This window comes from Glycine max, chromosome 4 (genome assembly GCF_000004515.6).
Source record: "Glycine max cultivar Williams 82 chromosome 4, Glycine_max_v4.0, whole genome shotgun sequence".
Taxonomy (NCBI): Eukaryota; Viridiplantae; Streptophyta; class Magnoliopsida; order Fabales; family Fabaceae; genus Glycine; species Glycine max.
In genome coordinates, this window is record NC_016091.4 from 27,460,506 (window position 1) to 27,532,594 (window position 72,089).

The 72,089-nt window shown below is 39.7% G+C and overlaps 1 protein-coding gene across 5 annotated transcripts; it reads left to right on the plus strand.

Annotated features, from left to right (window-relative positions):
- Nucleotides 1–18,614: 18,614 nt before the first annotated feature.
- Nucleotides 18,615–47,403, plus strand: LOC100789007 (nuclear pore complex protein NUP1). Of its 5 annotated transcripts, none has more exons than XM_006578386.4 (8): nt 18,617–19,142; nt 23,767–23,822; nt 28,604–28,770; nt 30,061–30,274; nt 44,576–44,881; nt 44,971–45,048; nt 45,543–46,190; nt 46,705–47,403. In XM_006578386.4, the coding sequence occupies exons 1-8, from the start codon at nt 18,872–18,874 to the stop codon at nt 47,149–47,151; spliced, it is 2,187 nt and encodes a 728-aa protein (XP_006578449.1). In that variant the 5' UTR covers nt 18,617–18,871; the 3' UTR covers nt 47,152–47,403. The 5 variants fall into 5 exon arrangements, with proteins under 5 accessions (XP_014630169.1, XP_006578449.1, XP_040871048.1 ...); XM_041015114.1 differs by having other exon boundaries at nt 19,024–19,142; nt 23,692–23,822; XM_041015115.1 differs by lacking the exon at nt 18,617–19,142 and adding an exon at nt 27,149–28,292.
- Nucleotides 47,404–72,089: the final 24,686 nt, after the last annotated feature.

Here is a 72,089-nt window from a genome sequence, read left to right on the forward strand (position 1 = left end):
CTTCATGGATGGGTTCTCCGGTTACAATCAGATAAAAATGGCACCGGAAGATATGGAAAAGACTACCTTCGTGACCCTGTGGGGGACGTTCTGTCATAAGGTGATGTCCTTTGGACTCAAGAACGCCGGGGCAACTTACCAATGGGCTATGGTGGCTTTGTTCCATGATATGATGCACTGAGAAATCAAGGTCTATGTGGATGACATAATTGCCAAGTCTAAAACCGAGGAGGAAATATCAATTGAGGTTAAACCCCGCTAAGTGCACCTTCGGGGTCAAATCAGGGAAATTGCTAGGTTTCATCGTGAGCCAGAAAGGGATAGAGGTGGACCCAGAAAAGGTGAAAGCCATCCTTGAGATTCCGGAACCCTGTACCGAGAGGCAGGTCCGAGGTTTCCTAGGACGTTTGAATTATATTGCCAGATTCATATCACAGCTCACCGCTATTTGTGAGCCGTTGTTCAAACTCTTATGCAAAAACCAATCCGTCCAATGGAATGGGGATTGTCAAGAGGCGTTTGGAAGGATCAAACAGTGTCTCATGAACCCTTCTGTGCTTATGCCGCCAGTACCCGGAAGGCCTCTCATATTGTATATGACAATTTTGGACGAGTCGATGGGATGTATGCTGGGGCAACATGACGAGTCCGGGAAGAGAGAGCGCGTTGTCTACTACTTGAGTAAGAAGTTCACGGCCTGTGAAATGAACTATTCCCTGCTCAAAAGAAAGTGTTGTGCTTTAGTTTGGGCGTCCCACCGGCTAAGATAATACATGTTGAGCCATACCACCTGGTTGATATCCAAGATGGACCCGGTGAAGTACATCTTTGAAAAGCCTGCTCTCACAGGGCGGATCGCCCGGTGGCAGGTGTTGCTATCCGAGTTTGACATAGTCTATGTCACCCAAAAGGCGATAAAAGGAAGCGCCTTGGCAGATTATTTGGCTCAGCAGCCTCTCAACGACTATCAACCCATGCATCCCGAATTCCCAGATGAGGACATCATGGCCTTGTTTGAGGAAAAACTAGACGAGGACCGGGACAAGTGGACCATGTGGTTTGACGGAGCGTCAAATGTTCTAGGCCATGGCATTGGAGCAGTATTGGTCTGATGCAATCCTCCCTAGGAAGGGACCAATCACTAGAACCATGAGCAAGAGGCTCCAAGAAGATTGGGCTAGAGCTGCTGAAGAAGGCCCTAGGGTTCTCATGAACCTTAGGGTAGATTTCTGAGCCCATGGGCCAAGGTTGGGTCCAATTATCTTTGTACATATTAGACTAGGATGTCATTATATTTGGTCCTTGTATATAGGGCTCCATATTGTAGGTAGGGTACCCTAGAAATATAGGATTTTTCAGCCCTTGTATTTTTTGGGCACCTAGACTAGTTTTTGTATTAGGGGTAGTTTTGTAATTTCACATGCACTAAGTGGATATTTGATGTGTGTGGTTGGAAATAAATTTAATTGAATTGGTAGAAGCCCAATCCAATTAAATTTTAGAGGGGGAGGTGAGCATTTGCTTACTACACCCCATTGCCACATCATATAGTCACACTTTGTGCATGTCCTTCATGCTTTTCATGCCTCATGACACCTAAGCACACTTAGTGGAGAATCTTGTAATTGATCTTGGATTAGTGGGCTGAACCATAACTAAAATTCACTAATCATAATTAGTGAAATTTTGGCTCCAAAGTTTGGCTCCACAAATTCAATTTCAAATTCAAGTGAAATTTGAATTTCCCTCCAATTTTGTGTGACACTTAGGCTATAAATAGAGGTCATGTGAGTGTATTTTTTTCAACTTTGATCATTTGAATATTAAACTTCAGATTTCAAAGCTCATTTGGAGCACAAAATTTCGTGCTCTTCTCTCCCCCTCCCTTCATTCATCTCCTTCTTCCTCCAAGCTCTTATCCATGGCCTCCTATGGTGGTGAGCTTCTTCTAGACTCATCTTCTCCTTGAAGTGGCGTCTCCTCTCTCTCTTCCTTCTCCATTCCGCTGCCATTCATCTTCCAAGAAGCAAAGGAATCCATTGATGAAGAAGATCCTAGGCCTACAAGCTCCAATGGAGCTTGCATCATGTGGTATCAAGAGCATCTTCATCTAGGTGATGTTCTTTTGCTTCCTCTATCTTTTTGTTCGGTGAATTCTCTTTAATTCCTTGTTCTTCATCTTATTCTCCATGTATATCCTCCATTGTCTTGTGGTTTGGTGCTGTTTAGAGTAGATTAAAAAAAAAATAAACCGATTAAATCTTAGATCTACACTTGTTCTTGCATTTCTATGGTTCAAATTTTGTAGATCTACTCTTGAATCTTGTTTTTGTGTTGATTTTAGGTTCTATCAATTTTCATTCATAATATTCTTGTGCTGAACCTTTAGATCTAAATTTTGTTCCAAAATATTGATTAGAAAAAAAAAACACAAAAATCTAAGTGTAAATCACTTAATCCATGTTGTCTTAGAGTCATGTTTAGTCATAGTAATTGTCACATTATGCTCTAAGTTTGTGTTGAATTTTTATTTTGTTTTTTGAATTCTAGATACATTTTTTTCATGTATTCTTGTCATTCTTAGCCTATCTTTTGAATTTTGAGTCTAATTCATGCATGTTATTTAGTTCATAACATGTTCTAAATCAATTCCTAGAAGTAGTCTTGTTGTTGAACTCTTTTTTGTTTTCTAAGATTCCTACATGATGCCTATGATGAAGTTGAGATGTGGTGTTGAGTTGTGGCTGGATTTGTGAATCAAATAAGTCTTAAGCTCTCTTGAATTGTGTTATTCAAGATAATTGAGCATAAGCAAACACAAATTGTAACTATCCAAGCCTTAAGCAACATAAACACTACTCTTGATTTCTAGGTTGAAATCGCTGGTGCAGGCAGCTTGAACATACAAAAGTGTATAAATTACTGGGAATTGGTCACTACGTTTTTTGAGCTGAAACTTTTACTGAATTTTTTAGACATCTGGACCAAAATTATAAAAAAAGAACCAAGCGATTTGGATTAAAGGAAAAATAAAGAAAAATCTCACAAGTTGGCAGAAAAATCAGTGTCCAGGAAAAAAAAAAGTGAAAGGAAAGTGTGCTTGTTGTTTTGGCTCAAAATTTGTTCTATAATTGGTGCCTATTTTATACCAATCCTAGTTCTGAAATTTCAATTGAAAATTATTGTGAAAACAAGTGCCAAAACTAGAGGTTTCTTGAGTCGTTTTTTTTTTTTTTTAGTTTTTCTACTCTACTCTAGAGCCATTCTAGGTTTCTCTTTGAGTCCTAGCTTGCTTTTTTGTGCTTTCCATTGCTTTAATTGTTGAATAATCCTTGGAAATTTGTCTTGTTAAAACTCTATTGGTTTAGCTTTCATTTCATTTTTTTGTCTTTAGTTATTGCTTGTCTCTTTGTTTCCTTGCTTGTGAGTTGCCATATAGGGAATTGGAAAGGAGGATTGGTGCCATATCTTGAAGAATTTGAGTCAAGAAGCAAGGGGCCAACCACCTTAAGAGCTATTGGACTAAGAAGCACTCCAAATTGAGTGAAACACTAAAGAGAGAATAGCCACCACAATTGAGGACTTTTTTCTTTGTAATTTTGTAATTGGCAATTTGCTTTGCTTTCAAATTTTGTAACAAAAAGGCCTTTCATTGGAAGTAAGTTGGGAGCCTCCGCTAGGTCACCCTACTTCCATTTGTGTGTAATAATTTTAGGCAATTTTCCCTTAGGATAGTGAGTGTTTTGTTGGGAACCTTAAATGAGGTCATCCAAACACTCTTAGGATCCGCCTAGTTTGCATTTCTTGCACTTTAATTTCTTGCTTACTTTCATAGCTTATTTCCTTTACCCTCCATTGTCAAACCGCCTAGATAGCTTTCCTTTTACCAATTAGTTTTTACCTTATCTTTCACACCTTTTTTAGTGTTTATTTTGGCTAGTTTCAACCATAGTTTCTTTTACCTTTTTTTCAAACCCCCAACAAGAAAGAACCATAACTTAGGAACCAACATGAGTCTTCATTCTTCATCTAGTGTTAATGGTGAGGGTTCTACTCCTAAGGACCCCTTGTATAAGATATTAGATGAGTTGAGATCCCTTAAGTTGTGGAAAGAAAAACAAGAGAGAAAAGAAAAAGGTAAAAAAAGAGTGGAAGAAATAAGTCAAGATGAAAGAGAGAAAATAAGAAAGGAAGAAAGAAGAAAAATAATGAAAGAAATGAAAAGAGAAAAACATGCCTCCTATAGTAGTCATGACTCTTGCAAGAGTTTAAGTGAAGAACTTAGCGACTATTATAGAGGGCGTCATAGTTCACATACTAAACATCACTCCCAAAGAAGAGAAAAGGATAGAAGGCCTCAAGAGGTTAACATTAGCCTCCCACATTTCCACGGAAAAGATAATGTTGAGGCCTACTTAGATTGGGAAATGAAGGTTGAACAACTCTTTGCTTGCCATCATATTAGCGAAGAGAGAAAAGTTCCATTGGCTACCCTTAGCTTTCAAGGGTATGCCCTCTATTGGTGGACTTCCCTTGTTAAAGAACGAAGGATTCATGAGGATCCTCCAGTAGAGTATTGGAATGATCTTAAGAGTGCCCTTAGGAAGAGGCACATTCCCTCCTACTATGAAAGGGAGCTTATGGACAAGCTCCAAAGGCTTAGACAAGGGAGTATGAGTGTTGAAGAATATAGACAACAAATGGAACTACTCCTTTTAAGAGCTGGACTTAGGGAGGAGGAAAGAACAAGCATAGCTAGGTTCCTTAGTGGGCTCAATATGGAAGTGAGGGACAAGGTTGAACTCCTTCCATATAGGGACCTAGATGAGCTAGTCCAACTTTGTATAAGAGTGGAGCAACAACTTAAAAGAAAGCCTTCTTCAAAATCTTATGGCTCTCACTCTTATCCAAGGAAGGACCAAGCCCATGGAATTTTAGGGGCTGCACCTTCAAAACCCAAGGAAGATAAGGGTAAGACCATAGAGAAATACACCCCTAAGACTAGTTCCCAAGAAAGGACTAGCAACATTAAATGCTTCAAATGTCTTGGGAGAGGTCACATTGCCTCTCAATGCCCCACAAAGAAAACCATGATCATGAGGGGTCAAGACATTTATAGTAGTCAAGAGGAGACTACTTCTTGCCCTTCCTCTAGTGGAAGTGAAGATGAAGTAAGGGGTGAAGAGTCTAGTGAGGAAGTCTACCCTCATGAAGAAGGTGACCTCTTAATGGTTAGAAGGCTCCTTGGAGGTCAATCTTGTGATCTATCTCAATCCCAAAGAGAGAACATCTTTCATACAAGATGCAAAATTTTAGATAAAACTTGTTCTCTCATTGTGGATAGTGGATCTTGTCGCAATTGTTGTAGCACAAGATTAGTTTCCAAGTTGAACCTCACTATCATTCCCCACCCAAAACCTTATAAACTTCAATGGCTCAATGAGCAAGGGGAAATGATAGTTTACCAACAAGTGAAGGTACCTTTCTCCATTGGGACATATAAGGATGAAGTTAATTGTGATATAGTTCCCATGGAGGCAGGACATATTCTGTTAGGAAGGCCGTGGCAATTTGATAGGAAGATCATTTATAATGGCCTAACTAATGAGATTAGCCTCACCCATCTTGGCACTAAATTTGTGTTGCATCCTCAAACACCTTCACAGGTGGCCAAAGATCAACTAACTATGAAAGATAAGAGGGATGAGGAAGAAAAATTAGAAAAACAAAAGAAAAAGAAGGATAGTAAGGTCTTATCTTCAAAGGCCAGGGGGAAGGAAAAAGAGGGAAAGGATTCCTCCAAGAAGATTGTTAAGAAGGAAAATCATTTTGCAACAAAAGGTGATATTAAAAGAGCACTCCTTCTTAAACAATCTTTCTACCTTCTCCTATCAAGGGAAACATCCCTTAGCACTGCCACAATTCCTACATTTGAGACCTTACCCCCAAAGGTCCAAGAACTCTTACATGAATTTGGTGATATATTTCCCAAAGAGATACCCCCTGGGCTACCTCCTTTAAGGGGAATAGAACACCAAATAGATTTAGTCCCAGGAGCAAGCCTTCCTAATAGGCCAGCCTATAGGACTAACCCTCAAGAGACTAAGGAGATAGAGTCTCAGGTTAAAGAATTGTTGGAGAAGGGCTGGGTCCAAGAGAGCCTAAGCCCATGTGCTGTGCCAGTGTTGTTGGTGCCCAAAAAGGATGGTACGTGGAGAATGTGTACAGATTGCAGGGCCATCAACAACATCACTGTAAAGTATAGGCACCCCATTCCTAGACTTGATGATCTGCTTGATGAGTTGCATGGTGCCAATATCTTTTCAAAAATTGATCTTAAAAGTGGTTATCACCAAATCAGGATGAAAAAGGGTGATGAGTGGAAAACTGCTTTCAAGACCAAGTTTGGTTTGTATGAATGGCTAGTGATGCCTTTTGGGCTCACTAATGCACCAAGCACCTTTATGAGGCTTATGCATCATGTCTTAAGGGATTTCATAGGTAGAATTGTAGTTGTTTATTTTGATGATATTTTAGTGTATAGTAGGAGCCTAGATGATCACTTAGGACATCTCAGACAAGTTCTTTCAGTCCTTAGGAAAAACACCCTCTATGCAAATATAGAGAAGTGTACCTTTTGTGTAGATAATATAGTTTTCTTAGGTTTTGTAGTTGGTAGAAATGGGGTCCAAGTGGACCCTGAGAAAATCAAGGCCATCCAAGAATGGCCCACCCCAAAAAGTGTGGGAGATATTAGGAGCTTCCATGGGTTAGCAAGCTTCTATAGAAGGTTCGTTCCTAATTTCTCTACAATTGCATCACCTCTCAATGAGCTGGTGAAGAAGAATGTGGCATTTACCTGGGGTGAAAAACAAGAGCAAGCCTTTGCTTTGCTCAAAGAAAAGCTTACTAAGGCACCTGTTCTAGCTCTTCCTGACTTTTCTAAAACTTTTGAGCTAGAATGTGATGCCTCTGGAGTGGGAGTTGGAGCTGTATTGTTACAAGGTGGGCACCCTATTGCTTATTTTAGTGAAAAACTTCATAGTGCCACCCTCAACTACCCCACCTATGATAAAGAGCTTTATGCCTTAATAAGAGCCCTCTAAACTTGGGAACATTACCTTGTTTCCAAGGAATTTGTCATTCATAGTGATCATCAATCACTTAAGTACATTAGAGGACAAAGCAAGTTAAACAAGAGGCATGCAAAATGGGTAGAGTACCTAGAGCAATTTCCATATGTTATCAAATACAAAAAGGGAAAAACAAATGTGGTAGCTGATGCCCTCTCTAGGAGACACACATTGTTTTGCTCCCTAGGAGCTCAAATTTTAGGATTTGATAATATTAGGGACTTGTATGCTTTAGATGAACATTTCTCTCCCATTTACGAGAGTTGTGGGAAAAAGGCCCAAGATGGATTCTATTTGGCTGAGGGGTATTTGTTCAAAGAGGGAAAGCTTTGCATACCCCAAGGATCCATTAGGAAATTACTTGTGAAAGAGAGCCATGAGGGTGGGCTCATGGGCCACTTTGGGATAGACCAGACCCTTGTCTTACTCAAAGAAAAGTTTTATTGGCCCCATATGAAGAAAGATGTCCATAAGCATTGCACTAGGTGTGTGGCTTGTTTACAAGCCAAGTCTAGGGTGATGCCTCATGGGCTATACACACCCTTACCCATCCCATCTGCACCTTGGGTAGACATTAGTATGGACTTTGTCCTTGGGCTTCCTAGAACCCAAAGAGGTGTAGACTCTATCTTTGTGGTGGTGGATAGGTTTAGCAAGATGGCACACTTTATACCATGCCACAAGGTGGATGATGCTTCCCACATCTCAAAACTCTTTTTCAGGGAAGTTGTGAGACTCCATGGTTTGCCTAGGACCATTGTGTCAGATAGAGATGCTAAGTTCCTTAGCCACTTCTGGAAAACCTTATGGGCTAAGTTAGGAACTAAACTTCTTTTCTCTACCACTTGTCATCCACAAACTGATGGGCAAACAGAGGTAGTGAATAGGTCTTTATCCACCCTTTTAAGGGCTCTTCTGAAAGGCAACCATAAGTCTTGGGATGAGTATCTTCCTCATGTAGAATTTGCCTACAACAGGGGGGTTCATAGAACCACCAAGGAGTCCCCTTTTGAGGTTGTCTATGGGTTCAATCCCCTAACACCGTTAGACCTCATTCCCCTCCCACTGGACACTTCTTTTATACATAAAGAAGGGGAATCTAGGTCAGAATTTGTAAAGAAGATGCATGAGAGGGTTAAGAACCAAATAGAGAACCAAACAAAGGTGTATTCAACTAAAGGCAATAGAGGAAGAAAAGAGTTAGTTCTTAATGAGGGTGACTGGGTTTGGCTCCATCTTAGGAAGGATAGATTCCCTACTAAAAGGAAATCCAAGCTTAGCCCTAGAGGGGATGGACCTTTTCAGGTTTTGGAGAGGATCAATAACAATGCCTATAGGTTGGACCTCCCAGAAGAGTATGGAGTCAGCACCACTTTTAACATTTCTGATTTAACTCCTTTTGCAGGTGGAGCTGATATTGAGGAGGAGGAACTAACAGATTTGAGGTCAAATCCTCTTCAAGGGGAAGGGGATGATGCAATCCTCCCTAGGAAGGGACCAATCACTAGAACCATGAGCAAGAGGCTCCAAGAAGATTGGGCTAGAGCTGCTGAAGAAGGCCCTAGGGTTCTCATGAACCTTAGGGTAGATTTCTGAGCCCATGGGCCAAGGTTGGGTCCAATTATCTTTGTACATATTAGACTAGGATGTCATTATATTTGGTCCTTGTATATAGGGCTCCATATTGTAGGTAGGGTACCCTAGAAATATAGGATTTTTCAGCCCTTGTATTTTTTGGGCACCTAGACTAGTTTTTGTATTAGGGGTAGTTTTGTAATTTCACATGCACTAAGTGGATATTTGATGTGTGTGGTTGGAAATAAATTTAATTGAATTGGTAGAAGCCCAATCCAATTAAATTTTAGAGGGGGAGGTGAGCATTTGCTTACTACACCCCATTGCCACATCATATAGTCACACTTTGTGCATGTCCTTCATGCTTTTCATGCCTCATGACACCTAAGCACACTTAGTGGAGAATCTTGTAATTGATCTTGGATTAGTGGGCTGAACCATAACTAAAATTCACTAATCATAATTAGTGAAATTTTGGCTCCAAAGTTTGGCTCCACAAATTCAATTTCAAATTCAAGTGAAATTTGAATTTCCCTCCAATTTTGTGTGACACTTAGGCTATAAATAGAGGTCATGTGAGTGTATTTTTTTCAACTTTGATCATTTGAATATTAAACTTCAGATTTCAAAGCTCATTTGGAGCACAAAATTTCGTGCTCTTCTCTCCCCCTCCCTTCATTCATCTCCTTCTTCCTCCAAGCTCTTATCCATGGCCTCCTATGGTGGTGAGGTCTCTCCAGACAATCAATGTATACCTTTCATAGCCAGGCTGGGGTTTGACTGCACCAACAATATGGCTGAGTATGAAGCATGTGCCCTGGCCGTCCAGGCAGCGATTGACTCCAATGTCAAGCTACTCAAGGTGTACGAGGACTCAGCACTGGTGATCTATCATCTGAAAGGGGAATGGGAAACTAGAGACCCCAAGTTGATACCCTACCAAGCCTATATCAAGGAGTTGGCTGGTTCCTTTGATGAGATCTCCTTCCATCACGTTCCCCGAGAGGAAAACCAGATGGCGGATGCGCTTGCCACTTTGGCGTCCATGTTCCAGCTAACACCGCACGGGGACCTACCGTACATTGAGTTCTGGTGTCGTGGCAGACCCGCGCATTGTTGTCAGGTGGAAGAGGAGCGGGACGGTAAGCCTTGGTATTTCGATATCAAGCGATAAGTTGAAAGCAAAGGGTACCCACCGGAGGCTTCCAACAATGACAAAAGGACATTGAGGAGATTGGTGGTCGGTTTCTTCATGAGCGGAAGCATCCTATACAAGAGAAACCATGACATGACCCTCCTGCGATGCGTGGATGCCAAAAAGGCGAACCACATGATCGACGAAGTCCACAAGGGTTCATTTGGAACGCACGCCAATGGGCATGCTATGGCCCGGAAGATCCTTAGAGCAGGGTATTACTGGCTCACCATGGAAAGCGATTGCTGCACCCATGTAAGGAAATGCCATAAATGTTAAGTGTTCGTGGACAATGTCAATGCTCCGCCACATCATCTGAATGTCATGTCCGCCCCTTGGCCTTTCTCCATGTGGGGGATAGACGTCATAGGGGCCATCGAACCCAAGGCTTCGAATGGTCATCGCTTCATTCTCGTGGCGATAGATTATTTCACCAAATGGATCGAAGCGGCTTCCTACACCAATGTCACGAGGAGCGTGGTGGTCAGATTCATAAAGAGGCAGCTGATTTGTCGTTACGGACTCCCTAGGAAGATCATTACTGACAATGGCACCAATCTGAATAACAAAATGATGCAGGAAATGTGCGTGGATTTCAAAATCCAGCATCACAATTCCACGCCCTACCGACCAAAGATGAACGGAGTCGTGGAAGCAGCCAATAAGAATATTAAGAAAATTATTCAGAAGATGGCAGTGTCGTACAAAGATTGGCATGAGATGTTGCCTTTTGCCCTGCATGGATGCTGAACTTCAATGCGAACTTCTACTGGGGCAACGTCGTACTCCTTGGTTTATGGGATGGAAGCGGTACTCCCGTTTGAGGTAGAGGTCCCTTCCCAGAGGATACTAGCGAAATCAGGCATAGGAGAATCAGAGTGGGCTCAAACACGCTACGACCAACTCAACCTTATTGAAGGTAAGCGCTTGACAGCCATGAGCCATGGGCGCTTGTATCAACAAAGGATGAAGAACGCGTTCAACAAGAAAGTGCGCTCGCGCAAGTTCCATGAGGGGGACCTTGTGCTGAAAAAGATGTCCCATGCTGTTAAAGATAATCGAGGAAAGTAGGCCCCGAACTACGAAGGGCCTTTCGTTGTAAAAAGGGCTTTTTCCGGAGGGGCCCTGGTGCTTACCAACATGGATGGCGAGGAACTACCTTCACCCGTGAACTCCGATGTTGTCAAGCGATACTATGCTTAGGATCTGGGGCAATTGAGGAAGTCACTGCATGTTCTTTTATTTTTGTGTGTTCTTCTTGGTTTCCCCCAGGGATTCCTGTCCGTTGTAATTTTCTCGTCACAGTCTTTTAAAAGAAGAGAACATGGGATTGAGGCTTCAGTCCTCACTTTGTGCTTTAAACCATGTGCAGTTTGTGATAACCTGAGCCTTTTCGCTCAGTCCATGGGATGCCCCAAGCGCTTAATTAAAACTGAACCTAACCAGTTTTCACTAAAAAGATACGCTGAGTCCATCAAGGAATATGCTCAAAGGTGGAGAGACCTAGCAGCCCAAGTCATCCCACCTATGACTGAGAGGGAAATGATCACGATTATGGTAGATACGCTGCCTACGTTCTACTACGAGAAGCTGATAGGATATATGTCAGCCAACTTTGCAGACCTCGTCTTCGTCGGAGAAAGAATCGAGTCCGGACTGAGGAAAGGCAAGTTTGAATACGCCTCCAACGCTGGCCCTAACAGCAATAGAAGAGCCCCAATGGCGGGCACATGGAAAAAGGAAGGGGATACCCACGCGGTCACCACCGCCCCAACGTGGATGAAAACGCCCCAAAATGCTCAAAACTCATACCAACACAACCACCCGAACTTTTTGATCCGAGCCAGAAGTTCCCTCCCAACTTAAGTAGAAGGGTCTGCCACAACAGAAAAAACGCCTGCACAACACGCGGCTCCAGCCACACCCCGGCCAGCCAATAATACGACTCGTGGCGCAAGCTATAACAATACAGGACGCCCCCCGAGAGACGAGTTCTCTCCTATTCCCATGGCGTATTCCGAGTTATGGCCCTCATTATTGGAAAACCATTTGGTGGTGGCTATACCCGGGAAGGTCTTCCAGTCACCATACCCCAAGTGGTATAACTCAAATGCCACGTGCGCATACCATAGTGGAGCCCCCGGACACAACATTGATTCTTGCCTGCCATTCAAGTATAAGGTGCAACACCTAATAAATGCCAGCTGGCTGTCATTTCAAGAAGAGGGCCCCAACGTTAAGACCAATCCACTAGCCAGTGATGGAGGAGCTAGCATAAGCGCCATCGAAAAGGATAGGCCGTCAGGGTCAAAAAGATTAGAAGATGTGGCTACATCTAGAAGATTCATCTACCAGTCGTTGCAGGCAGCATGCGTGGTCTCTCGTGGCGGAGACAAAAGCGACGAATGTCTGTTTCATCTCGGGGAATTACACGACATGGAAACCTGCCCCGCGGTGGAAGAACTACTTCAACAGCTCATGGACTGGGGGCAGCTCGAAGTGTGCGAGAGAGATAGGGAAGAACCGCAGGTTTGCACGCAGTCGACAGAAAGGAAGGCTCCCCCAACCCCCAAAGCCCTAGTAATATGTTTCTCTAGGAATAGGACCAACCCCAGGTCCGAGTACCCCCCGACAGTGCCCAAGCCGACACCATTTTCCTATCTAAGCAATAAGGTCGTCCCATGGAAATATACCCCTCCCGCTTTTGGAGAAAGGGCTGCAACAGAGGTTGACTCCTTGTCAGCCAAGGTGACCAACATTACCAGCCTTAGTAGCATAACCTGCAGTGGTCAGGTGTTCGCTGCCCCCACTTGGCGGAATCGCCCTCCAAGGGGAAAGCACCCATGACCAAAGAGTCCACAGGCGCGGCCACCCCCTCAAAAGAAATCGATCCCCCGGTAGTAAAGGGAACTGAAAAGAAGGAAGGTCTCCAAGGAAAGGCGGTGACCTTGGAAGAGGCTCATGAGTTCCTTCGTCTCATCCAACAAAGTGAGTTTAAAGTAGTTGAGCAGTTGAATAAAACTCCAGCAAGGATCTCTTTGCTCGAACTGCTCATAAACTCTGAGCCTCATCGTGCACTATTGGTAAAGGTCCTCAACGAAGCCCACGTAGCACACGACATCTTAGTCGAGGGTTTTGAAGGTATTGTTAATCACATAACTACCAATAACTATATCGCGTTCGTGGAAGAAGAGATTCCAGTTGAGGGGAGAGGGCACAACAAAGCTCTACATGTGTCTGTCAGATGCATGGACCATGTCGTCGCTAAGGTACTCATCGATAATGGTTCAAGTTTAAATGTGATGCCAAAGACCACCTTGGAGAAACTTCCTTTTAATGTGTCACGTCTACAACCAAGTTCAATGGTAGTACGAGCTTTCGACGGTAGTCGGCGGGAGGTGATGGGGGAAATTGACATCCCCATTCAGATGGGCCCCCACACTTGCAATGTGGTTTTTCAAGTGATGGACATAAATCCCGCCTACAGCTGCCTTTTGGGGAAGCCATGGATTCACGCGCTAGGAGTGGTCCCTTCGACGCTTCACCAGAAATTGAAATCCGCGGTTGGTGGACTCTTGGTGATAGTGTCAGGCGAAGAGGATATGTTGGTAAGCTTCCCCTCCATGGCACCATATGTAGAGGCAACGGAGGAATCATTGGAAATGGTTTTCCAATCCTTCGAGGTGGTAAGTTGTGCCTCTGTGGAAACAAGTCCATTGCTACCTTGTCTCTCTAATGCGGCCCTAATGGTGGCGCGGGTAATGCTCAAGCACGGCTATGAGCCCAAAATGGGTCTGGGTAAGGACAGTCACGGGAATGCCGATGTGGTTGACATTAGGGGTAACCCGTACAAATATGGGTTGGGGTACGAACCCGGGAAACCTGGAAGAAGGAATGCACCATCAAGACTCCGGGCAGATAGGGCATGGCCCGGTCATGTTAGCCAGTGTTTCACAAGTGTCGGGATAATGTTCGAGGAAGAGGTGGCGACAATAGGAGAAGAGGCTCCACAAGATCCGCCGAGTTTCGTGCGACCGTGCCATCCCAATTTCCAAGTGGGGAACTGGCACATGATGAGCCAGTCGAAAGTCTATACCGTTGATTCAATGTAATTGGAGGCTATAGATTCCTTTCTCTTTTGTTTTGTGAAACCTACCTTATTAAATAACAAAGAGATCTTGTTTCATCTGTTCTTGCGATTCCACCTTTTCTCATATCATTTTGCATGTTTTTGTTTTTTGTCTTGAATGGTATAGATGTGAGGATCGATCCTTTGAGGATCCTAACAACGAGGGTTTGATAATCGATTTTGACCGAGAAGTAAGTCAAACAATAAATGAAGAAGAGGAAGAGAACGTCCTTTCACCAAAGTTGGAGAGATTGATCGCTCAGGAAGAACGCGAAATGAAGCCTCACCAAGAGGAAACCGAGCTGATAGACTTAGAGGCCGGAGAGGGAAAGAAAGAAGTGAAAGTAGGAACCGGTATGACCGCACCTATCCGCCAAGGTTTGGTAACCCTTCTTGAAGAATATCAAGACATCTTCGCATGGTCGTACCCAGACATGCCAGGTGTCATACCCTAATTTCGTCCGGGGACCATTGTTTGATGGCATGCAACCTTTGCTTGACCGCTTCGAGGTACTTAGCACCCATTGTTGCACAATACGTAAAGTTCCATAACGTGCCAGAAGTCAAAAGAAACCATTGTTGCACGATCCGTGAAATTCCGTAACATGCCGAAAACCAAAAGGAAGCATTGTTACGCAATCCGTGAGGTTCCGTAACATTCCAAAAGCCAAAAAAGGGATGATTGCGTAATCCGTAAGGTTCCGTAACATTACGGAAGAAAAACAAGTATCGTTACGTAATTCGTAAAGTTCCGTAACGTTACAGAAAAAGAATCAACAAAAAAAGGCAGGGGGTGTATTTAGTAAGCAAGGGTGTGCAAATAGCAATCAGGACCACTTGGGCCTTCCAGGAAGTTCCACCAGAAGGCGATGCCTTCTGGAGGAAGCAACCTAGCTCGCTTGGGCGAGCTGGGTGGCAAGCTGCTCCCTCATTTTCCTATAAATAGGGGGAGGAGAGAAGAAGAAAAACGGTCAGCCCTCCTGGTATTTGAGGATCACTTGAAATTAGTAAAAAAAATCGTTTCCGTGAAGAAAATCCACGCCGAGGCGCTTCCGTAACGCATCTGAAACGTTTCCGTGGGTGATTCCGTGAAGATTTTTCGCCATCTTTCATTCGTTCTTCGTCGTTCTTCAGTCTTCAATCGGTAAGTTCCCGAAATCGAACTTTTTAATTCATTATATGTACTCTTGGTGGTCCCCATTTGTTTCGCGTACTTTTATTTTCATTTCATTTACTTTTCGTACCCCCTTTTGACGTGTTTTAGTCATTTATTTAAGTTATTTTCTCGCCTAATCAAAAAATAAAATAAATTTCCACCGATCATTTGAGTTGTAATATCCGTTAATTTCTGTTAAAATGAAATTCGACCGTTCGGTCATGCCGTAACCACGTTGGAAACCAAAAAAGAGGTAAAATAATAATATAATAATCAAAAAATATCTTTTAGTAAAATAAAACAAAAAAATCAATCGGACGTTTCTCTTTGGGATTTTTCTTTCTTAAATTGAATTGACTAAATACAAAAGTGAAACTAAGGCTAAAATCAACTCACAAAATCAAGCTTTGTCCGCAAAAATCACTGAAAAAACGTTTAGAGGTCCAACGCCTTAGCTTTCTCACCAAGTAAAATGGATCATTTTAAGGTCCAACACCTTAAACGACCCCTTTTCAAGTAAAAAGAATCACTTGATTCGCCCCTTTTGAAAGAATTACGTAGGTCTGATTTCCTCTTCGATGGAGGGTACGTAGGAGCAAGAGCTCCACTTTTGTTGACCTCAAAAAATAAAAAGAAATAAAAGCTTAGATACATAATTTCACACAATTCTAATCTAAGGCTCCACTTTTCAAATTGAATTTACAATGTTCCAATTAATTTCAAAAAGCTGTAATCGATTACAATGTTTTGGTAATTGATTACCAGTGCTTTTGAACGTTGAAATTCAAATTCAAATGTGAAGAGTCACATCCTTTCACATAAAAGCTTTATGTAATCGATTACACTTATTTGGTAATCGATTACCATTGACTGTTTCTGAATAAATCAAAAGATGTAACTCTTCAAAATGTTTTTGACTTTTTCAAATTGGTTTTAAGTTTTTCTAAAAGTTATAACTCTTCTAAATGGTCCTCTTGGCCAGACATGAAGAGTCTATAAATGCAAGGCTTTAATTTGCTTTTCAATACACTTTTACACTTATTCAATCAATCTTTTACAAGCCTTGAATCTCTTTGAACTTCTTCTTCTTCTTTGTACCATAAGCTTTCTAAAGTTTTCTAGTTTTCTAAACCTTGAAAACTTGTGCTATTCATCTTTTCATTCTCTTCTTCCTTTGCCAAAAAGAATTCGCCAAGGACTAACCGCCTGAATTCTTTTTGTGTCTCTCTTCTCCCTTTTCCAAAAGAACAAAGGATTAACCGCCTGAATTCTTTTATGTCTCCCTTCTCCCTTGTCAAAGAATTCAAAACGACACAGTCTGAGAATTCTTTTGATTCTTCCCTTTCCCTAATACAAAAGTGTTCAAAGGACTAACCGCCTGAGAATTCTTTTGTATCCCTATTCACAAAGTATCAAAGGTTTAACAGCCTGAGATCTTTGTCTTAACATATTGGAGGATAGATCCTTTGTGGTACAAGTAGAGGGTACATCTACTTGGGTTTGACTGAGAACAAGAGAGGGTACATCTCTTGTGGATCAGTTCTAGTGGAGGGTACATCCACTAGGTTCAAAGAGAACAAGGGAGGGTACATCCCTAGTGGATCTTTGCTTGTAAAAGGATTTTTACAAGGTTGAAAGAAATCTCGAGGACCGCAGGTCGCTTGGGGACTGGATGTAGGCACGGGTTGTTGCCGAACCAGTATAAAAACTCTTGTGTGTTTGTCTCCTTCTTCCCTACTCTTTTAATTTCCGCTATGCATTTAATTTCCGCTTTTACTTTCTGTTAAGTTTCTCTTCTACTCCTTATTTTCTTAACAACATAAGTAAAAGCCTTAGAAGAGTAAATTTTTTAATTAGTAAAGGTTTAGGAATAATTAATTCAACCCCTCTTCTTAATTATTCTGAGGCCACTCGATCCAACAAGTGGTATCAGAGCAGGTTTCTTGTAGAAAGTCTAACCACTTCAAGATAAATGGCCTCCTCAAATCCCTTGTTTCCTGAAGGAAATTCCATTCACATACCACCCATTTTCAATGGTGAGGGTTACCATTATTGGAAAACCCGCATGCAGATATTCATTGAAGCCATAGATCTAAATATTTGGGAAGCAATAGAATTAGGACCACATATACCCACTATAGTAGATGTAAGCACAAGCACTACAACCCAAAAACCTAGAGATCAGTGGACAGAAGAAGATAGGAGAAAAATCCAGTACGATCTCAAAGCCAAAAACATCATCCATTTAATCCCAATAGGTCCCCTACCGTTAAAATTGTTTAATACCGTTAAATTATTATTGTCAGTTGTCCTTCCCTGGAGCTCTCTCTCTTCTGGGAGGCCCCCACCTTCCGCAACGGCGAGGATTGCAGCTTCTCTCCCTCCACCACCATTAACGTAGCCATAACCCTCGACACCAACTACCTTTGCAGCACCATGCTTCACCATAGTATATTATTGTTGCCAGGACCGCACCGACGACCAGTGTGTTTTCGCACTGCACCTCGCACCACACCTTGGCTCTTCATATCAACACCATAGAGCTTGGCTATGTTGTCAACCACCACTAGGTCAGAGTCCAAATATATCACGCGTTTCATGTCTTCTGGTATGGTATTGGCCAGGTATATTCTGGCGTAATTGAGGGGCTGGTCCAAGGCCTGTCGAATGAACTTGGATATCTTGCCTCAGACCTTGTTGGAGTCAAACAGATAAATCTTCATCTTGAGGCAAGGGAAGGTGGACTTGATGTTGGAGAAGAGTTCGGGAGCGTCGTCATGGATAGAGAGGAAGTGGAAGGCCAGGTTCTCAGGGCACGTCGAATGTTGAAGCGTGGAGAGCACCGCGGCCATGGTGCCGTGGAGGTAGTTGGTGTCGAGGGTCATGACTACGTTAATGGTGGCGGAGGGAGAGGAGCCACAGTCCTCGCCATTGCGGAATCTTGAGGTAAGGGATGGTGGACTTGATGCTAGAGAAGAGTTCGGAAGCGTCGTCATGGGCAGAGAGGAAGTGGAAGGCCAGGTTCTTGGGGCACATCAAATGTTGAAGCATGGAGAGCACTGCGGCCATGGTGCCGTGGAGGTAGTTGGTGTCGAGGATTATGGCTACGTTAATGGTGACGGAGGGAGAAGAGTCGCAGTTCTTGCCGTTGTGTAAGGGGGGCCTCCTGGAAGAGAAGGAGCTCCGGGGAAAGACGACAGACAACAATAATTTAACATGTTAAACAATTTTAACGGTATGAATCTATTGGAAATTAAAAGGTAAATGATAGGGACTAAAAAAATAATGAGAATGGAGATGAGAGTGAAGACAAAAAAATTAATACCCATGAGAATGGAGATGAGTGTGTATTTTTTACTTCTAACTAGGATTGAGGTGGGAAAGGAGAATATATAAAGAGTCGGGATTGGGATTGAAGATGCAGTACGTAAAACCCACCACCCCCAATTTTATTCTCCTTAATCTTATAACAATTGACGTTCTGAGAGAATGAGAGGTGGACCACAAAAGACACACGTTGACTAGTCTTCAAAACTACAGTATATGTACATCCGCGGCTACTCGTACTGTACCTGAGTGAGAGAGCGCAATGTTTGGACTTACGTCTTACAGTATTTTTGCCTTTACCTCGTTTTTTGGTTTTTATTTTTAACTTTTCAGCCGTTGCCCACTCGGCCACTCTCATGGCCACCGATCAAATCACCGCGTTGGCGCCCCCGGAGAGAGGCGCCGGAGGCAAACTCCGCAATCTGCCGCCGAGAAAGCCGCCTCCTAGCCCTTACGCGCGTCCGCCGGAGGCCACGCGCCGCCGTTGGATTTCGAAGCTTGTCGATCCTGCCTACCGCCTCATCACCGGCGGAGCCACTCGTATTCTCCCCTCATTTTTCTCTGCCACCGCAGCCGCGCCTCCTCCCTCTCTTCTCCCTTGCCCTACCTCTGCCGCCGGAGATCAAGGTCACATTCCTTTTTTCTTGTTTTCGATTTTTCGCGTTTAATGCTTTACCCTGTTTTGTTGTTTATGATTTTTCTGTTGCTTGGTTTAAATTGTTGAATGATTTGTTTCTGTTATCCATATAAGCAAATTCACGTTTGCTTTGTGACAACAGTTTTTTTTTGTTTCTTCACTCTCTCTCTATTTTTTTTTTTTAATTTCTGGCTTATCATGCTTTAGTCTGTTTTGTTGTTTATGATTTTGCTGTTGCTTGGTTAAATTGTTGAATGATTTGTTTCTGTTATCCGTATAAACAATTTCACGTTTGGTTTGTGACAACATACGTAATATGGTTTGTGACAACATATTCCTTTTTGTTTTTTTTCTCTGTTGTTTTCGATTTCTCTTGTTTAATGCTTTACTCTGTTGTGGTGTTTATGATTTTGCTGTTGCTTGGTTAAACTCTTGAATGATTTGTTTCTGTTATCTGCATAAGCAAATTCACGTTTACTTTGTGACAATATGCTAATTGCACATTTATAATAGGCTTGTTTGAACATATGTTTTATGTTTCTTTGCTAATAGTCTATCTTGATTAGATGAATAATCATTTTTGTGAGCATGGCCATTCACGGTATAGTTATTAGAGATACATTAAAATGTGAGTGCTTGTACTTAAAATTAAATGACAGATTTGGTTTGCTCAAGATTTGTTGCTTGTATGTTACCGTTCTTAGAAGCTGTAATTTCTACAAATCTTTTCCCGAACAGAAAGACTTTGCTTCATACTGGACGATTTGAATTTTGAAGTGTTAATTTGTTATTCGCATTGTGCTGAACCCTTAAGTACAATATAAGTTGTTTTGTTTAATCGTGGTGACAAAAGTGTATGAAGCCCACTTAAATCACTTAAAGTCATAATAGTCAATAGTTGCGTGGAGCGACCACCCTAAAAAGCTATTGCTGGATAGTGGATAGTGGTATGATGGATAGCGGGACGGTTGCTGTTTGAACCCTAAATAGAATATATTTAATTACACTATGTATATATGGTGAAAAATAAAAAAATGCCTATGATTAAAAAACATTTATGAAAAACCTAACGGAGAGGAAAGAGAGATGGGTCTTTGAACTCATCGAAGAGTGGCTGGAAAACTTGCTGCAAACTGATGGGTGCCACTATGGTCCACTCCAGCATGATCACAGAGCTATGGTGTGCGGCTGATAACCATGCTTGAAGCAAGGTGTAAGACAGTTGAATTAATGCCATAATGGAGCTGCAAAAGAACCTCAACACCATTCTATTCCACTTTTCTTTTTTGTCAAAAAAAGATAGATTCAGATTTTAATCTTCTATTCTAACTTCTAAGTGTCAATGTTTGAATGGGTGTGACCATATGGAATGTTGGGGGATGCCTTAAAATGGATGAAAATCTTGTAAATAAAAGATATACCAATAATTAGAATGATTGTAAAATTATTTTTACATCCAGTGCAAACATATAAAAGATATACCAATCCACATCACAGAAGCCAAAATGCCTGCAAGTGCAATGGCCACGACTGCGACCACAACTTAGAACAATTACACTAAACCACTTTCCTCTGCTAGCCCTTGTAGCGGGCAGGGTCTGCTCCACCGCCATAGTGTGTTATTTAAAACCCTGCTGGACATATGCATGTCCTTGTGCCACTTAATTAGGCAGAGTGTGCTTTTCATGTGCTACCTGTGCAGACACTATTTCAGCCCAAGAGAAGCACACAATTATATATTCACAGGAGCCATCCCAGACTTCCTAGAAAGCTGTTTTTTTGACCTATTTTGGTGATTTTTCTGGCCCGGTTAAACCTGTTTTAGACAGATGGTTTCTTCTGTTGTTTTTTGAACTATTCCTTTTAAATTTGAAGTTCATTTCCAATTGTCCCAAAGAGGTACCTGAACATGTTATGCTTCACTGTTTGGGACATGGCTGGAACAGAGATACTTCATATACCACTGAAATAGAGACTCACCCAAAGACAGACACTACCTCTTAAAATGGAGGATCCCAAAATTGATCCTCCTATTTTCATGATTTATATTGCCTTATCTGTTTTCACCAGCAAGCAAGGTGGAACAAACTATTCTACTTGGGGCTCGGATATTGAGCTATGCCTCTTGGTTAAATGTTACCCTGATTGGATGGTGAAAGAGCACGTAATGAAAATTGAAAACTTTGTGGTTTGATAAAACAAACCATTAATTGTTCTTCAAAGTTCAAAGCAAATATTCAGATCCTAAAATTCATGTAGCAAGGTGTGACAACAAGCTAATGAATTGTATGCCGATGATGTGTGGCAAATGTATGCTGTTTGTGAGGTCCTCATGTTCGTGATTTCCCCCTTCTAGTGATACTCACTATCTAGGGATGTTTTGGTATTGCAGTTGTGGAGGAGATACAAATTTCTTTTAATGAAGATATGACCTTTCCTTTTGATGTGGAACTGGATCAAAATGCTTAACATTAAATAAGTCTCATTGCCAACCACTTTACCTACCTGCCTTTACCACTGGGAATCAAAGACATAGACACTTTCAATCTTGCACTGCTTGCAAAATGGAAGTGGAATCTATTTCAACATTCAGGACAACTATGGGTCAGGGTATTGGAGTCTAGATATGGCGGATGGAGGAGCTTGAATGATGCACCTAGAGCCAACAATGAATCCATTTGGTGGAGGGATCTGAAAACAGTTTCTCATCATCCACAACATGGTGAAGTAGTACAACAAAGTATAATATGGAGGGTAGGATGTGGGGATAGAATCAAGTTCTGGGAAGACAAGTGGATTGATGGGGAGGGAGCACTGCTACAAAAATATCTAAGACTATACCTTATCTCTTGTCAGCAAAACCAAACTATCCAGTAGATGGGGTGTCACAAGGATACAGGGTGGGAATGGGAGTTCATATGGAGGAGATCACTTTTTGATAATGAGATAAACATAGCAATTTCATTCCTAAAAGACATAGAAGGCAAGCCAATTCAGCCACAAGGTAGTGATGATTGGGTGTGGGGGGCAGATCCGAGCGGCCAATGCTCGGTCAAAAGCGTGTATAATTTGTTGAGGGGGGATACATTGGAAGGGACAATGGATGTAGCTTTTGTTGAACTGTGGAAATTAAAGGTACCAAGCAAATTTACAGTTTTTGCATGGAGACTACTACTCAGGGATAGATTACCAACAAGAAGAAACCTACAATCACGCCAAATTGTGATAAATGATGGGCGATGCCCTTTCTGCAACCTTGAGGAGGAAGACGCAGGGCATTTATTTTTCCACTGTAGAAAAATTATATGTGGTGGGAAGTTTTGTCTTGGGCGAAACTTGTGGGTGCTTTTCCGCAAAACCCAAAACAGCACTTCCTACAACATATGAATGGTTTGGCTGATGGAATACGGGTCAAGAGGTGGAGGTGTTGGTGGCTAGCTTTGACATGGTCCATATGGCACCACAAGAACAAAATAATATTCTCTAATGAAGCTTTCAACGGCAATAAAGTCATGGATGATGCATCTTTCTTACTTTGGACATGGCTTAGAAGCTTTGAGAAGGACTTTGACACAAACTATAATCACTGGTCCAGTAATCTTAGATCAGGTTTTCTGTATTAGCTGAGGAAAGAAATGTTGGTCAGACATACACGATAGGCTTCTTTTGTACCCAGACATTGGTTCCGATCAAGACTACATCAAGTCTGATCTGGAACCTTATGTCTGCTGTCCTAATTTGTATCATTAGTACCTCTGGTACTCAGATTAATATACATATATTATATTTTTACGGATCAAAAAAAAAACCATGTCTTTGTATTCATGATTATGAGAATTTATATGGTGAGATGGATGGTGTTTACTCTGTGGATATAGAACTATTTCTGGTTTAAGGAATGCTTTTAAGACTGAAGACATGGAATTCAGATGGTTTTAAGGTGCTATTGCTTTTAGTCGATTGAAGTAAAGGACCCATCTATAAATCTCCTCAATAACTGAAAATGCAGCAAGATACACTTCGTTGAGCGTACCTATTTTTTCTCATTACTTGTGTTTATTCTGGCATGTAGATGCATTAATACCTGATATATGGTCATAGAAGGCTCACATTTTGCTTATTAGAGGTTAATAGATGGGACAAACATAATGACAATCATATTGACCAATTGAACTAATAATTTTGGTATGCATGACAACAATTTGATGTTGGTGCTAAAATGGAAATAATGATTTTATGGCATGGAATTTGTAACATTCATTACTGACTTCTTTTGTGATGAAGTAACTTTCTAGATTTAATATCTTGAAAGAGATTATTCTCTAGTTCCCCTGAACCTTCTAATTCTTCAATTTCCCAAGCATATTATCTGCATTATGTCTATATTTATATTCTATCTTCTATGTGATCAGTGTAAAACATCTGATGCTTGACAAGTGTTGAATATTTATTTAGTGCTCCTTGTGCTTTCAACTTGTGGATGAGTTCTTTTAATGGTTGAGTTAATTCTGCTGCTCATTATCCTTATCTGTTTTGTAGATAATTTAATTTTCTGATTAGTCTGGAATATGGTGATTCACTCAACTTTCTGATCAACTTTTTTGCTGACAATAGATAAATGGCAGATTGCTGACCGTCATCAAGATTATTTGCGCAGAAGTGATATACATGTAAGGAATGTTTTTGCTTCACACAAAATTAGAAAAAAATACTGCTTCTAATTTTTAGGAGCTTTACCAATCCATCTAGAATTTTTAATGGAGTTGAACCAAAATTTACCAATTAAAACTATATGCTTTGCTTGCAAGGATATTAATTTAAACCCTAAAATTATAGAAAGCTGAAGAAGTTGAGGCTACTACTATAAAGAATTGTAAAATCTTAAATAACTTGTGGTCTCTTTAAATAAGAAAAACGGAACTGAAACCAAATTCTAATTATAAAAACTCATAGTTACCATTTTTTATTTGAGTGCATTTTAGACTTTGAGCAATTGTGCGTGCGTTCACACACACCAAATAAATATTCTGTAAATGCATCTTCAGACTGATGAAACTAGGAAATATGCATATTTTCTTTTTTGACGCTGAGGCTACTACTATTTATTCCTCATCAGTATTCTGCTAAGATTTATTGGCTTTGTTTGCCTGATGCCCTTTCATTTTTATACTGCTTTTGCTTTTACACTATGTTTGGTTTAAGAGAAAGAGAAGGGAAAGAAAAGAAGAGAGAAATTATGGATAACGATGCATTTTCTTTTATTTTGTTGAAGAGAAAAAGGAGAGAAAAGTTGACTTTAAATTTCCAAATTTTCTCCCCTCATTTTTTCTCCATTCAAACAAAGGGTCTCATCCTCCCTATTTTCTACATCCTGATATTCTCCATTTCTCACCCAATGCCCTTTCATTATTATACTGCTTTTGCTTTTACACTATGTTTGGTTAAAGAGAAAGAGAAGGGAAAGAAAAGAAGAGAGAAATTATGGATAACGATGCATTTTCTTTTATTTTGTTGAAAAGAAAAAGGAGAGAAAAGTTGACTTTAAATTTCCAAATTTTCTCCCCTAGTTTTTTCTCCATTCAAACAAAGGGTCTCATCCTCTCATCCTCCCAATTTTCTACATCCTGTTATTCTCCATTTCTCACCCTTGTAATGACATTGCTTAACTAAAAGTTGATTTTCTGGATCTTACCTTGTATGTGGATCAGTGTTGTTAAATTGCGGTTATGGCGGCGCCATGGCGGTATGGCATCGCAGGTTTTTGGAAAAACGCCACCAAATAGCATTGGCGTTGCGGATTTCATATGGAGATGCCATGGCGGCCGCCATAGCCTTAACGGTGGTGGCGGAATGGCGGTTATGGTGGAAGACAACTTTTTTTTTTTGAAATTTTCGCAACACAAATTGGGTTGTGTTGGGATGACCTGACCCAACCCTAACCCGATTTTCGCATGAAAATGGGATGAGCAGCGTGAGCACGAATAGGAACACGCAAACTCCAGCGGCACCATGCGAACTCCAGTGCGACGACGACGACGGCGAACTCCAGCGCGACGACAGCACCCCGAACCAGCGTACCACGCACGCGAGCACACACACCACACACACGAAAAACGGACGATGACGGCGGCAATGGCTATAGTCTGCGACGGCAACATGGTTTTTTTTTTGTTTTGTTTTGTTTTTTGTTTGACACCCTTTTCTTATTTTTGGTTCTGCTTTTTTTTTAATTTTTTTTTCTGTTCAGCCCTCTTCTAAATGGCTGAACCATCATCTAATGCTGCAGCCTGCAACAAGGAAAAATAAGACAGGCCTTGGTTGGAAGTATTGTCATCCACTTGTGGAAGGGGATACAAACACCATTGTTTGTAATTACTGTGGAAAAATCACAAATTGAGGAATAACCAGAGCCAAAGAACACTTGATTGGGAAGTCTGGTAACGTTGCATCTTGCAACAAAACTCTACCAAATGTAGTCGAAGAGCTGAAGGAATATATGGCTAACAAAAAAAGTGGGACCACATACAGTAGTTTTGGCAGTGGTAATGTGGCAAGTACAAGAGATTTTGAATTTGGTCAACCAATTGGATGTGATGGAAGTGAAGATGAGTTTGCAGACTCTTGCAATGCTACTGCTTTAGCCGCAAAGACAAAGTGTGGGACTAAAAAAGGACCAATGGACAGATTTTGTAAGAATCCAGAAAATGCAATCAATCGGAGAAAAATGGAGATGTTGAGGCAAATGAAGATACGAGAGTCAATGGATAAGAATGAAGTATTGAATGTGCATCAATATATTGCTTGCTTTTGGTACCAAGCTGGTTTGTCATTCAACCTCATTAAATTGAAAAGCATTGAGAATATGGTTGCAGCCATTGGTCAATATGGGCCACATTTGCCCATTCCAAGTTATCATGACATCAGAGTTCCACTCCTGAAGAAGGAAGTTGAATACACTGAAAATTTGATGAAAGGCCACAAGGAGCAATGTTGTACTATTATGTCTGATGCATGAACTGATCGGAAACAAAGATGCATCATTAATTTTTTAATTAACTTTCAAGTTGGTACAATGTTTTTGAAATCTGTTGATGGCTCTGATTTTGTAAAGACAGGTGAAAAGCTTTTTGAGTTGCTTGATGCTATTGTGGAGGAAGTTGAAGAAGAGAACATTGTTCAAGTTGTAACTGATAATGGGAGCAATTATGTTTTAGGGGGTAAGTTGTTAGAGGACAAAAGGAAACATATTTATTGGACTCCTTGTGCAGCTCATTGTATTGATTTGATGCTTGAAGATATTGGGAAGCTTCCCTTGATTAGGAAGACAATTAGAAGGGCAATTAATCTAGTTGGGTTTATCTATGCCCATTCTAGTACCTTAAGCTTGTTGAGAAATTGTACAAACAAGAGGGAATTGGTGAGATATGCTATTGCTAGATTTGCCACTTCTTATCTAACCTTGGAAATGCTCCACAAAGAGAAAGCTAATATTAGAAAGATGTTTATTTTTGATGAATAGATCTTAAACAAGTTATCTAAGGAGCCTAAGGGGAAAGAAGCTGCAAAGGTAGTGCTCATGCCTTCTTTTTGGAATAGTGTGGTTTATTCTTTTAAAGTCATTGCTCCACTTGTCAAAGTGTTCGTCTTGTGGATGGTGAAAGGAACCCAGCCATGGGCTATATTTATGAAGCAATGGATAAGGCAAAAGAAACAATTATCAAGTCTTTCAACAACAATGAAAGCAAGTACAAAGATGTGTTTGCAATCATGCAGGTGTCCACTTCTTAAATCCAGAGTTCTTTTATGACAACATTAATTTGGAGTTTGATTTTGAGGTCACCAATGGTTTGTTTGATTGCATTAAGAAGTTGGTTCCACAATTTGATGGGCAACAGAAACTTTTACCAAATGACAAATACAAATAGTATACTATTTTTTTTTACATATTAATGTTATAATTCAGAATTCTAAGCTATGCTCTTGGTTGGTATTGCAGCATATTGGTGGCGAATGTGTGGGTCACAAACTCCAAATTTGCAGAAGCTAGCTATTAAAATTTTGAGTTTGACTTGCAATGCTTCAGGATGTGAAAGAAATTGGAGTGTATTTGAGCAAGTAATTGTGACAAAACTCTAACTATGCTTTTTAATATTTATTTAATTTTGATGGTCAAGTTTTATTTGGAGTGTATTTGAGATTGAGATCAACATTTATTTGTTATGTTGTAGATTCATTCCATAAAAAGAAATAGGCTTGAGCACAAGAGGTTGCATGATTTGGTGTTTGTCAAATACAACCAACAATTGAAGCAAAGATATAATGCAAGAGATGAAATTGATCCAATTTCTCTTAATGATATTGATGTGTGCAATGAATGGGTCGTGGGAGAGATGGATGAAGATGATGATAATGATGCTGGAAATGATGGTATTTGAAGATGATGATGCACTAAATTGGGCAACTGTGTATGAGACTTCGGGGGTTGGAGAGTGTAGGATGTATACTAGGCAGATAAAAAGGGAAAGAAAGCAACCAACAAGTGCTGCTATTAGTCCTACTGCTGCTGCTGCTGCCCACACTTCTATAAAACGGGCAATGGTTGTTGGATCTTCATCAAGGAAGCAAAATGCAGTCGAAGAAAATGACGAGGATCTAGAGTTTGAGGATATTGAACTTGAATCTGAAGAAGAAGAAATCATGGTTAATTTTGAGGCGTCTGATGGAGAAGAGGGAGAGGGAGATGCTCCACTACCTTATTATGATAACAACAAAGATTATTATGTTGGGTTTGGAGAAGATGATTAGAGCCTCAACCTTTACTTTGCACTTTGCATTATGCTTTTATCCTTTTGTTATTTTGAACTCTTGAATGAGTTTATTTGGTGTTGGTACTTGGTTATTGTGTGAACTCATGAAACTTTTTTAGTTTATGTGAATGCAATCCATTGTTTTTTTTTTAATTTTTTATTTATATTTATTTTTTATCTTTTGTTTTGTTAATATTTATATGTATATATGAATATATATTTTTTTTTGTCTGCCATGATGTCTGCCATTTGCCGCTACGCCATCCGTCATATTTTTATGGCGGATTTTTGGCTTTCCGCCATGAACCGCCATCTGCCATTAACAACATTGATGTGGGTAATCCTTTCATTATGTTTTTATTCATCTTAAAACTTAGACTTGTTTATATGAATATTTCCCTTTAAAATGATTAATCAATCATTGCTGTCTTACTATTTGCAGTTCTTAATGTTGAATTTTGTATCTAAAATCTCTATCTTGCAGGGGCATTTGTCTTGCCACAAAGTTATTTTCTGCATATTGCTTTGCTGCATTGTCCAACCTTTTTTTTTCTTCTGTATAATCTAGGGGAGTAGGAGGTTACTGCATTTTATTCCTTTTCCTCACCTCCACATATTTATTGTTACTGGTTATTCTTTTGAAGCTTTTGGCATCCAAGTCATCTGAAATGGCTAGTACTGATGACATCAGTGGTAAACTGAAAAGCAGTTCAGACTTGGTTATGTCCAGACAAGATAAACAAGTAGATAAATCTGATAAAAATGGGCTTTCTGATATTGAGCAGCTGGTGCAAGGGAAGAAATTCTCTAGGTACATTAGTTTAATTTGTTATAATTTTTTCATCCTTTTTTTTTTCTTTGAAAAAGGCATGCAAAGCATTAGGATAAAGTATAAAATCCCAACTATGTTGGCACCTATACCCTATCCTTCATCTACCGCATACCTGAATTTATTAATTTTTTCCCTCCCTTGATTGAATGACTCATTTCTTAATTTTACGGTGAAAGTTATTCTTGTTGTAGATCAAATCATTTACCCCCATATCTTTGAGCTTTATTGTCATCATTCTTGCACAGTAATAACTTTTTTGTTTTGCTGTTGAAGTGAAAAGCTTTTTTGTTATAAATTTTTTTGATTAATAAATTTATTTTTATCCATACAATAGATGTGGGAATGCCTTAGAGCACCAAAACATGTCTCATTTAGATATTGCATCCATACATTGGTATGATATTAGCAAACATGTCTCCTATTTGGTGAAGCTAGGGATCATTAAGATTTTTGGCCCAACGAGTTAGGTTCAAATTTGTTACTAAATAATGTCTTAGAGCATCTAAACATGTCTCATTTAGATATTGCATCCATACATTGTTATGATATTAGCAAACATGTCTCCTATTTGGTGAAGCTGGGGATCATTAAGATTTTTGGCCCAACGAGTTAGGTTCAAATTTGTTACTAAATAAAATCTTTTTTATATATATTTATTTCCAAGGTAATATAGACTAAAAAAATTATATCAAATGCGAATATATATTAAATTAAAACATTATTGTTATGTACACATGCAAACATTAACATACCCTTTGAACTGACTCATGAGTTAATGAGTCAATGATGTGATTGTGAAAGCTTTGGTTTGGCTCATTTAACAATCAAACGATTATTCTCATCTGATTGAGTTAATGAATTGGGCCGTGTAGTAGGATCAAGGGATGACTTGGCTTACCTTCATCCTAGCTTTGTATGCTCGTGCTGTTAGAAAATCTGTTCATGTACTCTCTTATTTAGGGTGTGTTAGGATGGAGGGGTTGGAAAGAGGATGAGGAGGGTTAATTTTTCATTTCTAAATTGAGTAGAGACTGTAGAGTATGAGGAGGGTTAATTTTATAAATAGGAATAAGGGTCATTTGGGAGGTTACATGACAGTCTCATTTTATTCCATTTTTGTTTTTTTTCCTAATAAAAGAATATTTACTTAAGAAATGAAATTTTTTACCTCTCATCCTTTCCTTTCCAAGCATACCCTTAGTGAAGAAAACTATTTTTTTGTTATTTATGGATGTACCATGTCTAAAAATCTTCAATCTCCTCGTGTAGAGATGAATTTGATCGTTTAGTGGCGGTATTAAATTTGAGGGTGATGGACCTTTCTAATGTTGAACAAGGAAAGAAAATTACAAATTTGAGTTCTAGGAAAGATGATGAGGGGATTGCATTGCCACATGAGCTTCCGAAAGTTTCAAATGAACAAAGGCTTGAAGAGTCGACTGGGGCCATATGGGGAACCTCAACACCTCTTGGTCTGTCAAAGGTGAGAATTGCAACTTGTTTGAACCATTTCACATTTACTGGTAGATTATGATCAAGCCCTTTGCCCATACTTGAGATCTGTATAGGGATGAATTGTGTGTTTTGACAATCCACACTAGGTTCTACATATTGAAGTCAACATTAATTGGAAATATAAGAAATGCTATGACAGTTCTGATATGTAAATATAAAAAGAAAAGGATGTCAGTTAGTTAGTTTTGGTCAGCTACTGTTATTTTATGGCTGTTAGGTGCCTATAAATAAGGCAGGTCTGTGGTATTTTAGACAGACTGAATGATAATCACAGAGTGCAGTGCACATTTCCTTGACCTCTCTGTTTCTCTTCTCTTTCCTTCTATCCTCTCTATTCTGTTTCTTCTCTCTTTCCCTATTCTTTCTCTTTCTTTTTCTTTCTCTTCCCCACCTAAATTCTATAACAGTGGTATTCAGAGCTGGCTGTCCACGGCCACTAGACCAGAATCTTTCCACACATGGGCACAAAAACAAGATCATAGACGATGATGCGTGAAATGGAAGAAAGATTTGTTCATATGGAGCAAAAGCTTGATAAGGAAGAAGTTAATATTGAAGAGGAAGCCAAGAGTGATGAAGAAGGCTGTCCTCACATTTCCTTGCATGAAGGATGCAACTGCAGCTCATTGAGCTCGATAAGGAAGAAGTTAATATTGAAGAGGAAGCCAAGAGTGATGAAGAAGGCAGTCCTCACATTTCCTTGCATGCAATTGAAGGCATGGAAGGAACCACCACTATGAGAATACAAGGGCAAGTGGGACGAAAAATGCTGCAAATCCTCATTGACAATGGCAGCACCCATGATTTCTTGGACTATGCTTTGGCCAAGAGGTTGGGATGGAAGGCGAATGGGGATGAATTATCTGCTGTAGAGGTAGCTGGAGGAAAAAGATCGAAGGTGTATGGTATGTGGAAAAATTTTAAATGGAGAATGCAGGATGAAGATTTTACATCTGATTTGAGGGTAATGGAGCTTCATACATATGATATGGTATTGGGATTGAAATGGCTTAAAAGCATCAAGAATGCATTTTGGGACTATGATGCACTTGTCGTGTACTTTTCGTACAATGGAAAAATGCTTACATCGACCCAAGCCACCAAATGAATGCGGTGGAATCTAAAAAAATACATCCTGAAGGTATCGTGGAAGGGAAAATGTTCATGCAGCAATTGGTTAAGTGTAGGGATGATCCAATTCAATGCTTTTCTATTCACAACAAGGGTGATGAGGTCCCTAATGGAGTTTTGGAGGTGTTGACATAATTCCAAGATATTTTTCATGAGCCCCAAGTTTTTCCTTCACTAAGGGAAGGGCATAATCATCCTATTGTCCTTCAAAGGGGTGCTGATCCCATCAACTTGAAGTCATACAAATATCCTGCTGCTCAAAAGGATGTGATTGAAGGCTTAGTGGGGGATTTGTTGAGGATAGGAATGATACAAGAAAGTTCTTCTCCATTTGAAGCACCCATTGTTCTGATTAAGAAGAAGGATGGAACATGGAGATTGTGCATTAATTATAGGGAACTCAGCAAGAGACCGGTAAAGATCCAGTACCCTATACCAGTTGTTGAAGACTTATTTGACGAACTTAGCTCAGCTGGATGGTTTACAAAGCTTGACTTAAGGGCTGACTATCATCAAATCAGAATGGTGCCGGAGGATGTGTACAAGACAGCTTTCAAGACTCATAGTGGCCACTATGAATGGTTGGTTATGCCATTTGGCTTAACCAATGCTCCAGCAACTTTTCAAGGAGCCATGAACAGTGTTTTCAGAACTCATCTTAGAAGATTTGTCCCAATGTTGCTAATGGCGGATGGCGGTTCATGGCGGAAAGCCAAAAATCCATCATAAAAATATGGCGGATGGCGTAGCGGCAAATGGCGGACGTCATGGCAAAATATATATATATATATATATATATATATATATATTTATATATACATATAAATATTAACAAAACAAAAGAAATAAATATAAATAAAAAATTAAAAAAACAATGGATTGCATTCAAATAAACTAAAAAAGTTTCATGAGTTCACACAATAACCAAGTACCAACACCAAATAAACTCATTCAAGAGTTCAAAATAACAAAAGGATAAAAGCATAATGCAAAGTGCAAAGTAAAGGTTGAGACTCTAGTCATCTTCTCCAACCCCAACATAATCATCTTCGTTGTTATCATAAGGTAGTGGAACATCTCCCTCTCCCTCTTCTCCATTAGACGCCTCAAAATTAACCATGATTTCTTCTTCTTCAGATTCAAGTTCAATATCCCCAAACTCTAGATCCTCGTCATTTTCTTCGACTACATTTTGCTTCCTTGATGAAGATCCAACACCCATTGCCTGTTTTTTAGAAGTGTGGGCAGCAACAGCAGCAGTAGGACTAATAGCAGCACTTGTTGGTTGCTTTCTTTCCCTTTTTTTCCACCTAGTATACATCCTACACTCTCCAACCCCCGAAGCCTCATACACAGTTGTCCAATTTAGCGCATCATCATCTTCAAATACCAAATCATTTCCAGCATCATTATCATCATCTTCATCCATCTCTCCCACGACCCATTCATTGCACACATCAATATCATTAAGAGAAATTGGATCAATTTCATCTCTTGCATTATATCTTTGCTTCAATTGTTGGTTGTATTTGACAAACACCAAATCATGCAACCTCTTGTGCTCAAGCCTATTTCTTTTTATGGAATGAATCTACAACATAACAAATAAATGTTGATCTCAATCTCAAATACACTCCAAATAAAACTTGACCATCAAAATTAAATAAATATTAAAAAGCATAGTTAGAGTTTTGTCACAATTACTTGCTCAAATACACTCCAATTTCTTTCACATCCTGAAACACTGCAAGTCAAACTCAAAATTTTATTAGCTAGCTTCTGCAAATTTGGAGTTTGTGGCCCTCACAGTCGCCACCAATATGCTGCAATACCAACCAAGAGCATAACTTAGAATTCTGAATTATAACATTAATATGTAAAAAAAAATAGTATAGTATTTGTATTTGTCATCTGGTAAAAGTTTCTGTTGCCCATCAAATTGTGGAACCAATTTCTTAATGCAATCAAACAAATCATTGGTGACCTCAAAATCAAACTCCAAATCAGTGTTGTCATAAAAGAACTCTGGATTTAAGAAGTGGACACTTGCATAATTGTTTCTTTTGCCTTGTCCATTGCTTCATAAATATAGCCCATGGCTGGTTTCCTTTCACCATCCACAAGACGAACACTTTAACAAGTGGAGCCATGACTTTAAGAGTGTAAACCACACTATTCCAAAAAGAAGGCATGAGCACTACCTTTGCAACTTCTTTCCCCTTAGGCTCCTTAGATAACTTGTTTAAGATCCATTCATCAGAAATAAATATCTTTCTAATATTGGCTTTCTTTTTGTGGAGCATTTCCAAGGTTAGATAAGAAGTGGCAAATCTAGTAATAGCATATCTCACTAATTCCATCTTGTTTGTACGATTTCTCAACAAGCTTAAGGTACTAGAATGGGCATAGATAAACCTAACTAGATTAATTGCCCTTCTAATTGTCTTCCTTATCAAGGGAAGCTTCCCAATATCTTCAAGCATCAAATCAATACAATGAGCTGCACAAGGAGTCCAATAAATATGTTTCCTTTTGTCCTCTAACAACTTACCCCCTAAAACATAGTTGCTCCCATTATCAGTTACAACTTGAACAACATTCTCTTCTCCAACTTCCTCCACAATAGCATCAAGCAACTCAAAAAACTTTTCACATGTCTGAAAATGAAAATGTGCATATTTCCTAGTTTCATCAGTCTGAAAATGCATTAACAGAATATTTATTTGGTGTGTGAACACACGCACAATTGCTCAAAGTCTAAAATGCACTCAAATAAAAAATGGTAATTATGAGTTTTTGTAAATAGAATTTGGTTTCAGTTCCGGTTTTCTTATTTAAGGAGACCACAAGTTATTTAAGATTTTACAATTCTTTATAGTTAGAGTCTAAAAAGTGTGTCAAACAGAAAAAAAAAACAGAACAAAAAAACAACAAAAGAAAAGAACAAAAAAAGAAAAATAGAACCACGTTGCTGTCGTAGACTGTAGCCGTTGCCGCCGCCTCCGCCTTCACCGTCCGTTCGTTGTGTGCGTGGTTCGTGGTGCTCGCGTGCGTGGTGCCCTGGTGTGAGATACCGTCGTCACTGGTGTGTGGTGCTAGTGCTGTCGTCGCGCTAGAGTTCGCCGTCACCGTCGTCACTCGTGCCGTCATCGGGTTGGAGTTCATGTGGTGCCGCTGGTTGCGCTGAGTTTGTGTGTTTCTGTTCGTGCTTGCGCTTCTCATCCCATTTTCATGCGAAAATCGGGTTAGGGTTGGGTCGGGTCAGCCCAACACGACCCAATCTGTGTTGTGAAAATTTCAAAAAAGAAAAAGCTGTCTTCCGCCATAACCGCCATTCCGCCACCACCGTTAAGGCTATGGCAGCCGCCATGGCCCTGCCAAATGAAACCCACAACGCCACCGCTATTTGGTGGCGTTTTTTCATAAACCCGCGACGCCATACCGCCATGGCACCGCCTTAATCGCAATTTAACAACATTGATTTGTCCTAGTCTTCTTTGATGATATCTTGGTATATATCCTTCCATTGAAGATCATGTGAAGCATTCAAGAAAAATGGGTTTATTTTGTTCGAATCAGCATCTCCGGCCTTTCAAATACTGAAAAATGTGCTTGTTTCAACACCAGTTTTAGCACTTCCAGATTTTTCAAGGGAGTTTGTGGTGGAAACAAATGCTTGTGGAGATGAAATTGGTGTTGTACTTATGCAGCAGGGGTGGCCTTTGGCATTTTTCAGCAAGGCGCTAGCACTAAGGCATCAATCCCTTTCCATCTATGAGAAAGAGTTGATGGTTTTGGCCTTAGCAGTGGAGTATTGACATCAATATCTTGAAAGGAGGTGGCTCACAACTCGAACAGACCAACAAAGCTTGTTGGGTCAAAAGTTGAAGACTCCATTTGAGGATTTTTTGTTGGCAAAGCTGGTTGGGCATGATTATGAGATTCAGTATAAGAAGGGTAATGATAATTCTGTGGCTGATGCACTTTCTAGGCTGCCACATCAGCAGCTAATGCACATAGCACATGATACTTCATCCCCAGAACTTCTACAGAAAATTGAGAAGAGTTGGGAGCAAGATGCAGATTTGCATGCCTTAATCTCTCATTTAACGTAGAAGGGAGGTAATTTGGGACACTGCACTTGGGATGGTCGGTTTTTGAGGAAGAAAGGAAAGTTAGTAGTGGGCAGTGATGCTGAGTTGAGGTAGAAATTTCTGAAATGGATGCATTCTAGCCCTCAAGGAGGTCATTCAGTAGTGCAAGCAACATATCAGAGGTTGAGATCCCTATTTTGGTGGAAAAAGATGATTAAAGATGTTCAGGATTATTAAACATTTTGATACATGTGCACAGTGTAAGTATGAGACAGTTGCTACCCCTGGACTTTTGCAGCCCCTTCCTATTCCTAGTCAGATTTGGGAGAGTATCACAATGGATTTTATTGAGGGCCTTCCCAAATCCAACGGCAAAGATACTATTTGGGTTGTTATTAATCTTATGAGCAAGTATGCCCATTTTCTTGCTCTTTCACATCCATATACAGCTGAAACACTTGCTCAGCATTTCATGGATCAGATTTACAAACTACATGGAGCACCAGTTGAGATAATTATTGATAGGGATCCTGTTTTTGTGAGTAATTTTTGGAAGGAGTTCTTGAAAACTTTGGGAATTGAACAAAAATTATCTTCGTCTTACCATCCTCAAACAGATGGGCAATCTGAAGTCCTTAATAGGTGCTTGGAGTCCTACTTGAGGCGCATGTGTTGGGAGAATCCAAAAGAATGAAGTGGCTGTCTCTGGCTGAATGGTGGTATAATACCACATTCCATACAGCAACAAAAACAACTCCTCATGAGCTCTTGTATGGGAAAAAACCACCACTGCACAATCCCTATCTCCCAAGGAATTCAGTGGTAGATCCATTTGATAGAACATTTGCAGCAAGGGAAGCTATGATAGGAGTTCTTAAACATCACTTGCATCGTGCTGCAAACATGATGAAGCAAAAGGCAGATATAAAAAGGTCTGATTGGGAATTTCAGATCAGTCAATGGGTTTTTCTGAAGCTTTAACCCTACAGACAGATTTTTGCAGCAGCAAGAAGCTCTCAAAAACTTACTCCTAGGTACTATCGGCCCTATAGGATTCTGGAAAAGGTAGGTCCAGATGCCTACAAGTTACAGCTTCCAGAAAACTCTCGAATCCACTCAACATTTCATGTCTCTTTACTCAAGTTATGCCCTGACCCCTCTGTTAAGTAGAGGCATCCTCCCATTGATTGGCCAACCATACCTAGTTCTATGTTCCTGAAAAGATTCTCAACAAATGTGTGGAAAGGAAGAAGGGTTGTATTATCACTGAAATTTTGGTGCAATAGCGTGGTTTACCTGATGTGGAGGCTACATGGGTTCCTCAATTCGAGTTTCAACAGCAATTCCCTATTTTTGAAATACAAGACCCTTGAGGGCAAGGGTCTTCTTTTGGGGGAGGGGTATTGATATGTAAAAAGAAAATGATGTCAGTTTGTTAGTTTTAGTCAGCTACTGTTATTTTATGGCTGTTAGGTAGCTGCCTATAAATAAGGCTGGTCTGTTGTATTTTAGATGGACTGAATGATAATCGCAGAGTGCAGGGCACATTTCCTTGACCTCTCTGTTTCTCTTCTCTTTCCTTCTATCCTCTTTATTTTGTTTCTTCTCTATTAGTGTATTAAGTAAGTTTTACTTTGTGATTAAGTTAAGGCAGCTGTTAGAATAGTTATGATTCAGTTAGGACAGTTGTGGTTTTGTTATTTCTGTTATTTTGTTAGAAGCTGTTATTTTTGTTAGAGGAGTAGTTAACTTTGGTTAGTTGACTGTCTTAGTTAATTTATGTGTAATCATATTTGTTTTCTCTATAAATAGAGAAGCAGAATTAGATTGTAACCAACCTTTCATTTTGAATCAATAATAATTGTCTATAAGATTGATAGGCAAGATTATTTTCCATTATTTGTGCAGATTTGCTGGCCCTTTAAACCAGCATATCTTGTATGATTGTATAGCTGTAATTGTGTAATTATATCCTTAATTACTTAGCCTAGCTGCAGGTTACCATATATAGTTTTTTAGCAAACTTCAAGGCTAGAAATCAGATTGTATCATATCATTTAAATGAGAATTCTCCAGAGGAGAGCACACAGTTTTCATCCTAATTTCTCAGAGTTTAACATGGTATCAGTCTAGGTTTTGATCCCAACCTAGTTTTTTTTTCTTTGTTGCGCTCCCAGTCTTCGAGTTCCCAGTTCTACTATTCACACATGGTATTGTTCACGCCGAGGTACTATTCACGGGGTATTGTTCCCTTGATCTTGGTTTTGTTCTTGATTTCTCGAGTTTCTTGTTTTTTCTCCTCGTGATTTTTTCTCAGCATCATGTCTACTGAAAAATATGATGTCCTCTTTGTTTGTCTTAATGGAAAGAACTACTCCACCTGGGCATTCTAGTTCCAAATCTTTGTCAAAGGCAAGGAGCTTTGGGGTCATGTTGACGAAACTGATTCTGCTCCTGACAAAACTACGCATAAGGAGGCACATGCCAAATGGGAGGTCAAAGATGCACAGGTCATGCCTTGGATCATAGGCTCTGTTGAGCCTAATATCGTCCTCAACCTCAGACCCTTCACCACTACATCAAAGATGTGGGACTACCTAAAGAAAATTTATAACTAAAACAGCACTGTTCGCAGGTTCCAGCTTGAAAATGAAATTGCCATTTTTCAACAGGATAGTCTCTCAATTTCTGATTTTTATTCTCATTTCATGAATCTTTGAGCTGAATATACTGACATTGTCTATAAAGATTTGTCAACTGAAGGACAAATTGCAGTCCAAAACGTTCATGACACCACAAAACGAGATCAATTTCTTATGAAATTGAGATTTGATTTTGAGGACATTCAAACCAACCTAATGAATAGAGCAGCTATTTTCCCCTTCTTGGATGAATGCTTAAATGGACTACTTCGTGAAGAACAACGTCTCCTCACTCAGATAAACATGGAACAACATAAATCTGCATCCCTTCTTGTGGCATATGCTGTACAAGGCAAACCTCGAGGACGAGACATGAGTACTATCCAAAGTTTCTGCTGCAAAGGCCATGGACATTTTGCTTCCCATTGTCCTAAAATGTTCTGCAATTACTGTGAAAAAGGTCATATCATAAAAGAATGTCAAATCATACCACCACGGAGAAATGCAACAGCCTTCACTGCAACTGATGACTCTTCTACTACTCCTGTTTACAAGGATCAGAATCCGCCTGCTTTTGTGCCAACTTTAACCCTTGAAATGGTTCAACAAATGTTCATTTCGGCATTTTCTACTTTTGGTCTTTCAGGTAATGCTTCTTTACCCAGCTCTCCTTGGTATTTTGATTCTGGCGCATCCAATCATATGACCAACAATGTTGTTGCACTTACCAATGTCACAAATTACTCTGGTAATTTGCAAATACACATTGCAAATGGAAACAATTTACCTATTTCAACAATTGGTGATATTTTCTCATCTCTTACCAATGTTTATGTTTCCCCAGATCTCACCAGTAACCTTATTTCAGTTGGTCAATTAGTTGATAATGATTGTAGAGTTGAATTCTCAAAATCTGGTTGTCTTGTGAAGGATCAACACTTAGGGAAGATGATCGCGAAGGGGCCTAAAGTTGAACGTCTTTTTCCTCTTTATTCATCGTTGTCACCATGTTTTTTCTGCCTTTTATTTCTTGTAATTCTGCAATTGTTAATTTCCAATTATGGCATAAGCGTCTTGGTCACCCAAATTCCAATGTACTTCATGAACTGATGAAATCCAGAGTTCTTGGCAATAAAAATTCCCCATCTTTTAGTGTTGTTCAATTTGATTGCAATTCTTGTAAATTTGGTAAAAGTAAAGTTCTGCCATTTCCAGTTCATCAATCAAATGTAAATCAGTCTTTTGCCATAATTCGTAGTGATTTATGGAGAATTACATATGTAATATCTCATGCACATTACAGGTATTTTATCACTTTTATTGATGACTGTAGTTGTTTTACATGGGTCTACTTTTTGCGTTCTAAAGCTGAAGCATTCTCTGCATTCAAATTCTTTCATGCATATATTCAAACTTAGTTTTCATCAAAAATTAAAACTCTGCATTCTGACAACGAGGGAAATATACATCTCATTTGTTTTGAGAGTTCTTGCAGGAAAATGGTATATTATCTCAAAGTCTTGTCCTTCCACACCCCAACAAAACGGGGTAGTTGAAAGAAAAAACCGTCATCTTCTTGATGTTGTTTGTACCTTAATGTTGGACTCCTTTGTGCCCTCCTGTTTTTGGTGTGAAGAAGCTCTTTCAACTGCTGTCCACCTTATTAATCGGCTGCCTTCTCAAGTCTTAAACAATGATTCCCCTTTCTTAAGGTTATTTGGGAAGCCCCCCAATTATTCCACTCTCCGCACCTTTGGTTGTGTCTGTTATGTTCATCTTCAGCCACTAAAACGCACCCAACTCACAACTCAATCTGTTAAATGTGCTTTTCTTGGTTACTCAACCAATCAAAAAGGTGTTATATGCTATGATCCTCATTTACATAGGATTCGGGTTTCTAGAAATGTCATCTTTCAAGAAGATACATATTTTTTTACTACTAACCAAGACACTCACTCTTCTACATCGAAATCTGTTTTGCCATTGTTTCCTAACAGTTTTGCAGAAGAACAAGCTCGTCCTCCTTTCATGGTTTACCAAAGATGTCCGATTGTTCCATTAATTAAGCCTTCAATCCCTCCAAGGCCCCCTCCTGATCATTCTCTGGCTGTTGATTCAGCGCTTCAACTAGAACCAGTCCCTTTTCGTTGCAGCACTCGCATTCGTAAACCAACGGAAAAGTATGATTTTTCTTAACCTTTATCTTTGACAGAAACTTTAGCATCTGTTCCTATTCCTTCTTCATATAAACAGGTAATGAAATATAAATGTTGGCAGGATGCTATAGAAACTGAACTTCTTGCACTAGAGGAAAATCAGACATGGGACATTGTTCCATGTCCTCTATCGATTAAACCTCTTGGCAGTAAATTTGTATTCACTATAAAGTTGCGTTCAGATGGATCAATAGATCGATACAAAACTAGATTGGTTGTTCTTGGAAATAAGCAACAATTTGGCCTAGACTATGAAGAGACCTTTGCACCAGTGGCTAAGATGACTACTGTGAGGACTATTATTGCCATTGCTGCATCTGAATCTTGGCAAATTCACCAGCTAGATGTCCAAAATGCCTTCCTCCATGGTGACCTCAACGAAGAAGTTTACATCAAACTTCCTAACTGGTATGTCCTCACCATTACCTAATACTGTTTGCAAGCTAAAATGTTCTTTGTATGGATTAAAATAGACACCAAGAGTGTGGTTTGAAAAGTTTAGCACAACACTATTTGGCTTTTCCTTCATCCAAAGTAGCTATGATCCATCTCTCTTTCTACAAAGGACCTTAAAAGGAATTGTGATCCTCCTTGCTTATGTAGATGACATTATTGTCACTGGCTCAGACCAAGAGGCTATCACTACAATCAAACAATTGCTGCATACAACTTTTCACATGAAAGATCTTGGACAACTCACTTATTTCTTGGGATTAGAAGTACAATTCCAACAAAAAGACATCTTTGTCACTCAATACAAATATACTCAAGATCTAATTCAACTAGCTGGTCTCACCGCTGTAACTATGATTGACACTCCCATGAAAGTTAATGTCAAGTTAAGACGAGATGAAGGTGAACTCTTACAAGACCCAACTTTATATAGAAAGTTGGTTGGAAGTCTCATCTACCTAACCATCACAAGACTTGATGTTGTGGAAAGAAAACACGGGCTTATCATTGAGTTAGGCTTCACTCTTCTCAAACAAGCTTCTCTCCCTTTAAAATTTTGGGATTTTGCCTTCCAAACTGTTGTTTATTTGATAAAGAGACTTCCCACTGCTTCTCTTCAATTTCAAGTTCCTTATACTGTTTTGTTCAACAAGTCACCTAATTACAATTTTTTGAGGAGCTTTGGATGTTCTTGCTATCCTTTTCATAGACCCTATAATAAACACAAACTTGATTTCAGGTCACATGAGTGTTTGTTCCTTGGTTATTCCACCTCTCACAAAGGCTACAAGTGTCTTTCTCCTAATGGCAAATTATATGTTTCTAAAGATGTTATCTTCAATGAGCTTAAATATCCTTACAATGATCTTTTTCTACCTTTATCCAATTCTGTCCCTTCTTCTAAGAGTGATTTTTTACCTACTGCTCATATTCCTCTTGTTTCACCTTCACCTAATGAACTCACTCATTCTTCTCAACATGCTGAAACTAATTCTATTTCTGTAAGTGCTGATCCCTCTAGATCCCTTAATACTGAATTCCCTAATTCTCAAAATGTCACATCATCTTCTCATCTTTCAAATGCTGAACCAAATTATGTTACTAATGAACACTCTAACACTGCTTCTAACTTAAACAGAAATCCAAGTGAATTGTCCAGTGCCTCTTCTTCTCAGTCTCACACTGTCAGTTCTCCTTCTTCTAATCCTGTTCTTCTCTCACAAAATGTCCATCCTATGCAAACCAGATCCAAGTTTGAAATTCATCAATCTAGGCTGCATCCTTCACTGTTTTTGGCACATTGTGAACCTAAGACTGTTAAACAGGCTCTTGCTGACCCTCAATGGTTTGCTGCTATGAAACAATAAAACATGGGATCTTGTTCCTCTTCCCAATGACAGACAAGCTGTGGGTTGTAAGTGGTTCTTCAGAATTAAGGAGAATGCTGATGGGACTGTTAATAGGTTCAAGGCTAGGTTAGTGGCTAAAGGATTTTCATCAGGTTGCTGCTTGTGACATTAATGAAACCTTTTCCCTTGTGATAAAACCTGTTACAATCAGGCTGATTATCACTCTTGCTCTCACTAATAAATGGGATTTGTTCCAACTAGATGTCAACAATGCCTTTTTAAATGGCCATCTTGAAGAGACTATCTACATGCAGCAGTCATACGGCTTCGAAAGTTCAGATAAAACCTTGGTTTGCAAGCTACAAAAGGCTTTGTATGGCCTTAAACAGGCCCCAAGACAGTGGTTTGATAGGCTCAAAGAACTCTTTTACAGCTTGGGTTTGTGGCCAGCAAGTGCAATCCTTCATTGTTTGTTTATAAAAGTAAAGGACACATTATCTACATTCTTGTTTATGTAGATGATATTATTATCACCGGTACCTCCAATGTTGTAATTCAGCAACTCACCACTAAGCTGCATTCCAATTTTTCTCTTAAACAATTGGGTAAACTCGACTATTTTCTTGGTACTGAAATCAAATCAGTGGCTGATGGGTCTATTCTACCGACTCAAAGAAAATATATTAGAGATTTGCTTTAGAAAACCAAAATGGCAGAAGCACAGCCTATTTCTTCCCCTATGACTGCTAATTGCAAGTTAACTAAAGCTGGCTTGGATTTATTCAGTGATCCATCTCTCTATAGGTCTGTTGTTGGTGCTCTTCAATACACAACTGTTACAAGACCTGAGTTAAACGCATTCTAAGGTACCTTAAAGGCTCTATTCATCTTGGTCTGCATTTCAAGGCTGCTCCTTCCTCTCAGCCTTTTACTATCAAAGCCCTCTGTGATGCTGACTGGGCCTCAGATCCAGATGATAGAAGGTCTACCTCTGATGCAGTGATTTATTTTGGTCCTAATTTGGTCTCATGGTGGTCCAAGAAACAACAAATTGTGGCTAGATCTTCCACTGAAGCTAAATACAGGAGCTTGGCTCAAGCCACGACTGAAGTTACATGGATTCAAACTCTTTTAACAGAGTTATCTGTTCCGTTTCAGACCCCAGAGATTTACTGTGACAACCAAACTGCAGTAGCTATCAATCATAGTCCAGTTCTTCATTCTCGGACTAAGCACATGGAAATTGACATCTTTTTTGTCAGGGAGAATAAAGAGCTCAATGAGCTTGGAAATTATAGATCAATGAGCTGATGGCCTCACTAAGCCTCTGTCATCAACTCGATTTCTCTTTCTTAGGTCCAAACTCAATGTAGTTGAGTCCATTTTTGATTCTCAACCCCATTGAGTTTGAGGGGGTTATTAGTGTATTAAGTAAGTTTTACTTTGTGATTCAGTTAGGACAGCTGTTAGAACAGTTATGATTCAGTTAGGACAGTTGTGGTTTTATTATTTCTGTTATTTTGTTAGAAGCTGTTATTTGTTATTTTGTTAGAAGCTGCTATTTCTGTTAGATCAGTAACTAACTTTGGTTAGTTAACTGCCTTAGTTAGGTTATGTGTAATCATATCTGTTCTCTCTATAAATAGAGAAACAGAATCAGTTTGTAATCAACCTTTCATTCTGAATCAATAATAACATCTTCCAACTTTCTTCTTTTTTCTCTCTCTCAAACTCTATGATTCTCTCTTTCGCTTTTGTTTCTTTCTCTTTCCCACCTAAATTCTATAACAGGTTCCTATTGGGTCTTATCATACAAACACAATATGCTACCATATGCATATGATGAAAATATATCTATTATCTAGGACATTCTAACACCCATATAAAAAATTGTGCTAATTTTGTTAATGAATTGTCCAATTGTACCTTTCCTCTGTTTTCTTCTTTGGTTCTAGTGGCATTTTAACATTTGGTATGCTTACAATATCATATTTAGCTTTTTAATATTAGAGTGTTTATTGTATTTTTCCCAGTTCTCTTGAATACCTGGGATGATTACACTTTCATTATATTCTTCATCTTCATCACTGTTGTATCTCTCTGATATAGACCTGGGGATGGGGGAAGTATCAGTAAAACAATTCCTATTTCATTGCTCTAATTCTTATCCAGTCCTAATATGATATTTGTTTGAGACCAATTAAATTTTTTTCCTAAGGTTTGCATGCATTATGTTTTATAATTTTTGTCTTATAAATTGAAGGTTTAGTTTTACAGGTACGTGTATATTTAATCATCTTAGGATGCATTTTCATTTTAGAACAAGTTCTTTTTGGGTCAGATGTAATTTTATTGCTATGATAATCAAATTAACAACTCTCCAGGTTCGGGATGAAATTGGTGCTTCTCCAATAGAGATTGCTAGAGCATATATGGATTCCCGTGCATTAGAAGCAGGTCCCAGTTCTAAGAACATGATTCATACTATTGAAAGCACCATGTTGCATGGTGATGAAGCTGCAATTAAACCATATGATCCATCACCATCAAAGAAATCGTCAACATGTTGGCCAGGTGCTGTGGTGCAGGATGCTTACATAACACCACAAAGTCAGAGGAATAGATATGGACTACATAACTTCCCCCGTACTCCTTATTCCAGAACTCTTTTAACAAAGTCCAAGTCCAAGGTATATTTTGTTTTGGTTTCATGTCTTGTACTTTAATCCTTCAAGTTGTATCCGTGGCTAATAATGTTTTTTCTTTTCTTTTTCACCAGTTGATTCGTATGAAAGGAGATAGCAGCCACATTTCATCAACTCCTGTCCTTCACTCACAGACTACTATGTATCTGCAGGTATCTTTCAGTAACTTGTAATTTGTAATATGTCAATTCTTTTAACAATCTGTAAATTACTGAAAGTGTAAATCAGTGTGTTTATCCTTTCTTGTCCTGTGATATTTTCTGTCTTGCTGTATATTTGCACCTGTTCTTGTTTAACACTTGATTATGCATGCCTAAATTTATATACTGAATGGTTTTAGAAGAATCTTTTTTATTTTGCATTTTAGCATCTGTTCATACTTCAATACAAAACTTTTTGTGCAAGCCAAAAATTTAAGTGTTTGCTGCCTTGACTTTTTATATTTCTAATTTTGTGTGGCAAATAGAAGTAATGCTCTCTTAGATGTTCTATTATTTTAGAGGCTCTGATTGCTTCCTTAATTATTTGGTTATTGCTTATAAAACTTAAGAATATGGTTGTCTACTGTTACTGGGTTTTGGTTTCTTATTTTTTAACTCAGCAGCTTGTTTTGGTGGTAATTGGTTGCTAACTTAATTGAACACAGGATAAATCTAAAGCTGGAGCATCAGAAAGTGGAAATGGATCTGTTGGACCTATTCGTCGAACTAGGCATAAGGTTGGTGCACAATTTTCTTCAAGAAGAGTGGCTTATTCATCTCTGTATGGCCCTTCACAGAGACAAAGTTCTGGTGTTATTGAAAGTTTCACTTCTGTTGCAAAGAGGACGGAACCTGTTGGGACAAGCTGCACTCATAAGCCACTAGGCCTTGAGGTGGGTATTCCAACAGTACACATGCATACCAGTTTGATGGCTAAGAAGATATTAGACCATATTGATAGAAACACTCCCACACCTAAAGAGAAATCTGCTGAGCTCAAGCTGGCAACGAAATGGAAGAACCCTGAATCTTCTATTGATTTCAGTACTATCTGGTCAAATGAAGATAATGGTTTGCTTAAATTAGATGATGTTAGCCCTTATAAATATGATGGGCTTGAAGGAAAGGAATCTACTCTATGGAATGAAAGTAAGGGGAAGTACCATGTTGATATGCAACCTAAGGAGAGTACTGATAAATCTATCGCTGTCAGAAAAGTAGGAACTTTGTTGTCTGATGTGAATGTTTATAGCAGCATCCCTAGACTTGGTAATGATGTAAGCACTACGCAAAATTTGTGTTCTTCTAAAAAGGTACTCTAATTATTTAATGGCCGTAATTATTTTGGTGGTTCTCTAATTTTTTCCTGTTTGACTATCTAAATTTGTGTTGTTAATCTGATTAAAAAATGATAGAAACTCGAGGGTAACTAAAGTGTATGTGATAAAGGTGTATATGCAGGAGTGCAATGTAGAGGATCATAACCAAGGTGGTGGAATGTAACTAACTGCTGAGATGGCGTGGGGTCGGAAATTTGAGAGAATGATGTATATGATCTTTTAGTGTAGTGATGTGAGGGCAGGCTGGAATAAAATATTTTCTGTTTTTCGGTGGGATAAAGTATTTCCCTATTGTTAGTAGCTAGACTTTGTTATTTCTTTCTGGGTAATAATACAATTTCATATCACAGGCGAGCAGTAAAGCTAATTTCTTGTAGCCAATTTTTGTATTATTTTAAACATATGTAATTTTTATTCACCTATCAATATACATTAATTTTGGAATGCTAATATGAGAACCAAGTGTACTGACGTGGTATCCGTGCAGGATGCTATGAAGACAACTCCCCCAAGTGGTGATCATCCTTTTGGGGTAAATCAAGAACAGAAGCTTCTCACTGGCCCTGCAACCATTAAGCCAGCTTTACCTCCTATTTCAATCAAGAAGCCTGAATCAAGATGGACGTTAGCATCTGACACTGGCTCCGGATTTACCTTTCCTGTTTCAGCATCCTCCTCTGTATTCTCTGAGCCACCAACTCCATCCATCACGCCTTTACTTTCTGCTGGGGATCAGCACCAAGTAAAAGAAGGATCTACTGAACTGTCATATAGTTTTGGTCTGAAAAAGTCCAGTCCAGCAGTAGTTTTTTCCTTCCCTTCTACAAGTAATACTGCTATTCAGAATGAAGCTGGAGACATAAAGTTTAACTTTGGTTCAACTAAGAAGCCAAGGTTATCGTTCTCATTTGGAAAAAATGCTGTCTGCTGTTAAAAATAAAATGGCAAAACAATGTTCCAAAAGTCATCCAACTTTTTTTTTCTTGTGATTAGTGTATTTTTAGCCTTTAATTAACTCTGATTGTACTATACTTTTGCTTTTCTTTTGTTCTTAAAGGAAAGATGGGTAAAATGAAGCCGTTTAGAATTGGAAGTTGTGTGGTTTATGGGGTCCTTTCCGTAGTTCTCATGATTTTGTTGGAATACTGGGAAATTTTGGTTATATGGTGATTTCTTTATATTTGTAGAGGATTATTTTCACTAGACACACACATCTGGATCTGTATGCAATTCTTATCAATAACCTTGAAGTTTCATTAGGAAGCTAAAGCCATCAATGGCGTTCCCTAACCATGAGTCAGAAGTTCTCTAGCTTCGCAGATGGGTAGTGACTTCGGTCGAACTGGAAATGAAATGCGAACTGGTGAGTACTTGCATCTGCGCTCCGTTAGAAACGAGCATCTATAATAAGCTAGTATGGGAGTTTGACGCTAAAATGTTAAGTTGCTTGGGTTTAATACCTAAGTATGTTTAGGTTTATAGTATAGAAAAACAAAATAAGATTCAAAATTTGAAAAAAGGATGGAACCAAAGTGGTTGAGTTTTTGGATACAACGGATAGGAAAGTAAATATTATCTTGACTGGTGTTAATCACGTGTATTCAAAGAATTCAAAATTTAAAATTATTAAGATTTGGAATGTTTTTGTTTTTTGAGAAGATTTGGAATATGTTAACAAGCGTGTTGTACGTGTAGAAGAAAGCTTCCAAATATATAAGGTGTAATAAGTTTTTTCTTCCTAAAAAAAAAAAAGAGTAAGTTTTTTTATTAAGACGTATCTATTCGTTTTTAAATATAAGGTATCCAATGCGCCTCTTTGAAAAATGTCCAATACCTTTGCATTTTTATAAGTATTCAACTTAAGTGTCCCAAGCTCCTTTTTTGAATATACTCGTTGATGTGCCCATAAAATAAGAAAGAAAATACGCATAAACTAGTAAAAATTAATTAATTCAGCTATAACTAAGTGAAAATCAGCATACTTGGTGTATGTTTTGGTATCCGTTGCAAACAAACGTTGATGGCAAAATGAAGTTTGGAAAAGCATCTTCACCCTTTCTTTTGCTTTCAGTTTGTGGTGGACCATTGGATTTGGTCTTGGAATTCATGCACCGCAAGTTTGGACTCGAAACCAAACAAGCTCTTGGTCACTTGGTTCAATCCGTTTTGAATTGCGAAACATTGTTCAAAGCATGCCATGTTCCAAAGGCACTCTATCCGAGATACACTCACATTGCAACTCCTTTCTCACAAGCACGTCTCACTCACATGTTGCTTATACTCTCTAACATCATGTTTGGTAGAGAGGAATGAAAGTTAGAGAATGGAAAGAGATGAAAAAACGATGTAAAAAAGAGAAATGTGAGATTGTTTGGTATAGAAGAGAGTTGAAAAGAATTGAAATGTTTGAATTAAAGTAGTTAGGTAGGTAATAAAAGAAAAAAAATGCAGAAATGAACCAACTGTTAAATCCTAGTTTGACGAGAAACTTTTTAACGTGGCACATTGGCATACCTACACGACACTCACGATTATGTCAAAAAATTGAAAGGAAAATCTAATGTCTCCTGGTTACTATGTGTTGCAACTCCTTTCTGTTGAGTCTACTTCCTAGGGTTTTAATTATGACAAATTATTAACAATACAAAATATAAGGATGATGGAGAATGTTATGATGACTAACATATCTGCCAAGTGTTTCAATAAAATATATATAAAGAACATATTAATGCAAGTGTTCTGATGAGTTAAGAACAAGCTAGCTCACTACAAACATTCTAGTGAGTTAAAATAAGCTCAAAATGGATGTCTTAATTATGCATTGGAGTTAGAAGCTTAAGAAGAATTGAATGAAACTCATATGTTGATGGAGTCAATGCTTCCCTCTAAAGATCTCAATCTCATGAAGGTGAAAAGACATCAAGAAGGACTTACTCAAAAAATATATCAAAGGCTACAATGAGACACTACATCAGAGTGAAGTTGTACCTAAGTCAACATCAAAATGCTGTATGTTGAAGGGCTCTGAGAATGAAAACATTAGAATGATGTTCTAATGACCAACCAAAATCAAGACAAAGAGACATTTGTGCATTAGAATAATGAAGGAACAACATGTCTTCCATATGCAATCACAAATATAGTTAGCTCATCAGAAGACTAAAATTAGCAACATCAAAATGCGGTACAATGAAATATCATGTCTACCATACGTAGTGTTTACGCCCCGGTGTTACTTGTTAATATGGATGTGTAAATCTAACCGACAAGTATACCGAGTCGTGCAAGTAATAATAAAACGGTAAGAACTGAGTATCGAACTCAGGGAACTTGTTTCATTTGGCAAAGCATCATTCAATAAGCAAACATGTGTGCAAAGAATTGATTATCATGAATTAAAAACAATTGTGGTTTCTATTCTAATCAAAACACTAATTGTGAGCAAGTGGGTGTGAAAACAGATATGTAAAAGCGTTCGGTCCTCCTACTCAAATACATGATGCAATTAAATGTATTTCTCTATTTAAGGTTATTTCTGTGTTCTATGCTGAGAGCTAAAATACCAAACACCGATGTCTCTTGAGTTTGGACTAATTCTAATTAAACCTCGTTCTCAGATGTCTCTTGTTGAACTTAGCCTAACCGAACAGCGTTACGACTACAACATAATAAAAACTAAATTACCGCACTCCGTGTCCAGATTATATGATAACCTAGCCCTGTTCTATCTAGTTCTAAGGATGCAATACATTTTCCAATGCTAAAGCTCCTAACAGCACATACAAATGGGTGATCAAGTCACAAGCATGCGATAATTAAGCACGGATAAAAACAACGAACACATAAAAACAACTTCAAATATATATGATAAGTATTTACATCAAGTACTCAACAGAATTTCCCAACAAAGGATTTTATCCCTCCATTACAAGGGAGCACCTTTCACAAGCAGGAGAACAGTTTCAGAAAAAATACCAGATTACAAAGTAGTGGGGATGTCTCCTCCACCTCTAGGAACCTAGAAATTACTCCTAAACCTAAAATCCTCCTAAAAGCTAAGGTTTTTGCTTCCTTACTCTGCTTTTCGCCTGTGTTCTTTTGCCAAGCTCTCAGTCTATTTAGACCCCCTTTCTTTCTCTTCACTTCAGGCTTAAAAAGGGCTTTCTATCCTCGAGTGAACTTTGGCTCAGCGAGCTAGGCGTGCTTAGCGCAAGAAGAGACAAAAATATCGCTGGGTGAGCTGTTGACGCGTTGAGCACGTGCTAACGAGGCAGATTCTCTCCAAGATTCCTCTTACTCGCTAAGTGGGCTGATGTCTCGCTTAGTGGATGAATCTCGCTAAGCGCATGGGCCATGCTTAGCGAGACAACAACTTCAACACCTTCCAAAATTTCTCCTTTTTTCCTGAAATTGAAGTGAAATTTACATTAATTCCATGAGGAAGGTCTCTACTGAGCAAAAATAAAAGCTAAACAAGAAATATTTACAATCCTACAAAAAGAACCATAAATTGGGGAAAATATATACATTTTGGAAAACTTTTCTATACAAAAGTTAGTCATAAAGGACGACTAACACACAATCACAAACATAGATGGCTCATCCGAAGACTGAGGTTGACAATATCACATCTTCCATAGGCAACTACACATACTGAGGGCTAATCAAAATATTAATGTTAATAGAATTTGAAGATGCAACAAGTTGAAATCTAAGACATGTCCTGAAGAAGCTCTAATGTGAAATAACACATAAAAATAAGTTCACACAAGGGAAAATGTACCCTACGCAGTAGTAACAATGGACTAAAGTTCTAAATATCGAATCCAACAGACCAATTGTGTTCCTAAACAACTAATTTTGTAAAACTAAGACCTTAAGGGTTTAAATTAAATAAAGTATAATTGTGGTTAATTGCTCAATTCAGTAAATAAGAATCAAGATAGAAGATTTGATTTAAACAATTATGATAATTGCTGCCTAGAATTGTGATTTCACACATACCCTAATTGCCCCCAATTCCAATTCTAATAAAACTCCAAATATTGTCAATTACCGGTATTTCCCTAATTCAATTACTAGTCTTTGATCTAGGTCTAATAATGCTTCTTGTCCTAAATCAATATTCAATTGATTATAGAAATATTAAATTAGGTCAAGAGATAAAGTTCTCAAATCAATGGATGATTAATAATCAAATTAATTCACTGATGGGCGAAAAGCCAAAGGAGCGTCTTCCAAAAAGGAAAACGTGTGGGAGTCGCCACCAACGTTTATTTGAGGAAAACGTTTGAAAAACCAAGGAAATCTATGCGAATATTGAAAATAAGGGTTCGGGAGTTGTTTACGCATAAGGAAGGTATTAGCACCCCACGTGCCCGTCACAAGGGACGACAACCTTTAATCGAGTGTGCAAAACATGACTTCGAAATTATGTATTTTCCCTTTTTTATATTTTTTTATTTTTTTGGGGTCAACAAGGGTGTTTGATGCAATCCTACCCTCCAAGGGCATTGGATAGAAAACTCCAAGAAGATTGGGCCAAAGATGCAAGAGAAGGTTATAGGGTTCTCATGAGCCTTAGGGTAGATTTTGGACCCATGGGCTAAGTATGAGCCCACTTATCTTTGTACATATTAGACTAGGATGTCATTATATTTGGTCCTTGTATTTAGGGCTCCATATTGTAGGTAGGGTACCCTAGAAATATAGGATTTTTCAGTCCTTGTATTTTAGGGCACCGAGACTAGTTTTTGTATTAGGGGTAGTTTTGTAATTTCACATGCACTAAGTGAATATTTGATGTGTGTGGTTGGAAATAAATTTAATTGAATTGGTAGAAGCCCAATCCAATTAAATTTTAGAGGGGGAGGTGAGCATTTGCTTACTACACCCCATTGTCACATCATATACTCACACTTTGTGCATGTCCTTCATGCTTTACATGCCTCATGACACCTAAGCACACTTAGTGGAGAATCTTGGAATTGATCTTGGATTAGTGGGCTGAACCATAACTAAAATTCACTAATCATAATTAGTGAAATTTTGGCTCCAAAGTTTGGCTCCACAAATTCAATTTCAAATTCAAGTGAAATTTGAATTGAAATTCAAATTTCCCTCCAATTTTGTGTGGCACTTAGGCTATAAATAGAGGTCATGTGTGTGCATTTTTTTCAACTTTGATAATTTGAATATTAACTTCAGATTTCAGAGCTCTTTTAGAGCACAAAATTTCGTGCTCTTCTCTCCCTCTCCCTTCATTCATCTCCTTCTTCCTCCAAGCTCTTATCCATGGCCTCCTATGGTGGTGAGCTTCTTCTAGACTCATCTTCTCCTTGAAGTGGCGTCTCCTCTCTTTCTTCCTTCTCAATTCCGCTGCCATTTATCTTCCAAGAAGCAAAGGAATCCATTGATGAAGAAGATCCTAGGCCGACAAGCTCCAATGGAGCTTACATCAGTGTTGCCTTTGCTCCTACATATCCTCAGGTGCGATGAGGAATTCAGACCTACATAGTTCTTTAAGTTTGAATGTTTGTGTGTTAAATAGAGTTTTTAGGTTTTTGAAAGATTCATTTTAATCGCAAAAAAAAAAGCTGTTTAAGGCGTTGGACCTTGAAACAATGTTTTAACTTTTGAAAAGCGGAGAGAATCTTTAAGGCATTGGACCTTGAAACGATCTTTTAAATTTGAAAAGCGGAGAGAATCATTAAGGCGTTGGACCCTGAAACAATCTCAAGTGATATTTGATAAAAAAAAAAGTTAGTTACGAGTTGGTTTTATCATGGTTTTGTTTATTAACTTTCTATCTTTTTAAAGACAACTTTACAACACTTAGTGATTGACTAAGATTGAACTTTACAAAGAAAAAGAGATTGACAATGATAGATGGAGAAGATGAACGTGCACAAAACAACAAGGGGGAACCCTAAGGATACATGGATCACATTCAATCCTCAAAAATAAAAACACTAACCAACGGTCACGCGAAGAACACCGAACGAGGAACAATGTAGAGATTGATCATGGTCGCGATTCGGCAATGCCTTGGCCTTGTTTTCTCTTCTTTCTTCTTCTTCTCTCTTAATTCTCTCAATTCCCTCAAGTATTGAACCTTCAAACCCCCCTCAACCTCCCTAGCATGCCTATTTATAGGAAAATGGGAACTTGGGGCAATGTCAGCTGTCCCAGGCGAGCTAAGACTTACCCGTGAAGTAACTGGCTCGCCCAGGCAAGCTGGTAACTTCACCTTGAAGTCTTTTGGGGGCCCAGGCGAGCCAGAGGCTAGCCTGGGTGACCTAGGGTCTAGGAACTCAATGAAAAGACCCTTTTTGCCCCTCCTTTTTGGTATCTTTTGCATTCTTGATCAAAACATTGAATGATCCTTCGTTTTATGCGGTAACTGGGTCGAACAACTCAATTCGGCTAGTTAGAATCAAAACATCAATGGATGATAGTCCCCGAACGAAATTAGAGTCTGACAATTGGAAGTTCTCATAACCAGTTAGATCATGCAAGCTACATAAAAGCAATCTCTTCCTAGGTCAATCAATTACCCATAAATGGACATCGTCATGCAATATATTAAGATTCGAAGTGATCAATTCCAAATTAACTAAAAAGAATAAAGAAGAGATTTAGTTGGATGGGAAACATTGAAGGTTTCATTAATGGGGAACAAGAGTATGGCTACGTCACAATCTTGACTAGGGAGACTAGTCGCTCATGGTCATGGCGAAACTAGAAATCCCAATAAAGAACATAGGCACATAGGCTTACCAAAAAAGAATGAGACTTGACAAAAATCCATCCCAATTGTGATCTCTACATATCTCTGCAGCTAAGAGACTCTGACACAGTCCTCTTCACTCAAAATTCTCAAAAATGTAAACAGAACAAAAGACACAAAAAAGAGAAAGGCCTTATTCCTTATCTATAATATTCTTCTGTGGAGGCCCTCCTTCTATCGTTCTTTAATTAAAGAATATTATCTGGAAGGTGATCCTTGCAACCTTTAAGTATGTGATGCAGAAGGATCATGAGCATACAAATTATCACACACATACAAAATTAATGCAACTGTACAAAATTGAAGTGACAAAAATACCACAAGAAAGGGGGGGGGGGGGGGGTTTGAATTGTGTTATCAAAAATTTTTATTCCTTTTTGGAAATAAACAATGTTCTAATATAAGTTTCGAAAGAGATAGTTCAAAATGAAGAACCGATGCAAGCAATTATGAAAAAAAGGAGTTTTCACATTTCATAGCTCTATTTTTAAAGATTTTTAAGTTGAAAGGACTTTGATAAGAAGGGTTCAATTGTAAGAGTGTTTGTCAAAAGAGTTTTAAATCTTAGTGATTAATAAAAACCAATAAATAGAGTACATATTAAAATTAGTGCAAAAAGAGATAGGAGGAAGATGATGCACGACTTTTATACTGGTTCACCCCAACCTTGGGCTTTGTCTAGTCCTCACCCTTCAAGATGCAATTTCACTAACATAACCAGCCACTACTGGACCAACAAACCAGTATATTTCAACAACCTGCTAGCCACCCCATTGGACTTCAATCTAAGCCACATTTAGACCAATGTTCGCTTCCGGCAAGTGCACCGGATCGCACAAGTAGTATAAAACGGTAAGAACCGAGTATCAAACTCTCGGGAACTTGTGTTACTTGGTAAGCTATTTCAGTGAATAGGTGTTTGGTGTGAAAATCTAAGTGTGAATATGAACAGGTATGTAAACTATCTATGCAAAAAGGAAAATCACGTGAGATAAATGATGTGTAAAAACAAGTAGAAAACGCGTTGGTCTTCCTAATAGGTGCCTAATGCTAAAAGGATATTTTCTATCTAACAATGCTCATGTGTTCCTATGGTGTCTCTTGAGATGCTAAACCCTAATTCCTCATGATAGTTTAGCCTAATCCTAATCAAGCATCATCCTCAGATTCTTCTTGTTAGACTAAACTCAACCAGGACCACATTAAGACAAACATACTACAACTAAATTATCGCACCCCGATTCCTCGTGATAGTACGACAACTTAGCCCTGTCCTATCAAGGTCATCAAAATCAGACCAATTTCCACTAATGAATGACCCTAACAAAGCATGCATCTACACGATCAAGGTAAAGGCATACTAGAATGAAAAGCTAATAGCACAGAGAACACACAAAACATCATTAAATAGATAGAAAGATATTTACATCAAGTACCTACAAGGAAGATCTAACAGAGGATTTTAGCTTTCCATAACCAGGAAGCCTCCTTTACATAAAAGAGAAGAACAAGATGAAAGATTGCAAAAATACAAGTGGTGAGGATGTCTCCTTCACCTCTAGGATCTCACAACCACTCACAAACTCATCTCAAGCTCTCAGAACGGCTTCCGCTTCAAGCTTTGGTCTTTGCAGATCTTCACACAGCGAAATCTCTCAAAACTCTCTGGAACTTGGACTTTTCTCTTTCTAGAATCACTAGACATGCAAAGCTTCAGCTCTCAGCCCAAACTCCCTTCACAAAATCTGATTTCAGGCTTAAATAGGTGGCCTTGTTCGTGCTTGTGCGCTTAGCGAAGTTCTGAACCGCTTAGCGCACATTAGTGAATTTCAGCTTAGCGCGTGCTTTTCTCGGTCAGCGGATGGACTGAAGCGGTGCGCTTAGTGAGATGAAGCGGTGCTCTCAGCAAACCTATACAACTCATCTTCTTCCAAATTCTTCCTCGAGCTTAGCCAATGAGTGTTGCGCTTAGCGGACACTTGCCAAGCCAGCAGATTGGCTTAGCGAGAAGGTGAAAAACAACACTTTTCAGAGTCGCCTAATTAACCTAAAATTGAGAGAAAATGATTATTAAAAAAACAAAATGGAAGTACTAAATATTTATTACCTATACTTAACAGAAAGTACTTATAACACTACAAAATAACCATAAATTGGGGAAGTTTGATATAATTTACACAGGTTTTATATGTAACGACCCACCTCGTCGCTACTATATCAACACTCTAATATGCACTAATTTCAATTTTTATAAAAAGAACTCCCTTAATTTTGCTTATGAAAATAGAAGTAATTTTGTCTTTTACATCTTTGACTCAATAAAATAAAACTTGAAAACCAACTACGGAGGAGTTGATTACAAAACACAACTCTCTCCAAAAATAATGCCAACGTCATCACGTCGGCTCGTCGGCTCCTCACCATAATCTTACTCCCTGCACCCTGCCACTGTCATTCTGCTCCCACGAACAATGTTCGTGATCTTCGCAGTATCAACCACACGATACAAAATTGTAAGGGTGAGTTCATTATAAAAAGAACCAGTACCAAATCCAAATAACCACAATTAGCAAGAAACATAGGCAAACATTATGAGCTTACATAACATTCATTATTCAACGCACAAATCCAACAATTACTCATCATCCATATTCAACAATTTCTCATCATCCATCCGTGGATCCAATCAAGATTGCATAGAATGATGCATGCAACTGACTCAACTCTCAGATGCAATGTGGTACGTACCAACAACCAAATCTCAGGAAATAGCCTAAGCGTGTCCACACGACACTCTCACTTAGGGAACCATGCAGAGTTCGTTGAGACAACCCGGTTGTGCATGTAACTGCCCCCCTCCCATAGGTGATCAGCTTGGGAGCCCAAAGGAGTTCCCTACCAGGTGACAAGCCCCCTCAGTACAAAGTACACTCTACCACAGTTACTCTATTTCCTGTGTCGTATGAGCTATGAACACGGCCAAAAGCAACTGCCAAAGACCATGGACCAATTAAAGTGCCTAAGCATCCCCTCCAAAATACTTAGATTCTTTAACCACGCTTGTCACCCATGTCTGGGCCGTCCGACAAGGTCAGTGCACTTCACCCCCCATGACATACACTCTATACGACATATGAACGTGGCCCAAAGCAAGTGCCAAAGACCCTGGAAGGTCAGTGCACTTCACCCCCCACGAACATACACAACATCCAACATATGAACGTGGCCTAAAGCAAGTGCCAAAGATCCTGAAAGGTCAGTGCACTTCGCCCCCCACGAACATACAAAACATGCACATGCCAATGCATTTCCAACACCAATCAACATTCCATTTTCACATCATTCTCAACATAGACATCACCTCGTCTCAATGACGTTATCAACAACAACAACAACCTCATTTCATATTCACATAATCATCAACAATACCATCAATTCATGTTGACATGGTCTTTATTAACAACGTCATCTCAAATCAATATCATCATAATTATCAATATCACCACATATCAATTAAAATCCTCAACAGCAACATCAACAATAAATCGCATTCTGCACACACACACACACACACATATATATATCACATCCCATTCGTCAAAACATAGTCTTTCCTAAAAAACCAGCATGCATATCAATAACAATTATATCGCATCCCATTAGTTAAAAACATCATTTTCTATAAAAGAAAAATCAGCATGCAACAGGGACATATAGTTATCCTCATAGCTAGGTTCCCTGACCCTAACTATGGTGTTAAAATGAAAATTTTTATAATAAACTCCCCTCACCTATTGTGAGCTACCCGCGGGTTCCTTGTCATGTCACTTGGAGATTTTTTTTTCTTCTCCACTTGTCGGTTCCACACAATCCTTTACCATACCAAAACAAAGGAGACTTAATATGGATTTCAGAAAACAAAGCTAATAACAATGCTCTGGGTCAAACACCCACGTCACTACATAAAAGTGCTGAGAGCATTTCGGGTTTTACAAAGGGACATCATTTGGAAATTCCGACCATGCTAATGTGACTGGGGTTCAGTGTAGGTTACGAAAATAACATGCATTTCATGAAAGGATAACGTTTACAAAGTCTCTTTGCTCTAGGGTTTTTCAAAGGAAGTGTAAGACATGCAATGGCGGTTCCAAAGTCAGAAAAGATGCAAAGACAAGCTGAAGCTAACAAGGAACAAGCATAGAACCATGTTTACCTCGAAGGAAAACGAAAGGTTAGATTAGGGTTTCATTCTCTACTGAAACCGCGAGCCAAGTTGGAAGATTCCGCTTCGGTTGAAGGGTTCCTCTCGGTGTGGGGTTTCAACGGAGAACAACGGCAGTTTGTGGTGGATAATGGTGGCTGTGGGTGATAGAGAAAGAGCTTGGAAAGTTGGAAATGGTTTTGGAAGAAAGAAAGAGAAGAAAATGACATTTTTCCTAACAAGGCTCAAAACGCATGAGTGAGCAATGCTTTCGGGAACGGAAATGTCTCGCACACTCCAGACATCTTCTCAAAGATCCCAACGGTCAGATAGTGGATAAGAAGTGTCTTGTGAAGCTGCAAACCAAATTTCGAGAAGATCCAATGGTTAACGAAGGCTGAGCAGCATTTTTACCGAGGCAGCTTCATGTAGCTTCCTTGAGAAGTTTCATTAAGAGGCTTCCTGGTGACTTCTTTGAAAAACTTTCTCAAGAGACTTCTTTGAGAAGCTAGATCCTTATCTACCCACACCCCTCTATTAACTAAATTAACCTCCTTGAAAATAATTACGGATAAAATAACACAACAAATATAATCAAACATCAAACATAATTACTAATAATATATATAGATATATATATATTAGGGTGTTACATTATACACACAAGTTAGTCGTATTCATCGACTAACAACTCCCCAAAATTTACATTTTTGCTTGTCCTCAAGCAAAAAGAGAACAACTCACTTGTCCTCAAGTGACAATAACATGCAGTAATCATGTACAAAGGTGTATGCAGCAAAAATTACTGATTGCATGATAAGAAAAATGAAGCATTATGTACTCATCACTTGTCTTTCACAAAATATGCATCTATTCAAAGAGAAGAATAAAATGTAAGTTGTATCATTAGATGAAGTTAATCATAAGACAAATATTAAGGAAAGTAGCTTAAACCACAGTTTCACGGCTGCCGTTTCACTCAAGCACAAGTGTTTAAGCTATTCATTAATAACAACTAACAAGAGATCCAATCTTTGAATTTCATCTCATGCCATAAAATAAAAAATGTATAAACAGAATCAGAAGGACTTTCCTACGCTTGTAGTGAGGCTTGGCTATAAAAATTCATTGGTTTTTCTAGGATTCAAAGATTTAGATTCTAAGAGAGCATAAATCCTAGACTTATCCAAGTGATCTTTTCCATACAAGTAGCTTTCTCACTATCTTTTCCTATTACTTTGCTTCTGACCTTATTATAACAACACAATTTTTTTTTAAACATACAACTTATTTGTTGTGTGTGCTGATGCTTTACCCTTTTCTTGACATCCTTATTAACTTCACTCCCCCAAATTTGGGGTAAATTTGCCTTGAACCATATGCTCTCCTAGAATCTAAGCAAGGTATCTAGAGATAATGATTTAAGTTCAGGGTTCAAATTTTTGACAATATCATTCAGCTCATAAAGGGTGTAAAGGATACAATTTATCATTCAAGGTAAGCTTTTTGGTCAAAAGGCTTGTATATGCACAATCATGGCCTTCATTATGCCCTCATTTATACATTTCATTCTAAAATTCAGAGATTCATGCAAATATTATTACTCACAGCTAGTCGTTCACTCACAATGTAAGATCACACTCTCACCGGTTTTTGGTTCAATCTTTTCTTTCTCAATCAATCTATCTACTCACTAACATTTCTAATTGCAAGTTCACATTCTTGTTCTTTCTTTGTCTAACATACACACTTGTTCAAACTCACGAAAAGGAACACGAACTCCATCACAATCATGCATTCAATTCAAAATAAAAGCATACAACCATTTTCACAAATCAATAAAAGTGCTTCACTGCCATATCATTAAAAACCAAGTTAAATTGTTCAAAATGCTTCAGGATGAGCAAATCAACTAATCATAAATAAAACTAGCAGTGTACGTAGGCATAAAGGAAATACTGTACTAAAACCATAATAATAATAATAATAATAATAATAATAATAATAATAATAATAATAATAATAATAATAATAATAATTTAAAAAGCAACAAAAAAAATCATCAGGAATTTAAAATTCCTGTGACTGGTCCTGTGTAACCTGTGTCTGACCATCCTCCTCATCTGTCAGATGAAGCACTGGAGTAGTTGGAGGAGAAGTGTTCAGTGTCAGGACTGGAGTAGTTTGACCTTCTGATAAGTCCAACACAGGAGTGGAAGGGTCTGCTACAGGCTGAGGTGAGGGTAGGTCCTCCCCTTGTGCTAGGGGCTCAGAAGCTGCCTCAAGAGATCTCTCAGGTGTGGCCGCAGCTTCCTGTGTCTCCTCTGCCTCCATCCCCCTGACAAAAGGCTTTGGAATGGTGGCCTCAGGTGAATCATCCTCCACATGCTGTGGTACCTGGGCTGTGGGACCTTCATCTTCCCTGTGAAGAGAAGATTGGGTCCAGGGCTAGGCTACCAACTCAGTGAACTGCTCCACTGAAGGAATAGATCCTGGAGGCGCCACCACCTGTAAGCTCTCTAATAGAATAATTTTCCCCTGATGGATGCTCTGAAGCATGGCTTTAAGACGCTTAAAATCTGCAGAAGCTGGGACAGAAGGAGCTGATGAGGTACGTGCTGGAATAGGAGCTGTAGATGTGGAAGGAGGCTCAGGTGGCCTCGTCCTTGCCCGCCTAGCCCCTCTGATAGAAACTGTTAGATCATCAGGATTCCAACAGTTTTTCTTGATATAGGCCAAGTTGATGATCGAGCTTAGGCGCTCGAAAACCAAGCTGTTAGAATTAACCCCTCTGGCTTTACACAGGGCGATGATTAGAGCAGGGAACCCAAGTCTAGAAGAGTTAGACTGGGCCATAGATGTGATCTGGCCAGAGATAAGGGCTCCCACATTCATGTCCATCTGAGAGACTAGGCCAAAGATCAACCTAGCTCTATCTACTGTCAGGTCTGAGGTGTGTGAAGTAGGAGCCAGGTTGGAATATGAGAGAACACTCCACACCTGAGCAAGATTCGTCAAATCTTTCCTGAGAATCTTCCCAGGATGGCCCTCAGAGTTCAAAATAAACCCTCGACCTGGTATACATAAGGCAGCCTCAATCTCTTTATAATCTGTGGGCAACTTGCAGTATCTGGAATATGCTGGTAAAGTCTCTCCCTAAGCTAATATCACAGGTGTCTCCAAGAATGTGTTGAGGCTGTCTGCATCAATCCTCACCAGGTGGCCTCTGACCCATGACTTGCTTTGGTGAAAGGTCTTCAGAGCTGTAAAGTTTGGCATAAAACTCCTTAACCAAAGCTAAGTCTATGTTGCTGTCAACTAAATTGGTGAGGTGTTTATGGAAGTTATGCCTCTCCAATTAAGCCTTAAACTCGTCCAGCTCAGTGTGGTATATTTCCACCTTCCTCTCAGGTAAGATGTGTCTTCCTAAAATGTTATCCATGTATCAATTCCAGGCCTCAAAGGAGTGAAATCTCTTTGTATCATACAGTGATGTGGGCCTTGTACCAATACTCTTTCTTTTTCTAGAAGCCATCTGCAGATAAAGGTATCAAACAGTTAATCAGGATACAATTTATTAAAAATCAAAACTGAAAAAGACACTGGTCGCTTAGCGAGACATGTGGGCCGCTTAGCGAAAGTTGCAGAAATTCAGCTTCTGCAAAATTGGCTTAGCTGGCAAGAGCCCGCTAAGCCTAAAATCAGCCGCAAGGATATGCACTTAGCTACTCATAAGCTTTGCTTAGCGGCATTAAACAGAGCAAAAGTTTCACTAAGTTATGGGAGCTTAGCGAACAGGGTCGCTCAGCTTAGAAAATGCCGCAACAAATTTCGCTTGGCCTATAGAAGCTCGGCTTACCGCACGTCTATCAACAAAATTATTGACTAAGTTACCTGGGCTTAGCGAATTAGCCACGCTTAGCCACTGGTACTTCATCAAGAGAATGAATATTCATCCTCAAAAGATAAACTCGCTTAGCGCGGTAGGCGTGCTCAACGAGTTCTTCAGAAAAACGCATATATATTCAATGAATATTGATGAACTCGCTTAGCGTAGCATGCTCGCTTAGCGAGTTCATCGCGTTTTCCAGAAAAAACACAGAAAATGCAGCTCGTTTTCTTCCTTTTTCTGGGCCTCAAACAGGCATATCAAACATGCACAGTGATCGAGGCTATACTCGAATCAAATAAACATTAAAAATGTAGTATCTAGGAAGTGATCCTAAGTCATCTCCCAACGAGCAATGGTCAACCAAACATTCATAACAGATAGTAATAAAACAATAACGAATTGGGGGGGGGGGGTTGTTTGTTTTGTAAATTAAACCGCAAGCAAATTCGAATTAAAGAAATAACAGAATTAAAACATGTTGTTTCCCCTTGATTCACAAGCAAGTCTCTTATCCTAGGTTACGAGGATTTATCCCTAACCAGTTCAACCACTTAATCCAACCCTAAATTAAATTACTAAGCGAAAATTAACATAAGGCTGTCATTATGCGATTAAGCAACACATACACCAATTAATCATGAACGTAAATTAAGTGTAGAGACAAATAATCAAGCACTAAGCATGCATGGATTAATAGCAACAAATACAGAGCAATTGGTGAAGAGGAAAAACTGATCAGAATTCAATAGTGATAAAAAAACCTCAAAGAGAGCTGTGCTTGATCCTCAAGAGAAAACAATGTTGGAGACTTAGCCTTCCATTAATCAGTAGAAAATGAAATTTCAATTGGAAGCATAAAACAAAATTGCAGATTGAAGCAGAAAACGAAATTGCAGAAAATGAATTTTATTGCTACGTGAACAGTGTGCATGAACAGTAAAAACTGGAATTGCAAAACCCTAAAATTATTCTCCTCTCTAAAAAACTCTCCCTAAACTAAAACCCTGGTGTTGTTATATAGGTCCTTGACCCCAAAGCTTACAAATCTGTTTTAAGTCCAAGCTCATAAACGAAGTAAAATAAAATCTGGACACGATAAGATAAGATTGAATGTAATAAAATCTGGACGAAATATAATCTAGATGAAATAAAATCTGGATAAGATAAGATTTGATAAAATAAAATTGTTTGCTCTCTTCAAGTCCAATCCCAATTCCAGATTCAAGCCCAATTGCTTATAATTCTCCTGAAATTAAATTAAAAACACAAAATTAGTCAAGTAGGCCCAAATGATAAAACTGCTTAATTAATTTGACAATTAAGGCTAATCAATAATTGAAATGGTGACAAAAAGGGTTAAGAAATAGGAGAAAATAATGACACATCAAATCCCCCCACACTTAGCCTTTTGCACTCCTAGGCAAAATTAAAAAGCAAAGCAAGGAACAAATCCAGAGACATTAAAGAGAAACAAAAAAACACAAAAACAATTACATATTTCTCAATGAATCTCAAGGAATGAAAGGAACAAGCAACATCCAACACGTAGAGGGTTAAAGAATCAAGACAGCCATGAAAATCATCCTAGCATCTCAAACATGGCAAGATAGTCAATCAGCTCAAGAATGAAAAGTGATAAAGCCTCATAAGATATGCACTCTATCTCTCAAGTGTCTAGGCTACTGTTTACTCTCAGAGAACCCATGAAAACAAACTCCACATAGACTTGGCAAGACTCTAAAATTGACAACCACACCACAAACACATGCACATGAGGATCAAAAGGTTTTTTAAGGTTGTAATGGGTCCAAGGATAAGGTAGAGGAAAGTATGCGATAAGTAGCTAAAACCCAAAGGAATAGAGGAGCAATGGGGAATAAGTGGGAACTAAGAAAGAGTAGTAAACCCCAAAACCAAAATTAAAAATTAAGCTTGAAAAGTAAACCCAAAACAAAATCAAACAAGTCCTCAAACCAATCTAAGTCTTCAAACCAAGACCTCATTTATTCAACTTCATTCTTTTTTTTTGTTTTTTTTTTCATTTTTTTTGAACGTGAACAGTAGCATTTGAAAGCATTTGAAAATAAAGCAACAATTAGGCAATATATGTATATACATCAAGCATGGCCAAAATACATCATCAAGCATGGCCAACAAAAACATATCATCCAATGAAACATACCCCCCCACACTTATTCCCAAAAAAATTCCAAAGCTCTAAAATTCCTTAAGGGTAGGGTGAGATCATGGTTTTTCACTTAAGGCATGTAATGAGCTTACCAAAGGAATTAATTCAAGGTAGGCTCATTTGGCTAGAGGCTTATAAGAACAAAATGCCTAAATCGTCTCCCAACATGCATGTGAAGCAAGAAGTATCAACAAGAGTCAAGCCAAGGCTAATGTGCAAGCAACAAATGGGGCAAAACACACTGAATAAAATAGATGATGATGGCTCAAATTCTCACCAAGGGTAAATCTATCACTTTCAAAACTAACTTGACATGTAGAGAAAAACAAGGATTTCAATTCACAAAATGCCAAGAAACTCCTATTTCAAAAACAATTACCCATTACCTGTACATAACCTATAATTCAAAGAGAAACATGCAATGTTGTACACAAAACATAAAACCAAAATAACAAATTTATAAAACCAAAATAACAAAATAAACCTAGAAAACCTCAAATAAAGAACAATCTCCCCCCTCACACTTAAACAACACATTGTCCTCAATGTAGCACAATCATAAGATCAAGAGCAATCAAAACAATCAATAAATTTGGACAAGTGCAATAAAAGTAAAGAAGGAGATAGAAAAAGAAAACTCCCTAAGTCATGACGGAAGAGAAGTAGGGTGAAGTAAGGAGGTCTCCTCCACCACTACATCCACTAAGGAGGGATTTGTGAGGAATGGTTTCAGCCGATGCCCATTGTCATACCTTAATTTCGTCCGGGGACCTTTGCTTGATGACATGCGACTTTTGTTTGGTCCTTGTAAGGTGCTTGGCACCCATCATTAGACAATTTGTGAAATTCCGGGACGTGCCGGAAAACAAAAGAAAATATTGATGCACAATCCGTAAGGTTCCGTGACACACCGGAAATCAAATGGAAGCATCGTTGCACAATTAGTGAGGTTCCGTAACATTCCGTAAGTCAAAAAGGGGATGATTATGTAATCCACAAGGTTCCGTAACATTACAGAAAGAAAACAAATATCGTTACGAAATTCGTAAGTTTCCGTAACTTTACGAAAAAAGAATCACCAAAAAAAAGGCAGGGGGGTGTACTTAGTAAAAATGGGGGTGCAAATAGCAACCAGGCCCACTTGGGCCCTCCAGAAGTTTCCTCCAGAAGGCTGTTGCTTCTGGAGGAAGCAACCCTGCTCGCCTGGGCGAGCTGGGTGGCAAGCTTCTCCCCCAATTTTCTATAAATAGGGGGAGAAGTGAAGTGAAAAAGGGTTCAGCCCCTTAGGCACTTCTCTCTCTTTCGAATTTGCTTGGAAAAATTGTTTCCGTGAAGAAAATCTAAGCCGAGGCGCTTCCGAAACGCTTCCGTAACGTTTCCGTAAGGAATTTCGCGAAGGTTTCGACCGTTCTTCGACGTTCTTCATTCGTTCTTCATCGTTCTTCGATCTTCAACGAGTAAGTACCTCAAACCAAGCTTTTCGATTCATTCTATGTACCCGTGGTGGTCCACATTGTGTTTCGTGTATTTTTATCCTCGTTTCATTTACTTTTTATACCCCCTTTTGACGTGCTTAAGCCATTTTATTTAAGTCATTTCTCGCTTAAACTAAAAATAAAATAAATTTCCACCGATCGTTTGAATTGTATTATCCGTTAACTTCGGTTAAAATGAATTCCGACCGTTCGGTCATGCCGTAACCTCGTTGGAAATCAAAAAGAGGTAAAATAATAATATAATAATAAAAAATACCTTTTAGTAAAATAAAGCGAAAAATCAATTGGACGTTTTCTCTTTGGGATTTCTCATTCTTAATCGAATTGACTAATAACTAAAGTGAAACTAAGGCTAAAATCAACTCGCCTAGTCAAGCTCGTCCATAAAAATAGGTTTTTGAAGTTTGTCATTTCAATTTCTCACTAAGTAAAATGGATCATTTTCAAGGTCCAACGCCTTAAAATGATCACCTTTTAAGTAAAAAAGAATCACTTGATAAAAAAGAACTACGTAGGTCTGATTTCCTCATCGCAATTGAGGAATACGTAGGAGCAAAGGGAAACACCCTTGTCGACCACAAAAAGAGAAAAAATATAAAAAAGGTATAAAGGATATAAAGACATAAAAAGGGAACATAAAAAATCAAAGTCATGTTTGCACATTAGATTAAAGGCTGCCGTCCCTTGGGACGGACGTGTGGGGTGCTAATACCTTCCCTGTGCGTAAATACAACTCCTGAACCTTTCACTTAAAAGTTCGTAGATCGCGTCTTTTCCAGTTTTTCCGACGTTTTCCTCAAATAAACGTTGGTGGCGACTCCGCGCGTATTCCTTTCGTGGAACACGCATCCCGCGAGTCTCGCGTCGCCCTCCCGCCGAAGGGTAGGTTGCGACAGTTGGCGACTCCACTGGGGACAGTTTTTAGAGAGTTAGGCCATTTAATCTTGTGCAACACTTTACCATGACTTACTCCTTTGTTGGTTTCCCTTCATTATGTTCTTGTGTATATAAAATCTTTGTTGCTTTTAGTGTGTTTTAAGATGTATGCATGAGGTAAATATTTATTCATTTGATGCACACAAACACCAACACTATTTGCACACACTGTGAGTTGAAAAAGGGCCCTATACCCGGGTTCATGGGAGCATAAGGAGTGGAGGTGGATCTGTGATCATGCTAGGTCTCCGACTTGCTTGATTACAGTGAACCCTCATCTAGAGTTTTCCTCTTTGAAAACATATTGTTGCTAGTAGTCCCTACTGCTGCCGTATGTTCTTCGAAGGGGATAATATCTCTAGAAACTATCAAGAGAGATATGACTACCTTGGGGGTTATTGCTAAATGCCTAGTTAGTTCTCTCCCTTATAGGTCCCTTAAATAGGGGCACGGAGCAAACACGCTGCGTGCCATTTTTCACACTGCCATGCATAAATATCATATACCCTTTTGCTTATGTTCAGTGAATATTGTCATGCTATTGAGCCTTTTGCATATGCATCGCATAGGGGTTCTGTCTTGATCCCCTCTATAGACAAATCAATGGAGGGTCCGGGTCACCGTTTTAAATACATACGTTGGGGCACTTTGCTACCCCTAGACGTTGTGTCTAAAAAGGAGACAATGTCCCGGGCACCCGCATTCTTAAGTTACAGCTGTGTCATATGCATTCCTTCATGCATTCATCCATTCCACCCATGAGATATCGGAGTTTTGATTCGCACTAGCTTTTTGTCTCACTTTAGTAAGCATGGGGACAAATCAAACCGGCAAGAGGTTTTACCAAGTCAAGGTTAAAGGCCTAGATACCACCAGCATCAAGGAATTAGGGCGGTTGATGGAACCTCTCAAAATGCAAGCCTTCCGCAAGATTTACGGAAAGATCTTAGAGTTAACCATAGCAGAGATATCCATAGAAGCCATTGCATCACTCACCCAATACTACGACCAGCCTTTGAGATGCTTCACGTTCGGAGACTTCCAATTGGTACCAACCATTGAAGAATTTGAGGAAATTCTAGGATGTCCTCTCGGGGGAAGAAAACCATACCTTTCCTCCGGGTGTCTCCCCTCTTTGAGCAGAATTGCAACTGTGGTCAAGGATTCAGCAAGAGGTTTGGACCGCATAAAACAGACTCGGAACGGCATAGCGGGCCTACCACGGAGGTACCTAGAAGACAAGGCAAGGGGTATGGCCAATCAAGGAGACTGGGTCCCGTTTATGGATGTGTTAGCTTTGCTAATTTTTGGGGTTGTCCTCTTTCCAAACGTAGATGGTTTGGTGGACCTAGCAGCAATCGACGCTTTCCTTGCATACCACCATAGCAAGGAAAGTCCGGTGGTGGTTGTCTTGGCAGATTTATTTGACACATTTAACCGAAGGTGCGAAAAGAGTAGCGCACGGATCATCTGTTGCTTGCCCGCCCTCTGTGTTTGGTTGGTTTCACACTTGTTCCAGCAAGACACATGGCATCCATGTCCGCTCCAGAGCCATCGCTCGTGTACTGAAAAGAGGAGAATAGATTGGGACCAGCTTTTGGCCGGGATAGGAGGTAGAACAATCAATTGGTTCCCCCGATGGAAGGAAGGAAAGGAGGGAGTCCTTTTCTCATGTGGAGGGTACCCAAACATTCCGCTGATAGGAACGAGGGGTTGTATTAACTACAATCCCGCGCTCGCTATAAGACAACTAGGGTACCCCATGAGGGGAGCACCGATGGAAGAAAGCATGTCTCCTTTCCTTGTGAGGGATTTCGGCGCACAAAATTTCAAGGCTATACAAAAATCCATAAGGCATGGGAAACCCCGTTAAGGAAAGATCAAGAACTTAGGGGCATTCGTAATGGCATCATTGGTGGTTACCATGAATGGTTGAAAGTTCATATACGAGGTTTAGATTGGCTCGCCAAGTTAAAAGTCGTCAGCGAAGAGAGTTTTGAAGCACCGGAAGAGGACGAAGAAGTCCAAGCTCTCAAAAGCGAGTTAGGAAAGGCGAAACTTGCCAAGGAGAAGTTCAAGTTGGCCGCTACACACATCCGGAAGGAGTGTGCCGGATTACGGGAAGAGAATGCAACTACCGCACGAGCCCTTGAACAAGAGACCAAGAGGGCTCGCAAGGAAGAGTATGGCCGGAACAAATTTCACGGAGCTCTGTGGGGTAGCATCAATGAACTCAAGCTGCGAAGGGAAGAGAGGAACCAGTCGCGAGCACGTAGCATGGTTTTGAAAGAGGAGTTAGTTGCTTGTTCAAGGTCCAAAAGAAGCTTGTCTCAACGTTTATGCGAGACGGAGACCAACATGCTAGCTATCATCGCCAAGTACCAAGAAGAGTTAGGTCTAGCCACGACCCATGAGCATAGGATCACGGACGAGTATGCCCAAGTATACGCGGAAAAAGAGGCTAGAGGAAGGGTGATCGACTCTTTACACCAAGAGGCAACCATGTGGATGGATCGGTTTGCTCTTACCTTGAACGAGAGTCAGGAACTTCCCCGATTGTTAGCCAAGGCCAAGGCGATGGCGGACACCTACTCCGCCCCCGAAGAAATTCATGGGCTTCTCGGCTATTGTCAGCATATGATAGACTTAATGGCCCACATAATTAGAAATCGCTAGGAAACTTGTATGGTCTCTCAGACCTTGACTAGATACAACTTTTGAAATAAAATGGGTTGATCCCATGTTTCTACTCCAAAAAGCTTGTGCGAATCAAATCACCCCTGCATTTTATCTCTAGCATGCATTCTTTCTTTCTTTACCCACTCCTCACGTTTGGTTTTTTAGGGAAAAACACCATAACTAAACGCGCCACAAGGCATCCCTATCGCACCAGATCCAAATCTAGAACGATGGGTGATCAAGAGGAGACACAGGAACAGATGAAAGCCGACATGTCGGCTCTGAAAGAACAGATGGCCTCCATGATGGAGGCCATGTTAGGAATGAGGCAGCTCATGGAGAAAAACGCGGCCACCGCCGCCGCTGTCAGTTCGGCTGCCGAAGCAGACCCAACTCTCTTGGCAACTGCGCACCATCCTCCCTCAAACATAGTAGGACGGGGAAGGGACACACTGGGGCACGATGGCAACCCTCACCTGGGATACAACCGAGCGGCTTACCCTTATGGATTGCCGCCCAACTACTCACCACCCGTCTTGCAAGACGATGCGGGTCATATTGCTTCTCCCGTCCTTGAAAGAGAGCCTCCTCAACAGCCCGACGAGGTCTACAAAGACCCTCAAGACTATGCTCGAAGGGATGTCGAGTTCTATCCCCCGATCCCCAAAGGGCCGGCACCCAGCACGTTGCCTCAACCCAACATCGTGACACAACCAATAGTTTGGTCCACGGAAGGACCGCCCCCGGCAACTGAAGAAAGGAGGAAGCTCGATCTCCTCGAGGATAGATTGAGAGCCGTGGAAGGATTTGGGGACTATTCGTTCGCAGACATGATGGATCTTTGCTTGGTACCCGATGTTGTTATTCCCCCGAAGTTCAAAGTGCCGGACTTCGACAAGTATAAAGGGACGACTTGTCCCAAAAACCATCTCAAGATGTACTGTCGCAAGATGGGCGCACACTCTAAGGATGAAAAGCTATTAATACACTTTTTTCAAGATAGCTTGGCCGGAGCCGCGGTAGTTTGGTACACTAATTTGGAAGCTTCCCGTATCCGTACTTGGAAGGATCTGATTACTGCCTTCCTAAGGCAATACCAGTATAATTCCGATATGGCTCCCGATCGCACTCAGCTGCAGAATATGTTCAAGAAAGAGGGTGAAACCTTTAAAGAATACGCACAGCGGTGGAGAGACCTGGCGGCACAAGTAGCTCCTCCCATGGTTGAGAGAGAGATGATCACCATGATGGTAGACACTCTGCCAGTGTTCTACTATGAGAAGCTAGTAGGTTACATGCCGTCCAGCTTCGTGGACCTAGTGTTCGCCGGGGAAAGAATCGAGGTAGGGTTGAAAAGAGGAAAGTTCGATTAAGTTTCCTCCACAAGTGCGAATGCCAAAAGAATCGGGACAACGGGGGCAAAAAGGAAGGAAGGAGATGCCCATGCCGTCTCTTCAACACCCGCGTGGGTCAAACCCCCGCAGACACCTCATGGTACCCATCAGTACGCGCAACATCACCCGAGCTTCTCGGCTCATACCGGGAACGCCTCTAGTTCGGCACCTGTGCAGCCTAAGGCACCCACCCAGAGGGAAGCTCCCCAAGTTCCAACTCCGAACACAACTCGCCCGGCCGGTAATTCCAACGCAACAAGGAACTTCCCTCCGATGCCATTTCAAGAATTCACCCCACTCCCAATGACATACGAAGACCTCTTGCCGTCCCTCATCGCCAACCATTTGGCCATGGTAACTCCCGGAAAGGTCCTCCAACCCCCTTTCCCAAAGTGGTATGACCCTAATGCAACTTGCAAGTACCATGGGGGTGTTCCGGGGCATTCCATTGAAAAATGCTTGGCCCTTAAATACAAGGTCCAACATTTGATAGATGCTGGATGGCTGACTTTCCAAGAGGATCGGCCCAATGTGAGAACCAACCCACTCGCCAATCATGGAGGGGGAGCGGTTAACGCCGTTGAGTCCGATAGGCCGCGCAGATCTAAACCTTTAAAGGATGTGGCAACCCCTAGGAGGTTTATCTTTGAGGCCCTACAAAAGGGAGGTGTGATTCCTCATAGTGGGCGTAAGGAGGATTCCTGTTTACTGCATTCCGGCGAGCTGCATGACATGGAAACGTGTTTGGGAGTAGAGGAATTGTTACAGCAAATGATAGATCAAGGTCGACTGGAAGTTGGCAGTGAAGGAAGAGAAGAGCAGCATATATGCATGCAGTCCACGGATGGGAGCGGTGTTGCGAGGCCCAAACCCTTGGTGATATACTTCACCAAGGGCACAGCTTCGCAAAATCCCGGACACCCCTTAGCAGCTAAACCTGTTCCTTTCCCATACCAAAATAGTCACACAGTCCCATGGAGATATACACCTCCGAGGGAGAAGGAAGAAGAAGCCACCGACGTCAGCTCGTTGTCGGCTAAAGTAACAAATATCATGGGACTGAGTGGTGTGACCCGTAGCAGTCGTGTGTTCGCGCCTCCGGACCTACCAGTCCAACCCGCGAACGTCAAGGGAAAAGGAAAAGTGGTGGAGGAACAAGATGGCGAAGCACCCCACGCTACGAATAAAGATATTCCGGCAAAAGGCCTTCCGGGGAAAAAGGATGGAAAAAAGGAGGTGTCGCTAGAGGAAGCCAGCGAGTTCCTCCGTATAATTCAGCAGAGCGAATTCAAGGTTA

Coding starts and splice junctions, on each gene's coding strand:
- LOC100789007 (XM_006578386.4), top strand. CDS start 18,872: ATGGCCACCGATCAAATCACCGCGTTGGCGCCCCCGGAGAGAGGCGCC. Junction 44,882..44,970: donor TAACAAAGTCCAAGTCCAAG/GTATATTTTGTT, acceptor CTTTTTCACCAG/TTGATTCGTATGAAAGGAGA. Junction 46,191..46,704: donor ATTTGTGTTCTTCTAAAAAG/GTACTCTAATTA, acceptor GTATCCGTGCAG/GATGCTATGAAGACAACTCC.